Below are 72,089 nucleotides of genomic sequence, written 5' to 3' on the forward strand. Positions count from 1 at the left end.
GCAAGAGGGAGGATCCAGGGAACTACCAGCCAGACAGCATTACATCAGTCCCTGGAGAGGTGATGGAGCACCTCATTCTGAAAAACATCTCTGTCCACATGGATGACAAGAAGGTGATCAAGAGTAGTGAGCATGGATGCACCAGAGGTAAATCATGCTTGACCAACCTAATTGCCTTCTACAATAAGGCAACTACTTGGATGGATGAGAGGAGAGCAGTGGATATTGCCTTGATTTAGCAAGGCTTTCAACACCATCTCTCACAATATCCTCATAAGCAAACTCAGGAAGGGTGAACTGGATTAATGGACAGAGAGGTGGATTGAGAACTGGCTGAACAGCAGATCCCAGAAGGTAATAATGAGTGGCACGGGGTATAGTTTGAGGCCTGTTACTAGTGGCACACCCCAAGGTTCAATACTGGACCTAGTGTTGTTTGACTGAAATTATTTTGCATTGGGCAATGGTTTTCATTAGGATGATCTCTAGTTCAATATAAAACAGGAAAAAGCATTTGTCTGAACTATAACAGAAACACAGGCAAAGTAACTGAAGATGAAATAAGAATGTGTCGCACAGGGTCCATTATACCACTCAGAGTCTGCCAGGATGATTCGCATTTTACTGAACTTCACCCTTCCCTGCTTATAGCTGACTTATGCCCAAGACTCACTTTATAGCCATTAGAGAAAAAAAGCAGCCCTTCTAAAACATAGAATCATTTAATCCTAATATATGTCTTTTGTGATTTGACCTGCAAACAAATGGTCCCATGAAGAAGACCTACACATCTGTTAAGGCATTTAGTACAAGATGGATAGTAAAATAAAAGAACGTTGATCAGCAGTAGGGGAAAAAATGTTCAGATATCATACAAGAACTGAGAAACTCCGGCTTGGTACCACAGAAATACAAGAAATCAGCTTTGCAGACCATACAGGATAATTAAAACTGAGTGATCAGGCATTCCTAATGTGATTAAGTGACCTGATTTCATGGGTTTTAAGAAGTAATTGAGTTGAGTCAAAATATGAGTTGGTTTGGTACCTTATGCATCACAGGTCAGTAAATCATTATGCATGAAAGGTATTTTAACCATGACCTGTATGGGCTTTGAATCAGGATTCAACTCTGGGGAAGGACATTGTTTCAAAGTGAATGCAAAGCTCCTTTGCACTCTTTTTTTTTGAGTGACAGACTGGGGCAAGGCAGCCTTCTACTTAGCGTAGACCAGTGTAATCAACTGAGCTGGGCACTGCACCTGTCCTAGCATTACTTCAACACCTCAAAGTGATGTGTTGCAACATAACTAATATTTATCATGACAGATCTTTTTAGTTTTTATAGCACTCTTTTTGTTGCACCAGTATCTTTTCTCAACACTTGGAGCAACACAAGGATGTCACATTTGGCATTGCAAAACAAGACTTTTATGCAGTTCCTTTCTATGCACTGACATTTCTGCAAGAGCTGTGGCTTGAAAAATCAGAGCAGACAGCAAGAAAAGAACACCACAGATGTCAAATTCTCAATAAATGTAAAGCTCTGAGTCTCCTCTAAACAGTCTCTTCCTGTACATTAGTTGCTTCATATTACCTGATTAGCAATCTCATTGGCTCAAATGATAATAAAAAGAATCATACAAAGACACCAAATGAGATTCCACTAAGAAGGAATTCAGAGTCCTATGATTGCTGTCATGACATAGTCTAACACAGAGATATCTGAATCATTGAAAATTGCTTATGTACTTGGCTAAGCTGAGATTCTGACATGATTTGGAGAAGCTACCAAGATATAATTAAGATATCAGTATTGTCTTATTGTCAGTGATTTATATTTATGGATTTCTGAGAATTTGAGGGTTTTTTAAAAAAATCCTTATAATGAATTATTGGAAAAAATCTTTAGTGAAGTGTCTCCTGGATTTGATGCAATGCATGAAAATACTTCAATCAATAAATAATTAACAGGAAAATATTCAACTTTATGTGAGTCCATAGAGAATTCAATGGCTAATGGATATTTTCTAGGAGAAAACATGTAAGTAAGTTAAATGCTTTCCTTTATTGGTGAAAATTCTGAGGCAGAGCGCAGAACATCCCAACTGTGCAAGTAAAAACAAATAACCTTGTCCTGAGGTGTCTTGGGTCACACCAAGCATGTTTTCATACTGCTCTGTAATGGGCTGTTTTTCGTGTTTTGAAAGTGTCACACCCAGAAGGTCCCAGAGCAGCCTCTAACTGACTCCCTATTTCCTTTCCATAAGGAAGATACAGGTAGACTTTCTGTATGCATATATAGATATATTTTTCTCTGTAGGTACAGAGAGAGATCTTCAATAGAGTAAGGACAATAAGGAAAAGGCCCAGGATATTTTCTCCATAAGACCACAAAAAAAAAAAAAAAAGCAACAACTATTCAATGGTTCGTGAATCAGAAAATTTAATTTCCACATCAGTTTCAGATATATGGGGCAGGTAATGCAGAGTTCCCCTTGTTCACAACTGTGCAGAGCCTCCAGCTGCCTGGGGGAAAACTGCACTGTACAGATGAGGCTGTGTGTACTTGTTTGTTCTTATGTCCATGGCATTAATGAAGGTTGATGCAGTATCTCAAGTGCACTATCTCACAGAATGGAAATATTGATTTATTTTAAAACACAACTGATTCAGCCCCTAATACTCACATTTTAATATAACAAGAACTAAAATGCATGTAAGTAGTCTGACAGTAGGCAGGCATCGACATCTGTACCCAGGGAGGCTCTCCAGGGTGGCTTGAAATGACAAGCAGCACCAGTTTTCAAATCTTTCAAATCAAACCCCCACTTTCAGGGTTCTTATTAGGAGTGTACCAGTTGTGGATGAGTCTGATTGATGTGTCAGGAGTCAAATGTCCCAAATCCTACTGTGAGTCAGTAGGATTTATTCACCACTTCTGATTCCAGCTGTCCTGAGGACTGTAGGTAGATGTGTGCCAGGATCTTGATGGCTCTCTACGGCATGTGTCAGCCGTTTTTATAGCTCTCCTCCTCTTGCTATTTTGTACCCTTGTGTTCATATTTCCTTTCCATTCATACTAATAGAAACATCTTTTACTGAGTTTTGCCACATCAGTAGAAGATTCCTGGACATCTGTTTTCTAGTAGGTTGCAGGCATTTTTGTATGACCTGACCAAAAAAAAAAAAAAAAAAACAAAGAAAGAAAAATGTTAAAAAAGACACTAGCTACCTTTTTTGATTCATAAGTGTTCTTCTCAACAGCCTTGCATGCTTCTGTCCTTTAGTATTTCAATGATACCCTAATTATCACAAAATATATCACTTTCCTGGCCCAGAATTAAAAATTAGGATTACAAATCACTTTATTCTATGCAATCATTTAATCTATGAATTCTAATCAGATTCAATCTTTATATTCTGTTAATTTTACTGGATAAGGATGAGCTGGTGTGCTTCTCCAATTTCTTATTCTCTATTACTCACTTTACATTATCCCTTACATATCAAAGGGAACTATTTTCAACAAAACTGGATGAAAGTTTGATAGAAGGGAAAGACAGACTTGCCACTGAAAGGACAGACGGAAAGAACTTTGCCAAGTAATAAGCAAGGTATTTCCTTCATTTTTGCATAATATTTTAAATGCGCTTATGGGGATTGTCATGCAGCATTTATGCTTTAGAGTGGCAGCTGCATCTCTCCTGAGAGTAGTGACACAGTGAGAACTAGTCAGAAGTTTAGTTCCACAAATCCCATTTATGAGAAAGTCAGGTTATTTAATATAAAACTGAGCTGTGCAAGAATAAGACAGGGATTTTTACAGAGTTCATATTAATAGGAAGACATTTTCTGCACAACTATATCAGAGAGTGTTTTTCGTACAATGTTAAACACTGAAATGCACAAAACAACATACAATATTTACCCTGGGCTTACATTGTTACCAGCATCTGGAGAAAAAATACTGAATGACAGGAGGAAAAAATCCTATTAAAATATTCTATTATCAGGCCATTAAAAAAATTTGAAAAGTTGTTTTGGAACCGTTAGAACGATCATGAAAATCTGCCAATGCCTATAAGAATATAAACATTCCGAGACAGAATAAATCATGAGGTATCTCTTTAGGACTTCCTATTGGTTTGATTATTGTCTTCTATAGCAGGTCTAGCATGACATCCAGTTCCAAATCCCTTGGTTCACACAAAACCAAAGCACATTATTGTAACAAACATTATTAATGATGCTACAATAATGTGCCTGTCACAAGAACTTGTCACAATAATGATGCAATTGCCCTAAACCGGCATATTCCAAATGCACAACCCCATTCTGCTACAGCAGTGTGTGCATTAACCAGATAACATCTCTCTCTGAAATAAAGACTTGAAAGAATTTTAAAAAGTCATATAGTAGATCAGCTCCTATTTTCTTATGGAACAAACCTATTCAGCTGGTGTCACCAGCAGGTATAAATCTTCAGACAATGAACTAAATTATTCCCCAGAGAATGACCTGTCACCCAAACTGCTGAATTTGTTCCCATTCCCAGTTCTCTGCATTTGTAAGCATTATAATATCATTCTGCAGCTTCCATATCATAGCATCTTCTATGGAAGGATCTCTGCATATTTTGCAGTTGTTAGGTAACTTAGCTTTGCAAAAGGGAGTTATCGCAAAGTGGAGAATCCTTAACAGCTTTTATTTTTTAAAGGTGGAAACTGAAGGGTAAACAGGTTTACGATAGCTTTTTTACGGAAAAACTGAACATCTGTGCCTTTGAAAACAAGAACAATCTAAGATCAGCAAATTCTATCATCAGAGCAACGATGAAGGAACAAAGAAAAGAAACAGCCAACATTATAAGACTTGGAGAACTTCTTTTATTTTTTTTTTAAAGCATTCAATTCCCATATTACTCTAGAATAATGTTGTTTTAAAAGTAGTCAGTTATGTAGTATGTAACAAAGGATGTACAGAGTGAAACACATTATGTGAATAAGGTTGCTTTAATATTATGGAGTTAGACTTGTTTAGAAACAAAGAAAACACTACTCTAGTAATAATTTATGTTTTGCTATTTATATCACCAAGATGCTCATTACCAGAATAAACAAGTGCATGCTTAAATTTTCCTTTTTGAGTTAAGCCCTGAGAAGTGAGTGAAGTTTTGAGCACCTTAGCATTCTAAAGAGAGAAATTCAGACTAGGTGAGTGATTGGTAGAAGTCTAAATGTTTGACAAGGATGTCTTCACAAACAGAGGTACATATTGTCCCATTGAAGACCTTATCAAGTGAAATTTTTCAAGTGGCTTCCATAACAAACCAGGATTTTACCCAAGGAGGTTTTGATGAAGTTTTACTGATGTCGATAACTTACAAGGCTGCACCAAGAAGGCAGGGTGCAACTTCAGGACAAACAGTGGGACATGGAAAGATGTATCTTAGTACTTAAGGAAGGAAGCAAAACAACTTTACTGATAGGAGAACAAATGGAGGTGAAGAACATAATGAAAACCAGGAACAAGCAGTGTTTTGGGTAGAGAAGTTGTAATACAAAATATTCTTATGTTAGAATGCGGAATAGTTAAGTACATTAAGGGCTGCAATTAAAAAAAATATGAGAAAATAAACTGCTCCCATTTATTTGAAGTGTATAGTTATGTTTTATCCAGAATAATTATATTAATAATACCATGCTTATGCCTTTGTCTTGTAATGAATTGTGGGTGTTTGTGAAAATGGAGCTATTGTAATGATTGCATCTATTATTTTGTGGAAATGAAGGATGAGATTCATTTCACTCAGCTTTGGAAGAGTTGGGCATTAAGTCTAAGTTCATTATCTAGACCCCCTTTGGAGTCACCTGTCAAAGAGGCAATTCCAAACTTAAAATGTCTAATACAGTCAAGACTAATAACCTTTGGACTTGCCTGCCTGTTACCATTGATTATAGAAAAATCTGAAGACTAACTTACTAGATAGAGAATATTCACATAGCTAAAGTTAGATGATACTAATTCTACCCCAATAACATTTTTTCACATTAAATCTTATTGAGAATAAGTCTTTGAAGTCTCTAACTGCTGTTACACTTACTTATAAATACATGTTTAAAAGTTGTGCAAGATCTCAACTGAGCACTTACAATTTCCATGCTTTCTTCAAGAATGATAATTCGTAAATAGTTCATTTTGTTCAAGTAGCAATTAGCAAAGCGTTTTAAGTACCTAAGATTACCAGAGTAAACCTTTAATTAAACTGGATAAAGAGATTTTGTTAACCTAGCAGAGTTTTCCCTAGAGAAGAGTAATGGATATCACTGGCATCTAGAACAAATGCTGTATTTCTGACTGATGTATTACATGGCACAACTTTTATAACATAACTGGGTGTCATCTGCATAACATTTGCAGAAAACAGAAATTTAATCCACAGGTTTTCCTCTTCAACAGTACAACTACGTCCTGTTATCTCCAGTGGTCCTTAAATCTAAGTCAGTCTCCTAAAGCAGGGCCACATGGATTCACTGTTCACTTCTGTAAGTGATTATTGCTGCATCAGTTCTGTGACAAGACTTTCCATTAACTGTGTAACACTAGTTTCTGCAGGACTCAGAATATGAACAAAGAAATCTGTGGAAACAGAGATGATAAACTGTGCTAAATACACCATGACTGTGCAGTTAAAGCAGCTTTTGGTCAAGATGCTGAAGAGCAAACTCGATACACTAAATCCATTTGCTAAGCTTTGGAAATTAAAATAAATGCTAACAGTATCTAGCTGCTGGACTTCCTACATCCATGGGGGAAAGGTTCATTACAATTTGTATTTCCTTTCTAATCCAGTCTGGCTATGCTATTTTGTGTTTAGATAGTATGCCCATACTCTTCGTCACTTCTGACTTTTTTACCTCCACCATATCACACTGGGACAAGCAGTTTGTGTATTTATATCTCTGGTTGATATGCAGAACTAAAACGGTTCTGATTTTTAGAAGTTTCACATCAAGACTATCAGGGTCTGAAAAGTAGGAAGCACAGATTTTCAGCTTTGCCTCTGGTCAGGCCAACCCTGAACCCTTTTTTTTCCCCTGCTTCATTTTTATGGTGGAGGAAAAGCACAAGAAAAAGGACACCACCATAATGGAATAAGGCCTCAATATATCATCTTTCTGGGAGGTGAGGATCAGAACCTATCTGTAATGTTTCTCTCATTCTTAGAAACATAGATGTGAAGTTAGAGTAGGCCATAAGGGCTAGTTGTGAGAGCAAGATTTTACATTTGACCTTTACTTCTGTTAGACGTCACAGTTTGAGAGAACCCCATTCCAATGAGAAGCCAGCAACAAACACATTGCTGTAAGGAATAGATGATAACTTTAGCTAAAGGAGATGTTTTGCTGTCATGACGTGTTTGTAAGGAATGTATGCCAGTGAGAATGCTTTGACCTTGTTGGAACAGCAGCTAAGGCAAGGATGAGACTGTCTGCTCAGGCTCCCACTTGCTCTGAGAAGGAAGTATAATAAAAATAATTGACAGTTTTGAGTGAATAACAAAACCCAAGAATGATGAAAAAAACCCAAATTCCTCATTTTTCCCCAGATTCACTTTCTTCCCAGGAGAACAGAATAGTTGATCGTCCTAGAAGGATTGCGTGACCCTTTATTTTTTGCCCGTGCCCAGAAAATTGTTTGGCATGTTGCCCTACCTTTCTATAGCTTTGTTGGCCCTAGTCTGTCTGAGTGCTTTGTCACAGATAATCTGCACAGGAAAAAGAGATGGTATAGGGTTTACTGCATTTTACTGCCTCTTTTGCCTCAGTACCACCTGTTAAGATAAATGGTTATCACAGCAGCATCCAGTTCCTCTCTTCAGCTCAGCATCCAAGGAAACCATCACCCTGAGGAAGTACAAAGTATGGCAGCAATGACAAAGTTGTGTTTATGGGAAGCTCTGCTGGGTGGATTCTGCCTACACTTTACATAGTTGCTTAGGCTGGTCTTTGTGGGGAGAGATCAGCTCAGGTGCTTTGCGCTACTGGTCTCAGCATGTTCTGCTGTGCAATAACCTCCTTCATTATTTCTTGATTTTCCTCATTTCTGAAATTGTACATCTGCAATTCTGCTTGTTCTGCTCTTTTGCAGATTTGTATGCATTTTACCAAATTCAACTCACAGTTTTTAGCAGATGCTCATGTACCTTCCTGTTACTTCAGGTCACCTCTAAGTATGTGATCCTGAGAATCACAGAAAATTAAACTTTTATGCTGCTTCAAGGAAATAAATTTAAGTTTTCTTCAAACTACTCCAGTAGTTTCCAGAATTCATTCATCCAAATTTTTATTTTAAAGTAAGTGAATGATATATAAATGCAATACAAAATTTATGGTCCAGGAAGCTTTTACACTAATTTGACATATACAAAAACAAAGGGTCAAGGAAGGAACAATGCAACTCCCAAAAGCAACCTAGCTATTGACTTGAACATTTATATTTTGTATTGTCTGCTCCTTCAAAAGAGGTATAACAAGACTGAAAATTTATTTTTATTGTTTTCCTTTTCTACTGTTGATTTTCCTTTCTTGACTGATAAGCACTCTACAGACAAAAGGAGTCCCAAGGAGTGTTCACTGTTGTCAGTGGCATTATCATAGTCTTTATTCAGTGTAGTATTCAGAATAATAAAAAGAAATAAAATTAAAACATATCCGTGCTTCGACTGTATTTTTGCAGGACCTAAGGGGTTCTCCACCCATATATCCACTCAGATGTTATTTGTGGTTGTCTTCACTGACTGTCATCTGTAGTTGTGAAAATAATAATAAAAATATTGTGGGCTATTCAAGACCACTTCACTCTGTAAAAGCTGTCAGACCTTATACATTCCTTATCCTTGTATGAGCCCTATAGAGAACCCACTTCCACGAAGCAAATAATTTCCCTCAGACGTTTTTTTTCCAACATAAAGCAACTATTCCCTTTTAACCTTCACATAATGTAACCTATTCTAAAGAATTCCACTCATGGGTCCATATTTTTAATCAGCTGGAGACAGATCAAGGGAGAAAAAAAATATACACAGAGGAAGGCAGAGGTCATCAGACTGCTCTATGTCCTAAGTATTGGTGAGTGTCAGTCTCTTCTCCCAGGCAACCAGCAGTAGGACAAGAAGGCATGGTCTTAAGCTCTGCCAGGGGAAGTTTAGGTTGGATATTAGGAAGATATTTTTTATAGAGAGAGTAATCAGACATTGGAATGGGCTGCCCAGTGAGGTGGTGGATTACCCATCCCTGGAGGTTTTTAAGGTGAGACTGGATGTGAGACTTAGTGCCATGATCTAGTAACCACGGCAGTGTTGGATCAAGGGTTGGACTGGATGATCTCGGAGGTCTTTTCCAACCTGGTTGATTCTATGATTCTATGATTCTATGATCAGTAGACATCATCAATGTGGGATGAGCAAGAATATTAAGCAGGGTTGATATTCAAGGGACATTTTACTGTTTTCAAGGATGGGATCACCGGTTTTATGAGCACTTCAGATGACTATCATCCTGAAAGCTTAGTACAGTATCTATCCAAAATCCATATTGAAGTCCTAACAGATGTTGGCTCTTGTTCACGAGGAAGGAAAAAGCTTTTTGAGAGCTCTATGTGCTCTGATTCTTTTGCATTGAGCTCTAGAGTATGGAGTTGGGGTCAAACTACTAGTTGTAAGGAGTAAAGAGTAAGAGGACTCACTTCATTCCAAAAGTCTGTTAGCACGGACATGCTCCCTTTAAGCAACAGAAATGAGAAATAACTGCTTTATTGTGCTTGGTCATATCTCTCTGCTCTTCATCAGGAAGCCACAGAAGCAGACTGGACCATAAACAGACAGCTATTTAAAGTAGATAAAAACACAAATCCTAGGAACATATATGTTTTTTGCTCCAAATGTTTTATAATAGTTGCCAAAATGTAAAAAACAGGGAGTCTTTTAAGGAGATCAGACTATATTTGGGGATAGCATTTTATAAGCTGAGGAACATAAAGACTGTTTAATTTTATAGCTAGGTTGAACAATATGATTCCTTTGTTTTTCTTGTGTTATACTTACTAATGAAATCTACTCTAACAAATAAGTCCAAGAGTGAGTTAGTTGCTTAATAATTTGCTATATCCAGTTAATGTTGTAATAATTCTAATCTACCAAATTATTACATAGTATTTTGCTGATTTTGTTACTTTATTAATAGAAAATCAATGCAGTAAATTATCAAGAGTTATGAATTTCTTTTTCCTTAGAGAAGCATATAAAGAATAAAATTACTTTTTTTAAGTAATTCTTCTCTCTTCTACTGAGAGAAGACTGAAGTTAAAAATATTTTTTATTACTTTTTTAATAGAAAAGAAAGTAACAAACAAAATTGATCTAGAGGCAAGAATAATTCTCATATATGCGGTGTAGTATCTATTTAATACTGAAATGGTAGTAGATAATGTTAGACAATAAAAATTCCCCTGCATTTTTAAGTAGCCATAAGCAAAAAAAAAAAAAAAAAAAAACACAGAAAAGCAGTCAAATACAGTCTGTTTCTCTAAAATATTGGTGATTTTTTTTTTATAAAACTTTGGGGTTTTTTAATTAATTGAAATATGAGTGATCAAAAGATATACCAATCTCTCAACTTGATATATTGCAGATACAGAATTATGGAAAAAGCATGGTGTTATATTTTATAATTAGTTAGTCAAATAGTTAGCTCTTGTGGGTCTTAACTAATTTATATTTTTGAGGCACTATTGACATTATATTCTATTGTACCAGAGAATTTGTAATGAACACCTGTGTAAAAACCAACTGTGTTTTCAGGAATTTGCATAGGTGAATGCAAACCTGTTTGCAGGGCAAGGAGCTACATTTACAGGTGCCTGGTTATTCTACTTCTATTTCTGAGTCTGATTCCAGGTTGCCACTAAAGTGTAAAACATAGATTGTCAGCATTTGACGATCCAGTTGACAGCAGCTGCTTTCAGGACCTCTGAAAACAAACGCCTTTGAAACACATTTTCTAAAATCCTCCCCAGGAGGGCCAACAGTGTCCTGGGGGCATCAGGCACACCATTGCCATCTGAGGGAGGTGATTGTCCCACTCTGCTCTGCACTGGTGCAGCCTCACCTTGAATATTGTGCACAGTTTTGGGCACCACAACGTAAAAGAGATATTAAGCTCTTAGAGAGTACCCAAAGGAGGACAAAAAAATGATGAGGGGCCTTGAGGGAAGCCATATGAGGAGCAGCTGAGGGCACTTGGTCTGTTCAGTCTGGAGAACACTTTCTCGTGAGGGGAAGAGGAGGGGCAGGCACTGATCTCTTCTCTGTAGTGACCAGTGACAGGACATGAGGGAATGTCCTGAAGTTGTGTCAGCAGAAGCTTAGGTTGGATATTACGAAAAGGCTGTCTAGGGAAGTGGTATAGCACCAAGCCTGACAAGTGTTCAAGAAATATTTGGATGATACTCTTAGGCACATGGTGTGACTGTTGGGGATGGTACTGCGCAGGGCTAAGAATAGGGCTCAATGATCCTTGTCAGTCTCTTCCAGCTCTGCAGATTTTGTGATTCTGTGATTCTTTTGGCACCAAATATCTGTCATTCTCAAGGTATTTTGACAAATTGCAGTGAACAAATATGCAACATATTCCTCAGCTTGAAAATTTTTATGGTGACAGATAAAATGCCAGTGACTTTTTTTACAGATGTTTACATTTGCTAATGTTTCAGAGAACATATTCTTAAAAAAAAAAAAAAAAAAACCAAACCAAAAAAAACCCCACACCTTTCTATGACTAAAAAATATATTTTTTTTATTCCAACGTGCTGCTATTTATAACTCTATGCTCTGGGTTTTTTTAAAGATTCTATGATGTTCATTCAAGGAAAAATTATGTATCTTAAAATTCACTAATAAGTAGGTATCCCCATGAGTATCCCTCCTAAAATTAATTAGAAAATTAGAATGCAATTATAGCTGAGAAAAACATCATAAATTAGATATTAAATAGCTTCTTAGACATATTTGCATTCCCTCCTAAGTAACAGTGTTTTTGCGATGTGTAATTCCTTAACTCATCATTACAAAGCACTTAATAGTGTAGCTTTGCCATCCTTAATTTCTTATGTCTTTTGCCTGGTGAATTCAATTACGCTGCCACTCAATAAGAAGAATGCAAATCATGATAAATAATGCAGACTATATATTTTATATATGGTGCTGTTGAGCACTATCTGTGTACATCCAAAGCTACTAAAACAAGGCAGAGGATATCAAGTTTCACAAGTGTATCTGGTTTAAATGGTAAATCCATGGCTCACTGAAGATCTGATTTTAAATGATATCGTAATCCAGTGAGGGACCTCCACTACCACTGATTTTTTTAGACCTTGGACATGCTTAGCATTTCTTGGGAGTTTCCCAACTTTTGCAGGACTGAGCAAGAAGTAAAAAACTCATAAAACACAAGTAAGTAATTACACGCAGTTTCAGAGACCCAATTTTCGAAAAAAATTACAAGAAGGTAACTGTGCATCTACAGTGTTCAAAAGCCCTTTGCATGCTATGAAAGCAAAGAATTAGATTACAAATCCAGTAACAGACTAGCACAAGAAAAACAATTAATCCAACTCCATCCTATAGCAAGATGAAGCTACTCTTGATAAACCTTTCTTTAGCCTTCCACCAAAATAACAGAAAATCTAGTAAAGCATTTAACTTCTTAAATTAAGACAATTAAAGGTAGAAATCACAAGGCAGTTCATACAGATGGTGAATTCAGATGACCACTGTAAAAAGCTACAGTTTTTAAGACAGAACACTTGGCAGTATCTACACTGTCCAAGACACAGGCTGAAGGGCCAGATCCCTTTCATCCACACTGCTAACTATATTGCTTACTGCCTGGCTTAGTTTGGGATGTTGATAGCTCCTACAAAAACACAGTTCATTTATATTAAGATATTAATAACTTTGTCCTTTCTTAATCAGCCATGCAATTAACCTACTAGACACGTAAAACAAACAATAAGGTGCAGGAGAAAACTTGCCTGTTTCTAAAATTAATTGCTATATGTTATCAAGCTATATCACACTTCTAAATCCCTGCAAAATTGACGGCTATCTTTAGTTTACAGTTAATTGGTTAGCTACACTTGCAGTGAAGCCTGAAAAAAAAACTGCTTTCACAAACTCTCTACTCATATGCTCATACATGCTTCAGTAGAGTTTAACACTGTTAAACATTAGGATTATGCTTGAAAAAACACAAAAGTGAGTTTCAGTTGTTACTGAATTTGGATATTCAGAGAGAAATATAGTACTCTATGAACAATCCATACTCATCAATAGTAGGGTTTTTTAATGAATAAGAGTAAATAGCCAAATATGGCAACAAATGGGATACTTTATGAGAATTAGGTTTGATTAAATAATTTCTGAGGCACTGACATATGATTTTGATACATAGAGTAAGGTGTTAGGTTTCAAAGTCTTTACACTGGTTTCCCACATTCCTGATGAAAATTCATCTCCCTAGTAATCTCCAAAAAGATAAGTGTTATCATTATACTAAATGTCACATTCATTAAATGCAGAGAGGAAGGCATGAAAAGGCCAATTCATCTGCAGCATTCCACCTTTTACAGTATGTAACCAGTTATCATAATGTTTAATGACTGCATTTTTTACAAATCGTCCAACAATTTTTGTTCTTAGCACATATTAAATATCAACAGTGTTCAGGATGGGTTTCGTAGACAACACTGTTTTCACTGTTAAGATATGATTACGAAGATACAAAGCACCTCAGCCTTATCAAAGCAGGAGAAGTTATATGCATATTTTTTTCCAATGCTTTCACAATAACATAACTGCACACATTCATAGGAAAGGGAGGGGTGTACCTTTTTAGTTACATTAGTACCAATCATATTCTTTACCAAAACACTTTATCCTGAATGAAATTTCTGTCTCTCTCTATTCAGAAATTACTTGCTGAATCCAGCCCACCATGGAAATTTCTTCCACGGAGATTGTTTAAAATATGCTACTAAGTAGTTGATACTTACGGTATATGCATATTCAGCAGTGCTATACAATTCTATTTTGGCTCACTGATTGGATGACTAGATTTTTTATAAGTAAAGGATGGGGAAATCAGAGACTTCTGAAGATAGACACATAGAATGACATTTGTGAGATAACAAATATAGACAGCAGTACAGATATTTTCATGTTAGCTAGTTGTCAAGACTTTTTCACAGTGAGTGGAGTAAAATTGGCACTTTTAAAACATGAGTCATCTCATCCTAAAATAGATGATTAAAATAGGTCAGATGAATCACTGGATATTGCTTTCCATTGACCTTGAAGAGACCATTGGGTTACTAGCTAGTATGTACACATAATAAACTGCAGATGTACGAAGCTGGGTGAGAGGGACAGAACCCAGTATGTCTCTGGAAATGATATTTTCACTATCACTTTTAAGAGCAGGTATGAGAATAGTAGGCTAATATCTCCTAAGGGGAAAAAAAAAAGATTGCTTGCATCTTCATGGTAAATAAGCTAAAAGAGAGTATATGTGATTTAAAGGGACACCCCGTATCTCTGTGTAAAGCATTTGGATATAAAAGTATTTACCTGGTTCTAGGAGGTGCATACATTCTTTGAAACATTATCATGGTGTTTCAGTACATTATATCCATATACTGAAATCTAACGTCTTTTGAGCTTCAAGACCAAGACATAATAAATTACTGGCTCACTGGAGAAAAGACAAGTCCAAGATTTTAAATACACTTAAATTAATTTTGGAAATTCTGATTAGGTGATAAACAGCTTTGCAGTAAACTACAAATTCTTCCAGTGGAATTAAATGTAAACTGTATACGTGTACTGCAGTTTTGACTGAGGAAAGCCATAACTGACCGTTTAAATTGTAACTACAAAAAGCTTACATAGAATGCTTTAACATCTTCAAGCATTTCTTTCCATTAATTTACTCTTCTGCAGGTTTCCACAAGGGCACTTTCTTGAAATCAAAATCCAAAAGTCATTCATCCTGACGGATCTGCCTAGCTTTATCCCCAAATCATCAGAATATAAACAGAAAGGGTAAAGGCAGCATTATGTGTCTGTGCCATGTTTTTTTTCATCTTATCTCTTTATGACCTTCAAGTGAACTTGAAGTCTGCATTCAATATAGATTGAGCTTTTCCTGGCTTTACTTCACCTTCCATTTTCTTGTCATGATGTACCACATTGTTAACAACATTTGCTGCTCGGCAAACTATATCTATTTCTATTTCTACCCAACTATTTCTAGTCTGCCTGACTATAATGCATCCCCCCAATTCAGATTTAAATAAGACTGTACTAAATCTGTTGTTCCTAAGACAAAAAATCTGCTGCCAGTTTTTTAAGTCAAAGGGAGCTAAATCCACTCATCACCTTTGAAACATATTCCTAAGAGTCTAAAATGGATTGAAGCAAGCAGTGTTGTAAATTCTTCAGTGGGTCTTCCAGGAATTGTATAACTATGGGAAATTCTACAAGTTTTCTGAGCTTGTCTATGCATTAAAGAGATAAGTAGTGTAACTTTGTAAATATTCAGAAAAAATACTTATCAGAGGATGCAATTTCTAAGTGTTCTGGTTTTTGCTGGGATAGAGGTAATTTCCTTCCTAGTAGCTGCTACAGGGCTGTAGGTTTTGAATTTACTACTAGAATAATATTGATAACAACTTATGTTATAGTTGTTGCTAAGCAGTGCTTACTCTAAATCAAGGACTTTTCAGTTTCCTTTGCTCTGCCAGAAAGCAGGTGCACAAGAAGCTGGAAGAGAGCATAGCCAGGGCAGCTGACCTGAACTGGCCAGAGAGATGTTACTCCATATCATAGAGTGTCATTATCCTGGATCCAACCTACTTAGCTGTTTTGCTAATACAGGGCAAAAAAGTCAAGTGTGATCTCTAGATATAGAATCCAGACCCATGTTTCAGCATCTGAACAAGATTGTCTTTTTCTCTCATCTTCATTTCGTACCAGTGATCCTTTTGTTCTCTGCATCTTCTCTTGTACTGCAAAGTGTACTTCGTGGACATTGCAAGGATCAGAGGTGGAACTATGAGAAAGTGACCCTTGTATCATCTTTAAAATGTACCTGTAATGTATATCGTTGGACTTATCCACACTGTCCTAAGGTGAATTTCACCAGATTTTCACTATATTCATACAAAGTCCACTGTGATTATTTTCTCAAAATACAACTTCAGTGTGTGTTATTCTTCTAACAAACTTGAGTTTTTTCTTGTAGTTATATTTCACCTTAAGTCCCAGAAATCTTCCCTTTCTCTATTACATGTGTAAGCATGAGTTTTATTAATCATTCTCCTTAATCTGCTGATGTCAATTCTATTTGTTTATGCTTTAGTTCAACAAAATACCAAAGCAGGTGGTCCCCAAAGCACACATGAACCATTTAAGTTCCATTGAACCCAAGGATGATAAAGTAGTGCAAAGAAAATTCAGTGAGGACTACACCTGTGAGAATAGCACAGTGGACATAGCGGTACTTCTTTTCTGTTATAAAAAAAAAACACATGGGAAGGTTTTATTGGCAAAAGTAAACTTCACAAATAAAATTTAAGGCTTTTTTTCCTAAAAACACTGACTATTCATAAAAAAAAATACATGAAAAGAAAACTCAAATTATATTCTAAATAAATCTAAAAAAAAGAGAAAAGTTGTTAAAAATTATATTTTTCAATAAGCATAACTGTCAATTTTTTTCTCCAGAATACATATTTTTATTAACAGTTATTTGGAGAAGTACTTTATTCAAACAGTAGCTTTCTCTAGTGTTTTTTTTTTATTTCCTTAAACAAATATTGGAGTTTGAAATGCATTTTTTTCCCATCTTTTGAATGAAAACATAACTAGAAACACCATTTGGAATTTTTACTTTCCTACTTTTTTTAAAAAAGGACAAGTAAAAAAATGAAGAATATGAGGGTGAAAACTATTTATTTACATTTTATTCTTAGAAAGGTTTACTCATCCTTGTTGGAATTAGAATATAGAAGTGTTAGTCTTTTTTCCTTCCTACCTCCATTCTTCTTCTCTTTTTTTTTTTTTATTTTCTTGCTTTCCAACTTTTTCCGATGACAAAATCAAAGCAACCAAATTTTTTGTCTCATTCCATTTAACCCTAAACACTTTCTTTTCCTGCTCTATCTTTGGGGGAAAAAAGGAGTTGTGCCAGAGAAAGAGCTAGCTATCAAAAAGTAGTGTGAGTAAGACACTATTTATCTTTCTCATAAGATGTATTTGTCTTTAAGGGATCTCATATGATTTGGTAAACCAGAGGTGGATATCATAAAATATTATTTATAACTCTGCTGTATCAATCAATAAATAAAAACAATTCATTTGCATAATTCTACTACCCTTAAGAATATTAGTCATTATCCATTTTCAACAACTACCTATGGTAGTGTACACAGTAATATGCATGTAGCAGAAGAAAAATTGCCTGCAGAAACTGAAAGAACTTTTCTCACAACCCTAGTGCAAAGGTATATTGCATAAAAATAAAAAGCAGTGTTTTCTCTTATTTATATTCATATCCCAATGAAATTGCAAGCATGTTGGCTTCTGCCTGAGCAGAAATCTTCTCTTGGAAATAAACCAAAAAGGGAGGTGTATGGCAGTAGAAGCAAGGTCAAGTGACACAGGAAGAATACAGAGATGCTGCTTGCTGCTGTAGGGAGACAATTTGTATTGCCAAAGCTCGATTGGAGTTGAACCTGGACAGAAATCAAGGGGGACAATAAAAAGAGATTTTTCAAATACATTAATGACAATAGGCAGTATAGAAATATCATCAGCCTATTAGAGGATAAAGATGGTCACCTCACAAACAGGGACAGAGACAAGGAAGAGGTGTTTAACACTTTCTTTGCCTCAGTGTTCAACACAGATGAGGGACCAAGGGGGTCTCAGTGCCCTGAGCTGGAGGACCATGATTGTGAGAATGATCAACTCCCAGTTGACCTTGAACTTGTGCAGGATCTGCTGCTCCAGCTGGATCCCTATAAATCTATGGGGCCTGATGGGATTCATCCCAGAATGTTTAAAGAGCTGGCTGATGTCATTGCAAAACTCATCTTGATGATTTTTCAGTGGTCTTGGGAATTCAGAGAGGTCCCAGCTGACTGGAAGATGTGAATGTTGCCCCAGTTTTCAAGAAGGGTAAGAAGGAGGACCCCAGAAACTACAAGCCTATCAGTCTCACTTCACTGCCTGGTAAAGTTATGGAGAAGATTTTTCTGAGAGGTATTGAAAAACACATGAAAGACAATCCAGTCTTTAGTCACAGACAGCATGGCTTCATGAGAGGAAAGTCCTGCTTAACAAACTTGATTTCCTTTTATGACAAGGTAAACCACCTAGTTGATCAGGGGAAGTCAGGTGATGTTATCTTTTTGATTTTCAGTGTCTCTCACAGTATCCTTCTGGACATAATGTCGAGCACACAGCTGGATAAGCACATCATGTGGTGAGTGAGCAACTGGCTCATGGGTCAAGCACAGAGGGTGACAGTGAATGGGATGACATCAGACTGGTGACCTGTCACTAGTGGGGTTCCACAGGCTTTCATCTTGGGCCCTGTGCTCTTCAACATCTTCATAACTGACTTGGACACAGGACTGGAAGGGATACTAAGCAAGTTTGCAGATGATACAAAACTGGGAGAAGCTCTTCACTCCCTTGAAGGCAGGGAGGCCCTGCAGAGACATCTCAACAAATCAAAGGATTGGGCAATCACTAACCATATGAAGTTCAACAAAGAAAACTGTTGGATTCTGCACCTGAGATGAGGCAACCCTGGATATATTGACAGACTAGGGAATGAGATATTGGAAAGCAGTGCCACAGTGAGGGACCTGGGGGTCCTGGTCGATGGCAAGCTGAATATGAGTGAGCAGTGCCCTGGCAGCCAGGAGGGCCAACTGTGTCCTGGGGGCATCAGGCAAAGCATTGCCAGCTGGTCGAGGGAGGGGATTGTCCCACTCTGCTCTGCACTGGTGCAGCCTCACTTTGAATATTGTGTGCAGCTTTGGGCACCACAATGTAAAAGAGATATTAAGCTCTTAGAGAGTGTCCAAAGGAGGGCAACAAAGATGGTGAAAGGCCTTGAGGGGAAGCTGTATGAGGAGTGATTGAGGTCACTCGGTCTGTTCAGCCTGGAGAAGAGGAGACTCAGGAGAGACTCTGGATCCCTTTCCCCACCCACGACGCGGGGGAGCCCAGTTCTAGTTCCATCGCCATCTGAAGAACCATTCCGACGTCTTGAGGGATGGGGAAAGGGAACTCCAGCACTAGGGGTTTCTCAGGCCCCGAGCCTGGAGGGGAGAGTGGGATGGGGGAGACCTCCAGGCCTTAGGCTGCTAGCCCCATTACCTGCGAGGTGAATGCTCTTCCCCCCGGCCCCCCGCACGTGGCCCGGCAACCCCACTAGGAGCTCACATGAACCACCAGGGAGGGACGGACGAAAGAGGAAGTTTATTGTGGGGTTGGGGTTTATAAGGCTTTTAGGAGGGTCAAAGGGGACCAATCACAAGTTCAGGGTCACACAGAAAAAACCATCAGGTAAAGGGTCAACAGCCAATAGGAAGGGGTTAACAAAGGACCAATGAGAAACACCTCAGGACACCTTCCCAGGACACCTTGTGTGAGACAATAGCTTCACAGGGGGTGTTGGGAAGAGGGAGACAGTGACACTGCAGAAAATACAAAAAGCCATTTTGAGACATGTTTAAACCACAGTAAAAACTTCTGTCTCCATAACGTTTGAGCTGTTTTCCTCACCAGTCCATCTCTGACAGGACTTCTTCCATCCTGCGTATGGCAAATCTATTGCCACAGGAGACCTCATCACAGTTCACAACTTCCTTGTGAGAGGAAGAGGAGAGGCAGGCACTGATCTCTTCTTTGTGGTTACCAGTGACAGGACCCAAGGGAATGGCCTGAAGATGTGTCAGAGATGGTTTATGCTGGATGTTAAGAAAGAGGTTCTTCCCCCGGAGAGTGGCTGGGTACTGGAACAGGGTCCCCAGGGAAGTGATCACAGCACCAAGCCTGACAGAGTTCAAGTGTTTGGACAGTGCTCTCAGGCACATGGTGTGACTCTTGGGGATGGTCCTGTGCAGGGCCAGGATTTGGAATCGATGATCCCTGTCGGTCCCTTCCAACTCAACATATTCTGTGATTCCGTGATTATGTCTGTAAGTGGAGTTGGATAGGAAAAGGCATTATGGTTAATTTTAAAGAAAACTGGAAGAACAAATATTTTTCAATTATGTTTACACTGTAAGAATTCAACTTGTAGTTGAAAACCAAGTACCAAACTTGGGATTTTTCTTTGTAGACAAAACCTTGGTAATCTTTGAATATAAATCCAGGCATATTTCAGTTGCACTTGTACAGAAGTGGCAAAAAAATTCCTTTCTGCCTGGAAATAAATATTTGGTGCAAACTGTTTGACCATTTCTTCTTTATGATGTGCTTGCTGATTTATGTAATGAACTGAGTTCTTCCCTTAGAAACCTCTTAATAGTATTCAAAATAATTTTTACATCCCAAACTTTTCTTGGATGTTTAGAATTATAATGGACAGTAGAAAATTTTCAAATAAATAAACAAGATGAGTAGAACTTAGAACTTATGTTGATTTTAAATGCTCTATCCACTTGAATGTTTAATTTCCTTTCCTGTCCCTTCTGTCCTAATTATTAATTCAGACGGTAAGTGGTGTTGAAATGACACTTTTCTCAGGTACTTATCCATGAAGTGATGAGTTTACTCATACTGCCATATCAATTCCTACTATTATTTGCAAGATAAAGTCACTGAAGTGGGGTTTTACACCACGTTTTGGATTAGGGAGCTACCTGAGTCTCAGAAATGAAAGTCATTGCTCAGGAAAGTAAGCCACAGCCTGAAAATCAGTTCTCTGAAGGCAGTTTGTGTCATGCCATACCATTATGAATTCTGTATTTCGTTTACTCACTGCAGCTCAAGCTTCTAGTGTTACACCTCCCATACTTGGTGCATCAAACTGCTTCAGCCATGGAGTGAATTGAATCCCTTAGGGGTCTTATTTACACTTTTCTTTAAGAAAGAGCTTTCTATTTCACAAGGTCTTCTTTTGCTCCCAGGTAACAGTGGAGCGCTTGACCCCTTTCTTCAGATTTTTGCATTTATAATATAACAGGGACAAACCAAGACTCCACAGACCATGTTCCCCTCAAAAAGGGGGGCTTGTTCTTTTGCAAGCAATCCTTTCTTTCCCTCTCTTTGTAAGGTCTCCAAACCAAGACTACATTCACAGGTTGCTGTATAAAAAAATTCATTTAAACACAAGAAAAACTTTTTGTTTACTGTGAAAGCAGTAGAATACTCAGGTCAAGCTGGCCGAAGACCTTGAGGCATCTCTGTCCTAGGTGATATTCAAAACACAACTGGACACGGCCCTAAGAAACCTACTCTAGATGATCCTGCTTTGAGCAGGGACTGGAGTAGATGATCTCCAAAGGGACTTGCTCACTTCAGTTGTTCTGTGACCACTGTAAGTGGTGAGTGATCTCTCTCTGTTCTTATTTCAATGAATGAGCTTTTAGCTATATTTCCTATCCCTATCCAGTTGCAGAGGGGACTGATAGAGCATCTTTGGTGGGCAGCCGGCATCCAGTCAGGGTCAACGCACCACTGTATATTTTAAGGACTGTGCTCTTGAAGCACTTTTGTACATCAAAAACCCCCTGAACAACTAGAGTCCATACTCACACAAGAATAAGGTACTATCCAAAGTATATCACTGCTTTCATGCAATTTTTCTTCCTCGGAAATTTTTGGGACCACTATTATTAGTAATGCATAATTAAAAATAATTTTCATAGGAATAGCTGCAGGCATCAAACAAAAAGCCTGTGATGTTTCTTATAAGGTGTACTCCTTCATCTGTTCTTGATACAAACTTAGCTGCATACACATCCTTGCTGTGAAGGTAAGACATCATTTTAGAAAGTGCATTTGAATGTCTCCAACAGGGGAAATAAACATTAGCAGTCCAATTTGAAAGCCATACCTAAAACTGTCCATGTGCTTATATAAGAAAAAATAATGAAAGAAAATATTGTTCCATGTTTTCATGTGCAATCTATATGCTTTAATAGACTCAAATTTGGGTTATCTTAGGTGTAAGTAAAAGTTGAAAGGTGGGGACAACTTAGGAGTTTTTCCTGTATGTACAGTCCATCAGGGAGCATAACTCCTTCTGGCTTTAAAGAATGCAGATAAGAAATTTGATCTTAACATTTTTCACTATCACCTCATCTGTTCTACCCATCTTCTTCTTGAGCAATATAAATGGTATACATTCATTATTCTCTGTGCATACATCTTTTGACTACTTACCAGTAAACTTGACCCCTGTAATTTTAACATATTATTATCATTATGTGCAAATTTATGGTTATAGGGTCATGTACACACCACAGATCCCAGTGCATAACTGAGGGGGGAGAATTTGCATGTAGGTTTTTTTTACGCAATTGGATATTTTACTAACATTTGAGGATCTGGTCCTTTTTATAGAGTGCTTTCTAAGTAAAGGGTTGAAATCTTACATGGGTTAGTTGTTGAGAGGCATCTACATGGACAAGACATAACTTCTTCCCCATTTTCATAACACTAAAGTATTTATCAAAAGGAATTCTTCAGGACAAGGAAATACCAGAGTTAAAACTTTATCATATGTCCAGTATATTATCTCTCACATATATAACTTCAGTGCAATTTAAGTAGTCTTGTTGGATGATGAAAGTTGCTACAGCATACAGTATCAAATACTAATTCCTTATGTTAAGTCATGCTGTTTGTTGATATTTTTGTAATCGATTGTTGGAAAGAAATGAAAAGTGTCAAAACAAGAGAGCATTCTACTAAAAGGAAAAATTAAGAATTTTTATGTAATTTGTTTTTGAAAACCAAACCTCAATAATGAATATCTTTCTAAGGTCTGACTATCTTTCTCCTAGTTTGATCTAAAGTCCACAAACTCACCAAGCTTTCAATTGAAATTTTACTGTGCCTTTCTATGGTATTTTAATAATAGGAGGGACCTGAGCAACCTAAAAGAAAAATTAAAGAAAGAATGAAAATAAAAATTTATCTAAGGAAACAGGCAAGATATCTTTGACAGAAAAAGTCTTGACATACCCTCAAAATTTTATATTTGAGTGAAAAAGTAGATTTGTAATTAAAAAGACAAATATATTTTTTATGTCAGAAAACTACAAGAAATACATGAAATACATAATTCTTCAAACTGCACCTGCCAATTAAAGATAACAGCAACATATTCTATTGCAGTAACATTTCACAGCAAATGAAATTCAAAGCTGAATAATTCTATGTAACCTTCTTAGCTAACTGCCTTTTAACTGTAGCAAATCACTTCTTTTTTTTTCCTAACAGGGGAGCCAGTGCTTTGAAAGGAAGGCAAACAAATTAGAAGCAAGTCTGGAGGCTACACAGAAAAATGTTTAAAGAACAGCTGCAGTTTAGTATCCACCTGGACTAAGCAGCAGTCGTTGTAAATTAGGTTAAATGTCAATGAAAATTACAAAGTGGTATAAGCTTCATCATAGTTTCTGTGTTTAATGTTTTAAACAGCAGTTCATTTAAAGCATCATAACAGTGTATCTATGCATATTTAATTATAGAAGGAATGCAAAACATAGAACTTCTAAAAGCCTTAGTTGTGACCCCGTGCAAAGTTGTTCCAGTGCTCAGTGGAAACATTGGTATTGCAATATGAATACCCAAGAAGGAGATCAGTTAGGGGTCCCTACATCCCCACTGGTTATATTGTCAAAGAAATGAAAAGCAACACTAAAGAGAAGAAATATTTGCATGTAGTTAGCACTTTCAAAAGCTTTCCATTCCTACAAAGCACTTTGCATGATTTGAATTGTCGTCAACAGTCTGTCATTTAAGAAATTTAAATATGATTTAAGGAATTTAAGTATGATATCAAAGCAATTTTTTTCAGATGATTCCTGTTAAATACACACTATTAGCCAGAAGAGCTAGTAGATTCAGGCACAGCACTGTTCTTTGTGGGTGAGTAGATGTTTTTCTCAATATCAACAAAGTCTATTCCAGAAAAATATATTCCTGTGCTGGAAATAAATTCTCCCTCTCTGACCTCTTGTTACCTGCTCTCTCATTAAATCACTCCTTCTCTCTGTAGCTTACCTGCTCCCACATTTACCTCTCATTGTGCCATAGTTGATTGAGAAAAACACTTAAACTGCTTCATGTCAACCCTAGTCCTGCTTCTACACCCCTCAGTCAGCTCAGTAAATCAGTCAGTCCTGCCCTCATCTTCCAGAACCACCTCAGTTCAGTTTCATACAAAAGAGTTATCCCTCAGTTCCCAGTTTTCCCTGCAGCCTCTTCATAGAACATAAAGAATTTCTTTTTATGTAATAAATCCAGAGAATAAACAAATAAATCACTTCACGGCATCAAATAATTTTCACCCTTTCTACCTAAGTAAGCAATTCACAGCCCAGAAGTTTTCTTCCCTCTATTTCTAGGGTCTAACTACCTTTGGATCCACAGTGCTTGACAAAGATAGCAGCTAGATCTTTCCCAGCTGGAGTATGAATTGGTTTTACAGGCAATACCTACTGAGTTTTTACTCTTTGAAACACATAGATTAAAGACCTCCATTATCATCTGTTCTAAGATAGTCATATCCTGGTTTTGACCAGTCAGATATATGCACTGGAGGGAGGGAATAATGAAGTTATCACTGTGCATTTCACACTGTCTTAATACAATCTAAAGCTTCAAAATTATTTGACCAGAACAATTCTTGTTATTACGATTGTTTTAATCCCAGCTCAACAGAAAATATTTCTAAGAGAATTTCACTTTGCAGTTATTTAATCATCCAAAACACAGCTTTTCTAGGGACCTTGATGCACTGTTGGTGAAATATATGATGATATTGATCCTGGTCCAGGCAGGAAAATGCACAGTGGGAAGGGAAGGCTGAGAGAACCAGGTGTTGTGGATTCCTCTCACATCTGCCTGTCTTTTCAATCTCTATACAAATGCATTCATCCATGAGAGCAGTAGCAAGCCTCCCTCAAAAAGGAATGTAGCAATTTTTTTTTCATATTCCTGGCTGGTAAGTAGAGAGTATAAATAAGGAAGGTTGCCTGCAGCCTTAAAAGGTAGGAAGAAGCTGAAGTTAAGATAACTTTAAAGATTATCATAACATGATAAACTCAATATTTACAGTACTACAATTAAGTATTTGATCTGACTCATGTGTAGTTCAGTTGTGCAGCTTTTGTGATCAGACAAATTCTGGATCTTCCAAGGCAGGCATATATGTATGCATATATAATAAGTAATGATTATTTACAGGTTTTATGCAGCTTGAGATCTTACAATGGAGGCTTCCTTCCACTTACGATTAATGAATTTGTTTTGCTGTTTTTCACACATTTCATATGTGGAGAAGGAAAATAGAAAAAGCAATTTTTCTATTATGAGGGATCACCAAGATTAACTGTTTTGGAAACAGATAAATACAGCCTCTTAGAAATGATGCAGGAGCATGTGTTGATTGTTGCACGTGTATTCAGAATCAAAGGTGGTTCCTGAGGACTTTATGTAAAAGATACTTTTTTTACATCTGAGAATTCTGGTTTCTAAATGCAGATTCAAGATTGGTCCTTTATTTGTTTCAACTTCTTTTTCATAAATAAATAAATAAATAAATTTAAAAATCATATAATGTGTAAATAATTACAAAATAATTCCTAAAAATATCTTTCCAGATTTTCAGTCATAAATACTCTGCAGAAGAAACAGATATATCAGTTTTATAAATAATAGAACTCTTTGGTTCCAAACTTACACAATGTGATCTTTATATTAGTCTTGTTGAAACTGCAGAAAATTCTATCACTGACTTCAATTACAAAATAACTGAATGCTAAAAATATATGCTCTGAAAACAGAGAAGAGTGAAGAAACACAAAACCACTGAAGTTCATATTTTTAAAAATTCAACTGGCAGAGAGAAGCAGACAAAATATGTGTAAAACATATTGAAGAAGGAAAAGAGAAACCATTCAAAACTTTAAATTAAAGCTCAATTGTTTTAGCTACTACTACATGGAAATGTTGAATTCTAAAAAAGTTCATAAAATTTCTTTGACTCTAATTTTTCTTTTGACATGTGCCAATTTGCCAGTTATTACTCAATTGCAAAGGCTAAAGTTTTCTTTTCCCAGGAAATTCCTATCTTTTTCCGTTTATCAGGAAAGCATATCTCTAACAAATTTCTGCCATGTTGACATCTTTTAAATGGATGCACCATAGATGTCCTATACAATCCAACACTAACTCAGACCTTAGAAGAGTAATAGTTTGTTCTACACTCATCTAAAGTCTTTTAATTTTTTGTGTCTGTATAATGTCATGTAACTAAGATTTATAAAATGTAAATGACACAACTGATACCTGAAATGAGTTGCCTTTAATTTCTCTATCCAAACCACGTTATGCTAAGTAGGATTTTAGTATCTTTATAAATCAAATTAATTGCTGAAACTAAGATTTTTGTTATCACTACCTTTTAAATATAAAAGATTTCACTGATTTTCTTTTCAGTTTAATGAATTCAATTTGAGGGTCTAAGTGAAATTTAAGCATTATAGAGATTCTATTATTCCCTTTAGAAAAAGGAAAAATACCACTGAAAATTGGCAAAGGTATTAAAAGAACATTGCACTACATGGTGTTGAATGCTAGGTTGTTCTGAATCAAACCACAAGAACCACCCCACTAGTTCTCTGTCATTATCTTGTACTGCAGTCATCCGCAATCCAAGAATCATTTTTGAAAAAAAGATGAGATTTGTCTTTCCTGTTTTTACATACTTACAAGTTAAACATTGGAATGAGTCACCTCAAGATTAATAAAGGAAAAAGGGCAAAAGGTAAAAAAAATATACATATGTTACGGACAGGTTCATCTGACCTATTTTAGACCTCTAAATGTTTCTCCTTGCAAGTTAGTAAGCATGCCAGAGAAGGGTAGAGGGGTCAGGAAATCAAAGACTGCAGCTAGGAATATAAAATCATGCCAGTGCTACTTGTGGATCTCCGAGCCACAAAGCTAGGGAAGCTTCAAATACTTCCAAATACGGGGGAAGTTTCAATGTCCAGGGAAAGGTGTATCCCTGAAATGAAAGGAAGCAGCACCTTCAGCATGATAGTTCAAGTGAGCAACTGGGGTCAAAGCCCCTGAAGACACAGGAAGGGTCTGAGCTTGTTGGTAAGCAGAGGTACCACAAGCTGTAACACTTTGTTCCCAACCTTATCCAGGTATTCCTGGAGCAGGAACCCATCTCACTTTGCTCTCCTTGCTGGTTTAAAACATCAAATGTAGTCCATGACCACTGAAAAAAAACTATTATAAATAATCCTACTCTTCAGCTTCCTGGAGTTATTTTGGGATGTTTATACTTCTGACACAATTATGGTTATAACTGAGAACTACAGTAATTCAGTCTTTATTCCACAGGTAAATGTATGCTGCATTGGATATCTCCCTTAAATACTGGGAAGACTGCTGGGGAGAGAGCCCATCACTTTATTAAGATCTGGTGTAATTCACATGAAAGAAGGACATTTTAGGCTTAAATTTTTAAATGTATCTGTAAAATAAAAGCTGTGAGCTCAGCATCTTCTGTACTTTCTAAGGTTAGAAAGACTTGATTTTCCAAAAATTATATAAAGAAACTTGCACAACTTAGAACAGTTTTGAGGGTATGATCAGTTTGATTTGTTCCCCCCACCACAGCTTCTCTACAACCTTGAGCTTTGAAGTTGCTGGTTGCATACTTTGTAACATTTGTTAGTGTTGCACACCTTGTGATACTACAATTGTATTTGCTTGGTTTTTGCTAAGCTTATAAATGACAGAGAAAGCTAATTTTCATCCAGAAAAGCAGACCATTACCAACTTTGCTTGTTTTCTTTTTAAAGAAATTTTCAAAGCAAAAAAAAAAAAAATATTAGCCTTTGCAAAATCTGGAAATTACATAGTTTAAAAATGCAATCCAAATGTTTTATTTTTTAAATCCTTGGTTAGCCCTACCTCATGGATAATGTGGAATGAAAGCAATGAAATGGGAAAAGAGCAATATGTCAAGTTATTTGAATCTAACAGGGCTCTGAAATTCAAACCAGTTATTGTCTATTTTCAGGTTTAGAAGACTTCTTTTCAGTACCTGTTGAAATACCAGCTATAAGTGTCTTGTTATTTTTCTCAGTAAGGTCAAATATCAACTACATGCTCAAATTAACTTGCAAAAATAAATCATCTATTCTGGGAAAGTTTATCCATATAACTTTTACATTGCCACAATATTGTGTATTGACCATTATTGTTAATTTAGCAGGTTTTTCATTGTCTGAATTGGTTTTTTGTCCATCTCACAGCTCTCCAAATTTTTTGTTATTTGACACAGTTCTCAAACTGCTAAATCTCAATAATATTCTTCTGAGTAAATATGTCCATCAGATTAGACCCAGTCATTAACAGTCAGTATGTCTGGCAGCCTGCAAACTAGTTTCATAGGAGTAATCACTGTTTCTAATTTGTGTTTGGTAGACTTCCTAGACTGTAAATTAACTTCTCAGATTCGAATCCTTCCCTAGTCTTTGTGACTCTCTCTCTCATAGACATGGATAAACTGTTTCCATGTCTGCTATCTCTTAAGATAGCTAGTTGAAACTAGTCCCTTTCCAAGCACAAAATGTCCCTTATTCTTTTACATGTTTCTCTCAACAGTTAATTTACTGTTGTAGATTTCATTGAGCATGAGAATACTTTGGAAAATTGCTTTCACTTCTGTGATCCTATTTTTTGTAAACCACTTTCGTAAGACCAAGATCAAATTTTCAGCAATGGTGGTCTCCTCTGGGTTTCTATGACTTCAAGCTCACCTACAAACAAATGAAATTAGGTCATCCTTCCCTCACACTTCTCACTGTTTTCTTACCTTCTTCCCCCATCTCAGTCTGGCTAGAGAAGATGTATGTATCTACCAACACCTTAAAAAATGGGCACTCTATGTTTCTGAGTACCAGACCTATGGCAATCTAGGACCCTAAAATTTATGCTGCATTTTAAAATTTTGGCCCAAATATTACAGGCATAAAGAGCTAAAAGCATCAGAATAACCAAACCATGTTGTAAGCATTGCCAGAGTTATTTCTTGGTCTGCAGCATCACAATTGGACTGTGAAAAGAAAGTCAGAGGTTAAGTCGTAGATTACACAGAGCCAGGATGAGAGGAGTGAAGATGGATTGAGGTAAAGAAACACCACAGAAAAGGTTTAACTTAGCTTCTTCACAGTGCAGAAGTGTGTTTTACCATGTGGTGCTTTGTCTGATGCAGGGTGCAGTCAGACAAGACAGACTGAACTAGTCTAATAGCTTGTTGCTTCCGAAAGGCCACTCCTCTGATCCAGCTCTGGTGCTCATGCTGCCCCTCAGTGTGCAAATTCCATTCCTTAATCCAGTAGAAAAAGGAAGCAAAGAGAATTCTGTTGTATTGGTGAGTTGCATTTTCTCACAGAAGAAAATATGAACAAGACTACGCAGATACTCCCATGAGAGTGAGTACATAGATGTTTTAGGAATGGATGGGGGAGGTGGGGAAAGAAGTCTTTCCCTTCTTTTTATCTGAGAACTGTTATGTCAGTTCACCAATTTCTTGTACTCCCTTTCAAAGGATGCTGACACACCACATTTGTACTATTTTGCTGAGAGCATTTATGAAACACCCAGGAACTCTGGATGGAATAATGGCATAAATTAGATGAGACATAGTAATTATCTGAACCCCTAAATTACCTTTTTGGAAATCATGGGAGTTAGCACCCCAGTTAAAATAACACAATGGTGTCATTCCAAAACGGTGTCAGTCGAAAAGCTGAAAAAAAAAGTGCTTTTATTTATTTATTACAAGTTTCATCTCAGTAAGAATGGAAATTTTTACCTCCTTGGCAAGTTTGCTTGTTTTTTATACAAAAAATAGAGGTTCAGGACTATCAAGAACAGAGAAATGTTTCCCATTTTGTAACAAGTTTTTCCATACTCTGAATAGTACCTGATGGCTACAGCTGCCTCTGGAGTACATGGAGCTTGTCCCCAGCATTGAAAAGACAAAATGTGGTCACCAGTACTATCCCAGGGAAACCAAACATTTCTGGACTCCAGGGAGAGCTGTTAACAGAAAAGTGCACTATATTTGAAGCAGTGGTGACTCAGCCTGATGAAATGTGTATTTTGATTCCTCTCACCCAAAAGCAAACAACTAAATTAGGTCACATTAATGGCCTTTAAAGTGCCTTTTTCTCTCCAGTACTATAAGAGAGCATAGGTTGCCTAGTTTAGATGTATTCTAAACATTTAATATGTAGAAACCTAGAGGTAGCGGAAATTAATCCCACCTTGGGAATTTGATGAAAGAACTACAGTAAAAAATTGATCATATAGAAGTTGATTTGGTTTCCTATACTCACAGAACTGAAGAAATGGTCAGATTTGTTGTATAAAGGGGAATACTGTTTCCCATTTCTCTACACAAAGCAGTTTTTCTAACAAATCAATGCCAAAAAGACCAAGCATTGTTCTATAACTTCTTCAGGCATCTTTGTGACAAAGTCCAGAAGTTAAGAAAGCAATGGGAGCTCTGCCTAATAAACCAGAAGGGAAAACAAAATCTCTAGAACCAACATAATGTTTCATGTGATTTTGGGAGGTTTTCTGAGTTCTTTACAACTTCCAGAGACATTAACATTATATTAATTTTCCCATGTGGAATTCTACATTCAGGTTAATTTGAAACCTATGAATTTTGTCAAGGTAATGGGTCCATAATGTATTGTACAAATGCATATTAACTAATTTTTTTTTTTATGAGGGGCCCCCTGGTGGGTCTAGTGGTTAGGGTGCAGCGCTCTCACTGCCATGGCCAGGGTTCGATTCCCAGTCAGGGAACCCCTCTGGGCAGATGGAGCTCGTCAGCCCTGTAAGGCCATCCATCTGAGAGAAGGTCACTCTAAACAAACCTACGTCCTGAGGACCTCACTGCCACCGTCTGAGCTCGCTCAGCCCTGGCAGATGAACCTTAGGATTAAAGGGTGGGCTCAGTTCAGCGCACACTGTGTCTCGCCTAAAAAATCCACTGCGCAGGCTCGAAGGGTAAAGACCTTTCCCAAATCTTCGTTCACAAAGACTGGTCATGAACGAATTTTTTAAAAAATAATTAAGAAAACAAAAGAAAATCTAGGAAAATATCTGTGATTATATTAGTTAAGTAAGAACTTATCTAGATTTAAAATCACTTTTTTTCTATAGTATAATGGTTAGGAGACTGCAGAGAATTAAAAAAAAATGTTATGAAAAGAGAAAAACATCTAAATATCTGGTCTATAAATACATTGTTTCAGTACAATTTCTTGAGTTATTTTCATATTTAATTCAGCTACTGTCATGACAATTTCTCCTGCTCTGCTTACATTTCTCTAATTTAAAATACTGTTAAGAAAAAACTCGAATGAGAGAATACCAGGTGAGAAGGAATTGGTCATCTTGCCCTTTAGAATCAGAGGTAATTAGACATGAGGACAGTATCTTACCTCCATGCACATTAGATGCCACAAAGAGGAGTAGGTAACCGAGACAGATTCCTGCATAGCACAGGTCCTTACCTCTCCATTCAGAGATTCAAATTCAGAAATTCAAAACAGTGACAACCTCTCTGAACAATCACGACCTCTCTGCCACACATCCGAAAAACGTCTTTGGTTGTGAAGACAAGAAAGCAGAGAGACACTTGCAATACTTATTATAAACTACCTTATTTCAGTTTCAAAATAATTTGACAAGTGGTACCTGCCACTCTGCACTTGGTTCCTATGGTACGTCCCATAATAGTAGATCATTTTTGTAGCTCAGCAGCAGCAAAATATTCAGTCAATTCAGTACTGAAAGGGCACTTCTTAGAACGTTCTCATTTGCCATCTCATTGAAGGTCACAGCTTCCCTACTGTCAATATAAACTCTTGGCAGATCCATAAAGAAAACTACAACATTGATTCAAATTCAAGTTGTAGTTTGAGGATTATTTTCACTTTTCACTTATGAGTTTTCTTAGGAAGAAAGGAATATAAGACCAATGGCATTGACCTCACACCCCGTTAAATGTGTCAAAAGCAAACAAGAAAAAAACATACAGCTAAACCCAAAATGTAGTGGGTTTATTTTAACATGAAATTCTTAATAAAGCCTGCAAAATAAGATTTGGGTCATGCTGATAGAATTCTATTCCCAACACTCAACAAAATCACTGGGACAAAATGATGAAGATAGCATGAAACATGTTGGCACATGGTGAAAATCCTGGGTGAATCATTACTGAAGGGGCTGACCACTTTCCATCCCTTCTTCTCACTGCCATACATTTTCAAATTCAATGAACAGAAGAGATAAAAGTAAGGCTTGGCTGAGGAACTCTTTAGGATGTTCATGTCTTGTTGTCAACTAATGTTTTGCAGCAAATGGTGAATAGGCCAATTTCATTTTAAAAGAATAAAACACCATGGTCTGCCCTAAAATCTTTTCCTAAGAACCAGAACTGTAGCTTTTCCATCCATGATTGATAGTAATTTTGGCAGCCTGAGAGTAATCATAAACGGTGTTAAAGAAAATACCCAGAAAAATGACACTAGTTCAGAAAATGGTAAATTTCATTTTTCTTTAACAGAAAAAAGGACTTAGGTAGTATACTATAAGTGGCAAAAGTTAATGATATTGAAAACTGGTGATAAAGTAAACTGTTCTTGTTTAAAATTGTAAACTGAGGTATCATCATTTTGAAAGGGAAAATTAATATAATGTTTGACTTTAAAAAAACAGGGAGGAATGGAGACATGAATAAACAGCAGGAGACCAAAAGCTAATTCAAGGGCAGAGGAAGAAGAACACAAACAATGATCTGTATTTATGTTGTGTCTCTGAGCAACAGCACTCAGAAAAAGCAGGTCAGCTCACCAGGTGGTAGACTGTGCAACTGTTTGATGCCGAGGCCTCCTGAGGATGTTCTTTCTGTGTAACACACATGTCTAAAGAACAGTTTAAGCAGCTAAAGCATCACAGAAAATTTTTATCTTTAAGAGAAGGGAAAACTTTCTGGGATGTTTTCTCAAAAATTCAACCCCTGTTACATAACAAACACCATATTCCAGTGCACTTCACTGTTTTTTCACTGAAAAAATGAAAAACTTCCCTCAGCACTTCACTCTCACCTCAAACCGTTTCAAACAGCAACTATAAAACCAGTTTCTGAGCATCTGAAGGCTCTGCTGATGTTTTTCCTCCATCACTTAATTTTCTGCCCTATCTACTAATCTTTCTACTTTGATATTGAGGTCTCAGTAACTCACATTCCTCCTATCCCAATACCATACTCTGGAGATTCTTTTGAGAATGCTCAATACCACCACACAATTCTTTCAGTCATTTCTCCTCAAAACCGACCGCGTATTCTCCGTGTACTCTTCTAGGTAGGTTGTATCATTTCTAGACTGGAATAACAAATTCTACCATCTTACCACTCAAATCCATTTACTCATAAAAGTAAATTAGTACTTTCATTCCTATGATGAAAATAAAAAAAAAAAACAAACAAAAAGCCAACAGGTCAGAGACAGAGAGGGTTTTTTTTCTTGACAGAACAAAAACTAAATCATGGAACCACAGAGGTATATTTCTAGCTAGACTTTTTATCAGTTTTAATCTCTTTTTATGTACTTTGGCTAAGCCAACAAAATTGTTTTGGGCATGGGAACAGAATGTGAACAGTTTTATCCACTAACTTTCTCTAAATGTTATAGGTATGATGCATAGACATATTTTTCCTAAAGTATCATTTACCATTTACCATTAAGGTAAATGGTAGGTGTATCTACTCACCAAAATCCGTTACTCTAACTACTGATTAAACACCTAGAATTGGCCTGCCTTTTTCATCTGTGTTTAAATAATCCCAGATGACCTCTATTTTTACTGCAAATTAAATATTTGTATATGCAGTCATTTACATTCACGCAAAATAAAGGAGAATTGGAATAGAATTCCTATGACACTTTTATAGAATATCATGCTATGCTGTGTTATGCTATGCTGTTATGCTATGCTATAATCTAATAAATATAATAAACATAATATAATCAATTTCCTACAATTGTTTTCTTGAAAACCAGAGTATTTTACCCACATTTTCTTTCCAGCTTTAATTTATTCCTGGACAGTTTGTTCCCACTTGTTCCTCAGCCAATACCATTCTTTAGCTTAAACACTTCCTTCCTGTCTCTGGCTTTATCATCTTGATATATTTAAAGAGAGCAATCTTACCCCTTCTCTGCTTTTGTTCTGCTAAAATTCTAAGCTCTTTCAGCATCCTTTCACAAAATAGACTCTTCCTTCCCCTGAGAACCATAACAACCTGTTTCTTGCATTTTTTTCAAATTCATCTATCCTGACTATGAATGAGGAATTGAACACTATATTCCAGATCAGGTCTCATCCAAGCCTGCTACAGTCACATTAATATTCTCACTCCCTCCACTGAAAATGTCTCCCTTGACAAATTCCAGTCTCTTACCAGCTTTTTTCACCATCACTTTACAATAGTAGCACACAAATTATCCTGTGATTGATGAATGCACTCAGATTCACTTCCTTCCCATGACATCCCATTGATAAACTCTAAGACTATTACAAGGGCTTTGTTTGATTTCGTTTATTAGTCCTTAATAATTACAGTTCTTTTTACTTCCTAATTTTGTATGCTGCTCTATTTACATTATATCAATCCTAATGTCAACTATCTTTGAGTAACATCCCTTTACTACTCCGTATAAAAAGTACCTGCCATTTTCAAATATTCAACACATTTCATTAGAAAATTTCTACTTTTAGAGTGAAGTTTATTAATTACAACATCAAAGGACCTGCATCTTGAAAATGACTCTTTAATACTTTCACTCTTAACACTTAGCTTAAGATTTCTCGGTTCAGCATTATCCATTTCTTTTCTTCCTGTTAGCTGAAATAACTAAGCCTTTCATGTTTATCTCAGCTTGTCCTAGCAAATCCACACATGGAATTATTGTGTGCTTTATTAAAAAGTGAGTTATGTAATGATCCAAATCGATTAGATCTTTTAAGATCTTTCTGTTCCAAAATAAAATTATCTTTTGAAAGAAAGATGGCATTTCAGTCTAGCCTAATCTACTTTCTGGAAACATGTTCCTTATTATCCCATTTTGTGTTTTTCTTAGTTGTTTTCTTCAAAGATTCCAGTTGTCCAAATCAATCCAAACTACCTATTCCACCATCTAACAGGTATTTACTTACTGTAAAACATCTTTCTTCTGCTCCCTTTAACTCTACCTCTACCTGTATCTTTCTGGTTGTAGTGATGCCCCAAATCCTTACCACCACTTCCATGACTTAAAGTGTTATTTATTTCAAAATTATCCATCCCCAAGACAATTCTATCCTTTTTAATTTAGTGCCAATCTCAGTTACAATGATTTTTATTTCTACTCTCTTATTTCCCACAGCATTTAGGCAGCATCACCACTTTAATTAAAATTTTTAACCATCTCAATCATTATATTGAGATTTATTAGGTCTGCTCTATTCCCTCCCTGTCTTTATGACACCACAGCCCTACTTCTACCTTCATTCTTTTCTTCTTTATTTGTTTTTTCTTCTGTAGAACATTATTACAGTTTTTAGCATGTATATTCTGCTATTAAAAAATATGAGGAACAACTGCAACAGAACAAATTTGCAGCCAAAAGAACCTCGTCTTTCTACATGAATTTTCCAGTTCTTGCTGCTGATTCAAAGTGCCAGGAATAAATTGAGCACTCAGAGGTATTGCTCATAAATTAAACTCATGCTCTCTCTCAGATGTGGAGCGTGATAGTATCACACACTTCTGTACTCGCTGCAACACATACAGTATTCAAGGTGATTTTCATGTAAGAGTATTTCAGATCATACTGTTCCCCACTCCCTACCTAAAAGAGTAGATACAACCTTTTCATTTCAGAAATAACTCCATCTCCAGGGATCACCCCCAGTGTAACAGATGGCTGATGCTAGGCTTGCTTCTTGTCTTCTTATGGAAGGTGTGACCAGGTACTGAACACCCAAATAACTAGAAAATAACTAGAAAATTCTTTGCACTGTTCAAATGGAGAACACTGTTCAAATATTGCAGTCCTCTGAGACAAGCTGTATTTACAGCAGTCTGCATAACTGCTGAGAGTGCCACTGTTTAAATATTTACACCATCCTTCACTCACACCTCAGCAAACTTGCATACTAGAAATTAATGAAAAAAATAATAAAGGCTCCAGTTTTCCTGTTAGCCTTGAGGACCACATATATTAATAGCTGCTACAACCATTTATTTTTTTTTTAGTAAGATATTGAATTATTTGGACATGCCATAAAGCTATCTGGCACTGTGTGACCTAATAGAAAAGTAAACCTTAAGAATTTACTATTATACAACAGTAACCTAGAGAGATAAATACTTTGCTGAGAGGGAAATGTAAGCTGCAGAAAATTAATAATAGCCATTTCTCTATGAAAAAAGGGTGACCTACTCCTAGCTAAAATTTCTTTCTTTCTTTCTTGTCTAGCATTTCACAGTCTCCCTTATCTCCTTCCAGCATGGAGCTACACATTTCCACTTTCCCAGCTTGCATTCAGAGGCATTCAGCCCTTTAAATTTGGCATAGCCAAACAGGGCTCTTATGGAAAAGATATCTTCTTTCAAGTCAATGGACAGAATGGCACCTTTCTTTTTCTCCTATTCTGTTATTCTACTGACCTTAAAGTTGACATATATTATACCTGTAAGCAGGATGGTAAAACAACTATGGGATATGCATACATGTATAGGAAAAGATGTGGCATAGGTATGTGGAAAACCTCAAAACGAGGAGAAGAAAATGAATAATTAGAAAATATATCACTGCATTTAGTGCCTTTGTAGTACAAACAATTGGGTTTGGGATCTCACAATTTTATGAGTACAAGATAGGTCAGATCGAGGTGTAAACTTTATGTGTTATGAACAGCTCTTTTTTTTCAGCAGAAATATTTAAATCTGTATCAGCCTTCACAGATAGACTTCTAGAAAATCACAGACATCATGTGCTGAATGTGCACCAGAATAACCAAAAGCGAGATATTCTCAGAAAGATTGTCTGATACCATTTCTAAAAAAAAAAAAAAAAAAAAATGGAGAGTGTCAATCCATCTTTCTTCCTTTCTTGTTTCTCCAGGTGATTATTTCCTTTCACTATCTAACCTCTTCATCTTGGAGCCCTTGCATTACTGCTCTCATCCAAATGCTGTGCAAAGCTAGTGGCAATACAACAAGGGGAAGTGGCAGAGGTCTTTTAATTTTTTGCTTTTCCTTCTCAGTACATCATCACCCTGATACAGCCTGAAGAAACAAGACCAGCTGGGTTCCTCTCTTCCTTTTATTAGTGTCTCACTGGCTGGGGACTAGTCTTAGGAATCAGTCACTGGAGATGATTTCCCATAGCTGAGAAGTACAGTGTCTTGAATGGAGTGTACTATGATCAGCTTGGGAAAATATAGACGCAGATACAAAAGAGATATGGAAGTGCCTGAAGTGTTTTTTGTTACAGTTTAACAGAGCTCTGATGGTAAAGTTGTCTTGTATCTGAGCACATTATTTACAGTCCCTAGGACCAGTGGTGGTCCTGCGATCCTGAATCTCACAGATTAGTGAGAACTTAGTTTTTGTTCTTTCTTGGTGACAGGTTCTTTTGATCTTATCTTAGGCAACTTAGATTTTGTACATCTTATGCCCTTTTCTACCAAAAGAGTATAGTTCTCTAGTTCATCATTGTAGCATTGCGAAACTAAGATCTTCATTTTTAAGATCTACAGTCTTTGGGTGCTACTATGATATTGATATATGAAGGATCTTAAAATATGACAATAGAACAATGGATTTATCAGTTAAAATGCAAAAATGGAAAAGTTTCCATGTCAGTAGAAGTGCACATGAAAACAGGAGCTGTGTCCACATTCAGAAAGAAAATCAGGCTACAATGTGAGGTTATGGAAGTCTATCTCAACCACTCCTTCTGTAAGATGTGGGAAAAGGGTATATACATCTGAATACTTGACTAAAGAGATGCTTTTGAAGAAATTTTAGAAAACCAAGGTGAAATATCATCTTTACAGACAATAAGCAGAGTTTTACTCATGATTTTAAAAAAGCAGGAACAAAACCTTCTGGGCTAAAATTGTGAGATTAATACTCACTATCTCCATGAAGACACACACTTCCATAACTCTGTATTTGCAGGGTCAAAGCTGGCATTTGAAAGGTATACTAAAGGTATAATAAAGTTATCTATTTCAAGTCTAAGCAAGAAGCACTTAACTTCTAAGAAACCTGAAGAATGCTTTGGAGGATCATGTGAAAAGTCAAAGTTATCTCATATTTTGCCACACTGATTATGGATAAGCTAGCGAGTTAAAAATAAATGTAATGTCCAGCTGCACTTTCTCTCACGTTAATATGGCCATTGATCCTGAAAATAATTGCACTGGACCTCACAGAAATTGTCATTTGAGTTAGTAGCAGTACCTTACCTCTCATTCTGAATGTCACAGTGTTTATAAATCAGCATCTGTAAGTTCTTGCCTCACATGGAAATGTGGGGTAATGCAGTTATTTGAAAATGGAGAAGAAATTGTGAAAAATCAGCCTCTTTATATGGGATGGTCCTAGCTTCAAGCTAGCAAGCAGACATTTCTGGCACTACAAGAAGGTGAATTAGTTCATCTCACATACAGTAGTGAGGATTTACTAATACACAGAGTTGAAAGACCCCAGATATTTTGGAAGCCGTGGTGGAAGGTAAGACCCACGAGAGATCAGAGTACATATTTGCTCATTGAATGGCAGGTGTGTTCCAAATAAAACCGTGCTTACAAAGGTATCCCTTGGAAAAAAAAAGTTGTTTCAGACAAACGTTTTTACTGCCTTTTATAAAGCAAGCAGAACACGTGAATAGCTGTGAATGGATCCTCACTGTGTGATTTTGTTTTGAAATAACACTGCTTTTCTCTCTGTATTCCACCAGCCACAGCAGGTGGGGAAGCTGATTTCCTTTGTTTAGTTCAGAACTGAAAAACTGGACTTAATTGTTTTTTCTGGAAAATTTTGCTGCAGAGAAGACTTCATTGGTTAAGGATAAAACATCAAGAGGGAGGGCAGAATGCCATTGTGTAGGATCTATAAATACATGTTGGGTTTATATATATATCATAAATGCAATTAGACTTGGAAGTGCTGTGCTATGTTATCTTCATGGAACAAATGTTACTAAAAATTTCTCTGCTGTTTCCCCTATCAGATGCCACAGCATCTATTTTTTTCCAAGTACAAAACTGGTTTTAAAAGCCGTTATAATGATTTTACTTTTCTGGGAAAAGTCCTTAGATATAACTACAGCTTGCAGTTGCTCCTATGAAAAATTAAATTAATCCTTCTATGGAGGATGGGCAGACAAATTTTTCTTGATGTGAAAAGGTGTGAAAATGCTGTTTTGGGCAATTTTAACACAATCTACATTGGATTGAACAGGCTATAGATAGTATCTGGTTTCCAATGATCTTCCGAGCTCCTCGGTGCCTGTACATCTCTGATTTCTTTTTTGTTCTATGAGGAATCAGTTACTGATAACTTGCTTTTGAAACAGTCATCATATTACATCATGTGACATGTTATACACAAGCTAGTGATCTACTACTAGGTTGATGTGTAAGGATGCATCCCAATCCCCTCTGTGTGATAATGGTTTTCATTATCACAGTGGCAATAGTCTGAAAACTCTGTCAACTCACTGAATTAAATAATCCCTAAGAATGCATCAGACATATACAAAAGCATTTTAAGTGCATACAGAATACACTGAGCCCTTAGTGCTACAAATTAATTGAACTGAATTGAATTATTGGAAATGGGGAGTAAAGTCTTAACTCGCTAAAACTAAAATGGATGAGCCAGGACCAAACAATTAGAGCAATCAGTGGCAATAATATGTCAAAAAAGCATCAAAGATAGACTGCTGGAAAAGTCCATAGAGTTTGGCATGCAAATACGTATAGTGGCTTTTTCTATTCCAATCGAGAGAATTAAAAAGGCAAAGAAAAATAAAGCAAAATACAATACTCAGCAAAAAATAGGCTGCTAAAGAGAAGGGAAGTGTGCTATGAGGACAAAAATTTTTTCTCTTGCAGAGCAGCATTTCTGGCTTTGATACACTGCATTTTCCCAAGGCTTTAACCTGTAGCAAGTTGAAGATATTTACACACTCTAATAAAACGCAATTCTTTGTGCAAATAATACTTTTTTTTCACTCATAAATCCCACCTCTGAGGAATGTTACAGGCTTCAGCGGACATTGGGTCTTTTTAATTGCTTGTTTCCTGCTCTGCTAGATATTCCCTAAAACCCATTTATTTCTTGATCTGGGTAGGAATCAATTGTAGTGTCCATAACCTGGGATTTTCAGGGACTCTTAAACCATTCCTAATCCTGAATCCTTTGAACTGAGTAGTAAAATTATGTTTGCCATTAGCAAAAACATAACTAAGAAAATATTATGTGGAAGTTTTCTTTATTTTTCTTTTGATTTTCCTTTTTTTTTTTCTCAGATTCTATCATTTTTGGCTTATAAACAGTTTCACTAATAATAACAGAGACATCTGGGTATAGACAACTAAAATAATACCCTCACTCATGAAAATACAGAAAAAACAAAATTTCCACATTATGAGAAGTTTCTCTTATTTGAGGTTGCTTTCTATGCAGTCAAATATTTATTTGTGTCATATTTCACACAGAAAATCTTCTTCATGACTAATGCATGGTTTTCTGCTCCTATATGAGGTCCAGCTGTAGCATATATATAGCTAAAGTTCTTGTCTGTAGAGGCTCTTCTAGTCACTTGAACAGAAAGATTGTATCTTCACTTTCAGAGGGATAATGTCAGTTCTTAAAGGCAACATTTTTTCTGTTTCTGCTTAAAATATAATACAAATTTCACAGTTATCCAACTCTCCCTCTTCAGAGACAGGGTTTGCAGTAGAATTGGTGCAAACCGCTGAGGTGCAATAACTGAACAAACCTCTGCTGCAGTGAACATTTGCGCAGCTTAAAGAGAGCCCGAAAGCACCCAAAAGAGACCAATAGGGCCATGATAGCAGTTTTAGACTAAGCAGGTAAAAGAATTGCAGGATCTATTTGGATTTCTGACACTCAAGGCAAATATATACCCCAAATTCTTCTAGCATGTCTGGTCTATGTTGCAATTATTATTATTCATAAAAGATCTTGGGTTTATCTCTTTGTTGTACTGGGATACTTTTGAAATCTTTTTTCTTTCTTTTTTTTTTTTTAGAGGAAAAGGAAATATAGTTCCTGCCACTTCTGCCCCAGAACATGTCCTTTCTATTTTTTTAATTATTCTTTCATCAGCAGTGTCCTGAGACTTGATTCCATGTTGAAAGAGAGCTGAATTCTATCTATTTTGCTGGTGACATTCTGCTCTATGCTTGTGTTTATTTAGCCTGGAGCACCAAGATCAGTACCTTCACCTATGTGATATTGTACATGGCAGATGACCACTTTCGTGATAAACTAAGGAAACAAGAAGTTTCTGGGAAGACAACTGCAGGATTTGTCTGAAATATTTTGATCACTTTGTAGTTGTTTAGTTTCTTTGAGCTAAAGTTTTCCATTACTTGGCTCATTTGACAATTCCTTCTAGAAATAAATTTAGTAACATCATACTATAAAATGGTAGCTTATCTGGGCCCTGAGAACCAGCATACACCTTTCAGTGACCTTTCTATTATAAAACATACTGTGTTGGTAAAGTGAGGTTTCATTTGGCTCATCCGAACATTGCAATTTCTACATGTGACTGCATATGAAATTTGACTCTGCAGCGGTCTATCTGAGGGCTACTGTATGAGGAGTTAGTGATCCACATAATGGCTAATCCAGACATATGCTTCTGTATCATGGATACCACATGACTGGTACTTAATCAAGGCATAGCTAATCAACAGTATAATTAATTAATGAATACACAGTCTGCAAAATTATTCAATATACATGTAATGAGTGTGTACTTAATCAAAAGTATGCAAATAATACTGCTTTACTCACTTGAAATATTACATGCATCTCTTCAAGAACTGCAGCTTTATTAATGAGATAAGAATATTATACTGTGTTGTCCAAGGGACTCTCTAAAGCTAAGTCAGCATCACAGGTTTCATTGTTCCCAGTGGCTGATGAAGATGTACTGTGAGCAAGATTCTGATAAGAACACCAGCCAGTGTGAGTATGGCAAACCTCACCATGGATAGGATCTGTGAAGCACGCCATGCCCTGATCAGAGGGCCATACACTGATGTATCAAAAAGTTATGTGATATTTTATGACTTTACATTACCTTTTCTAGGGTTTTACTAAACAGTTGTCTGTCCTGCAAGTATATATACTTTTCTTACTGGAATGCAGATAAACCAGAATCACCTGGTACAAACCAATTATTTTTACTGTGAAAGTTAACTGCAAGAAAAAAATAGTATTCTGCCCTTCGGTACTAATGTCTGACACATATAATTAACAAATAAAAATTGTTAAGCATATGAAATAGCTATTTGCTCTGTGATCTTTCATGTTGAGTAGTCTAAAATATGACAGCTACCATTATCTGACTAATTACAGTGACAATTTCCTGAGCAAGTTTTCGGAGTCCTTTTTTTGATGAGATGCACTTTCTTTTATCTAGCATACTCCACCATCTAGAAATTCCTTTTTCTTCCATTCTTAAAAAATTAAATATATACTTTTCCTTCCATTCTTAAAAATTTAAATACATACTTTTGTCATTTGAATCAATTCACTTTTTTTCTTTTAGCTGGAGGCCTGTAGCTCACTGAGTTCCTCATGGGTTAGTACCAGGTCTAGTCTTGTTCAATTTATTCACCAATGGCCTGAATGCAGTGACAGAGTGCACCCCAGCAATTTTGCTGATGATACAGAATGGGAAATAGTGGCTGTGCTGCCATTCAGCAAGACCTAGACAGGCTGGAGAGTTGGCCAGAAGGAAACCTATTTCAGTTCAACAAACATAAACGCAGAGTTCTGCACCAGTAACAGGCAGGGGGCTGACCAGCTGGAAAGCAACTCTGCGGAGAAGGACTTGGGGATCCTAGTGGAGAACAAGCTGTCCATGAGTCAGCAGTGTGCTCTTGTGGCCAAGAAGGCCAATGGAATCCTGCGGCGCATTACGAAGAACATTGACAGCAGGTCAAGGGAAGTGATCCTGCCCCTCAGCCCTACTGAGGATGCATCTGGAGAGCTGTGTCCAGTTCTGGGCTTGTCAGTACAAGAGAGACAGAACTCCTGGAGTGGGTCCAGTGGAGGGCAGCAAAGATGATTAAGTGACTGGAGTATCTCTCTTACAAGGATAGGCTGAGAAGGTTGAGCCTGTTCAGCCTCAAGAAGAGATGACTGAGAGGGAAGTTACAAATTTATGTGTCTGAAGGGAGGATGTCTAGAGGGTACATCAGCCTCTTCTCAGCGGTCCCAAACAATAAGACAAGATACAATGGGCAGAAACTGATGCACAGGAAGTTCCACCTGAACATGAGGGAGAACTTCTTTACAGGGTGGGTGACCACACAGTGGAACATGTTGCCCAGAGAGGTTGTGTAGTCTTCCTTGCTGGAGGTATTCAAAAACCATCTGAATGTAATCCTGTGCCATGTGCTCTAGGATTACTCTGCTTGAGCAGGAGGTTGGACCAGATGACCCCACTGTGGTCCCTTCCAACCTGACCCATTCTGTAATTCTGTGATTCTTGAACTCAATTGTCTAATACCTGTATTGATCAGGAGAGCCACCAGGTCCTGGACTGTTACTACCAATGGATCCTTCATTCTCTGTCAGCATTTTTCTGTCAAAGCTCAAGACAAAATGAAATTGAAAAGGCTGAAGATAACCTAGCAAGGCAAATATTGCTTGCAAAACAAAATGGAACATATAGTTTTATAGACAACTATTTTTTAAGTCTTCTCTCATCAAAAATATTATTATATAAAGAAACAGACACTCCCCGTAATACATAGTTCAGAGGACAGGATAGATGTATTTTCTGGTCCCTGCACCTGCAAAACGAAATGCATATTTCAATGTCCATTAGTACTTTTCTGCAGACTTTCCACATCCTTTAAGTGGAAACCCACCATCACCACCACCACCAAAAAACCCTGGTATACAATAATATCCTGATCTTTTTTATGGTAAACTTCAGTAGCCTCACTCAAAGAACTTAAATGTAAAGCATAGCAGAAAATATTTTCAAAGACTAGGATTTTTTTTCCTGCAGAGAGTATTTAGATGAAGTGAGAGAGAGCTAACAGTGACAAAATTTGCCCTCATTGGAGAATTTTTCCCCTCAGACATCTCTGATCTTTATATCTGTCTGACTGGCTGACTATTCTGCACTCTAAAATATCATTTTCTATGATCACCACTCAAAAGCCAGTAAATTTGTATCGAATTTTAGGACTAACTATATCTCTCACAATGCATTAAACTACATTTTCTCTCCCTCTTGGAGTGATTTTTTACATTGTGCCTGCAATTTAGCAAACACAGACTGGGTGTGCCAGTATACACCTTTTAAGTACTGTTGCCTTGATCAGAAAGATATAAAGTGTTCCATCTAAAAGCTTCTATCAGAAAGAAAAGCATGAATTTATTCACCTTCAAAAACTCTACCTTTCTTCACTGGTAGCGATGCATTACTCTTGGTGGTAGTCAGAGAGAGATTTTTTGCAGCCCTCTTTTGTAACATTTCATCCAGCATACCAGAGAGAGTGCTTTTTGATTCTGAGATGTTTTCCTTAACATGCTAATAACACTAGTCCAAATCTCTAGAGGTTATAGGAGACTTCTGAGATCACTTTTCTCTATTCCTGTTTCTGCAAACTTTGAAAATCTTGTATCTAAATAAAATGCTAAAGGAGCATTTGTGATGATGATGCATTCATATACCCTGGTATCCTTTTATAAAAGTGACAGCTAAATTATTCCATCTATTATAAATGTTTCTCACACTTGGTTGTAAATTTTTACAAAGGAGTTTTCATTCTCAGGAAAATGGACAGAGCTACTCGATGGCAAACAACAGAAGAAATTCCAGGGGATGTGGAATAGTGTGTAAAAGTAACATGACTTCCTCCTAACTTGCCTCTTCATTAAGCCACAATTACTTTCAATCGTTTATGTACTACTACTATATGTATTCATTTGGAATTTGCCTGCTTTCAAGAGACAGAATATCTGCATACATTCACTTTCTAGAGTTTTCCAGATTTACTGTAGATCCACATTTCTTATCCCAATAGATACAATTACATAGCAGATGTTTCAGCATTTTTGACATTTCAAGTGAAAATATTTTGTTTCTGTAATGCATACCATATTTTTCCAAAGTTGTACAAGGCAAAATCAATCCCTTCTTTGAGAGGAAGGGTTCAAAGCTCTTGTGGTGGGTTGAACTTGCTGTGTGCCAGGTGCCCACCTAGCCACCCTCTTGTTCCCCTTCCTCAACAGACCAAGGGGAGAAAATTATATGAAAAAAACTAAATGCGCTGAGATAAAGACACAAAGGTCACTCATCAATTATCTTCACAGGCAAAGCAAACTCAACTTGGGAAAGATTAAGTTAATCTATTGCCAATTACAAATAGAGAATGATACTGAGGAAAAACAAACAAATCAACAAACACAAAAAAACCTGAACCCCAAAACCCTGAAAGAAACCCAAAATACAAAACAAAACCAAAAAGCATATTCCCCCCACATCCTCTTCTTCCTAGGATCAGCTTCACTCCTTCATTTCAGACACTTCTTCCTCCTCCCCATTCCTGCAGCTTCCTTCAGGCATCTTCTCCTGCTCTGGTATATTTTGGGTAGAAGATTCTCTCATTCAATTTTCATTAATATATGCAATTTTGGCATTTGCTTCCATAAAAGCATTTGATTTCACAAAAAACCCCACGTGTTTATTTCTAAGTACTTGTATGTTATAGTCTATAGAATGGGGGATGTAACTATAACTATATATACAGTTAATTCACCTCTTTGTGTGCTTACTTTTGCTACAGTCCTGACACAGATTTTTAATTTTTTTTTCCTGACGGTTCCTTCTTCATTAGTATCTTCTTAATAATTGCTTTTATTGTTCAACCCAATGTGTGTCCATATGCCTGTTTACCCAAGTTCTTTTCATAATTTGTATTGAAAACAATTATTTTATTAATGATCTTTTCACCATGTAAGTATTTCAAAGGTATTAGCAAATTTAGCTTCACAGAATACCTGTGACCTTAGATTGTAGGGTCAACTTCATTTTATAGCTGAAGAACAGAACTGCCAAAAGCCTGTGCTAAAATGACTGTTTTCACATATTGTAAAGGCTTTGATTTTGAAAGCAGATATCAGGGATTCTCTTTTCCAGCTAATATAACATAACTAATACTCTTGGTTTAATAGAAGAACAAGTGTACTGCACCTATGGAATGGAGACCAATATGTGTCTAAGCAGCTTCAAAAGAGATCACGCAATGCAGTCTTTTCCTTCCTGAACTACATCTGCTTAGTGCCACAGGCATCCAAACTTATCTCTGCTGATTATGCCTCAGTATATTTCAGTCAACATCTACTTTCCCAGACTCTGAGCTCTAGAAGCCCATCTTTGAAGCAGTGTTATCTCCAGAATGACAGTATTTCTTTCTATATATTATTCTGCTATTTACTTGCAAAACTTTGTCTTCAGATCTCTATTTTCATTGTCATCAATCTTGTCCTATGGTATTGGACTGTTCAGGATAGCGAAGTCCTGGTGTATTCATAAGTGTTTTAGACAAAGATTTGGACAGGAATGATCATGAGTTTGGAAATAAAGAGGTTGAAAGTAAAACTGAAATCTGTAATTACAATATATTTGAGGACATGCTGTGCAAAATGTATTTGATGGGGTACTTTTCAGTCAGAAATCTTTTGACCACATATTCCCATGGCATCCTCATCTCACTGCATCAGTGTTGGAATTCCTTATTCTGCTTCCTCCCAACCTAGATACAGATGGAGTTCATGCTTTAATTCAACTTGGATGACTTTCCTGTGAGATTAATACCTCTACTACTCAGAAGCCTTTCTAAGTTTCACCTACTGTCCCCCTTGAGAAAGGAAATATTGCTATTTCAGTTTCATTTTTCTCTTCTCTGTAATGATCAATACACAACCTTAAGATCTTGTACAGTATCATATATCATAAAAAGAACATGAAAAAAATTTGTACATCAGCTCATTTAAATCTAAATCCTCCAATACATCCTGCATTTCTTATCAAAACGTATTTCAGACATAGAAATAAAACTTTATCCAGACAAGCCACTGAAAACCTTGTCCTCTCTGATCCCTTCCCCTCACTTCTTCAGAGACATATTTTTGAACATGCTAAATTGAATTTCTATCCACTCTTGATGATAAAACATCTTTACTGAAAAACTGAGACGGTATGTTTTGTTTTACGTTTCATGTCATAGTTGTAAATGCAATATGAAACAGGGTCATATCCTCTTTCATGTTTCACACTCCATGGCTCTAAGGGTTTTCCACTCATGCAGAAATTTCTGCAGGTATTCAATTCTTCTTGAATGCTGGAAGAGAAAACTTCTTACTAAGGGTAAACTAGTTTCAGGGAGCTCTTGTAATAGTTAGAGAAACCTCTCTTCCCATCCATCTCAGAAGAAACTTCTGAAAGAACATCTGCTTTTTTAGGCTTAAATCTTTCTTATGCTGGTACTCTATCCAGAATAATCCTCAACCAAATAAGGCCCCATGTAATGTAACAGATTTCAAGTTTTAGCTCCAAAACTACATCAGTTCTTAAAAATAGTAGTTCTAATTTTAAAACATAATAAAAAGTACTGCTTCTTTCTCCCACTTGTTTTTATTTAAAGAAACTACCTAGTGGTGTTACCTGACATTTAAGAAGATACAAATCTATATGGCCTAAAGCTACTGTCATGATGTAGAAAATTCCAGCCCAAGTGATTAAAGTTTCAGCAGAAATGACAAAAGATAATGGGAAGTGTCTGGTAACCTAGCTAAATATATGTCTAATTACAGACAGTGATGACGACTTTTCCTGTAATATGCCTACATTTTTCACTAAAAGAGAAGGTTTTTTTGTTTCATTCCTTTTAAGCTATTGCTGTGTCTTAGCACATCTGTTTTTCTCCATGTTCTTTCTTCCTTCATCTTTATTATCCCAGTGTTTGATGATCATATGGCAAAACCTGAGTTCCTGTGTGGTGAATTCCTGACTGATACTGAATTGGTCATGAAATGAAATAAAGATGATTGATCACTATTGAAAAACATTTATCCTTGACTTTAATCTTACATTCTTAACATTTTCCTGAATAAATGAAATCATTTTTGTTTATATCTTAGTTGTTTAAAGTGTTATGCTTTCATCTCATTGCTGTTCTTTTGGAAACCTTCTGAATCACGTATTTTATGGTGACTGATAACCTACCTTTGGTTCTGTACTAATCCCAATGAATGAAGCAGCCAGTACCTGATCATTTCACTGACAATCATCCTGTCCAGTGAATATTTACTGAGTGCACTGATCAGAGTTAACCAGCATAAGAATTTCTACTTCGTACACCAGTATTGTGGACTCCATTTTTTAACATTTCTTTCATTCTTTGGTGATATACATGTTGAATTGTTACTCCTTCTATTTTTTTATTCAAAAAGCCAAATAATATCATATTAATGATAAAAGAGTCCTTTACAAAGTGTTTGCTTGAATGAAGCTTCACATTTGTGAAGTCGTATTGAGGTCAGAAAATAATGAAGACATTTAATATAGAAAAACTGTTGACAACTATTACAGAAAAAAACTTGTGGATTTTTCAACCGGATAATTTTATGTTATTTCAATAGCAACAGAGTTCCAGTGTCAATGTCATGAAGAACTGAAGACAGCTGTGTTTTCAAGAGCGTATGTCTGACTACACAGTTCTATATCTCTCTGGCCGTTAATTCCTACATTCTGCTGAAATCCTGTGCGAATTTAATGAATCAATTTTAACCTTCTTCACTAGCAAATTTTTTCTTTACACATTTCATTATCAAATTGTACTCTTCATCCCTTTTTGAATCTTCAGAATTTTGAAAGCTACATTCACAGACAATACACATTCGACTTTCTCTTTTCATCTTTTCAGTAAGTTTATGCTGAACAGAACTTTTTACAAAGCCTGCTTTGTACAAAGACTTATATGTGCTGTATCCAAACATTTTGGCCAGCTATGTTATCTAACCTCTCTTTCTGTCTAGTTCTTTTTTTGTCTGCATGAGCTGAATTCTATTAGATTCAGTTAATGTGCAGTGTGAAAAAAAAGTTCTCTATGATTCTATGTATCTCTCATTTGACTTGAAAAGCTAAATATTTCTCCTCCTCTCATAAATATTTTTCCTATTTTTGATATTTTGATATTTCAGATATTTTATTACCAAATATTCCACCAGTTAGTAGTATCTGCTAGCACATATGTTAGAGGCCTTTTTGGGGACAGGTCATGTAATTGTCATTCTTTGAATTGTTGCCTGATTTAATGCACTTCAGAGAAATGAGTATTCTCTAACTGACTCCAGTAATGTACATGAGGGTTGTCAGCCTTTGAAGCCGCTTAAGGTAGCTCACATGCTGAAATTCTATGCAGAATACTAGTATTCAGAGGTCTTAAAAATATTTTACTTGTAAAAAAACATGTTGCAATGCTTACAAATTTGCAAGATTGCAAACTGTTTACACCTATTTTCTAGAAACGAACAGAGGTACAACAACGAAGAAACACTTTCAGAGAAATTTGCTGTAGTGACAGAAAATGAAATAATATCTCATGCCTCAGAAACGTTTTGCTCCTCTTCTAACAGGGCATGTAAAAATTGAACATATATTCAACACCTTACTATATATGCACTATTATACCTAAAATACATAAAGCCCCTAAGCTCATGCAAGACCGTATGTGTCCCGAACATACTGTGTTTTAGAAGAAACTGAAGCTTCCTTCACATATGACGGGCTGATTATGTTGGTATTTCATCCCAAATTAAATTGACCTGACAGCCAACTCAATTCTCATCTTTTTCAGAATGCTAGGAAACTTTAGCTTCACTCTCCCTATATGAATATGCATTGTTTTACCAGATAATTTGCAATGATCAGAATAGGGAAAGAATCCCACTTCAGTGCTTACTGAGATATTTTATGGTTTGATTTTTTTCTTCAAAGATGCAAATTCGAAAATGTCTGTATTAAATGAAATGCAATAATACCACAGATCCAGAGCAGAGTTCACCTCCTCTGAGTTGGGTTTTGCTATCAAGTTCAGCAGCAACCACACGGTACAGCCCAGACAGACTTGTGTAAAAACTCCCTGAATTGGAATGATCAGCAGAAAATCTCTTTACATTCTGACAACTAAAAAAAAAAACCACTTACCAAATATTTTTCCAATCAGACTCTACTGTGGATACACAGCAGCCACAGCCACTATTTCTCTAAACAACAGGATGTGTTTGAGTGACTATTCCGGAATAAAATTTTGATTTGGTTTGTGCTTTTGTAGTTCTTGTTCAGGCAATCTGTGGAATTACTTATTTGTTTACATTTCTCTTTTGAGGTCTATCTGACATGAATTGGAATGCTATTTAATTAAACCTCTAAATTTCATAGGTGGACATCTGAATAAAACATGGGAATGACAACCCCAGATCATTGCTGCAATGACTACAACTATCAGATTTATGACAAAGTGCTGGTTTGTATGTCTCTGTGTTGAATGTGGATTTTTTTTCTTCAGTTATTCAGTGATTAAATTGTTTTTTTTTTTCTTTTTCCTTTACAACAAGTCTTTGTAGACATAGGACATATTCTTCAAAGACATATCTTTTTTAAGGCAACACCATGATGGTTAACAAAGGACAAAAGATGAATAGAAAATATTCTTTTCTGCCAGCTTATTCCTAGTCCAGGCAGCAATCTACGCTATTTACACAGTTCTTTAGAGATCCTTCTGTGCCATGCATTATACAAAACCAAACAAAAAAGTAGTTCCCCCGAGATTGCTTACAATCTACTTCTAAGATGAAAAAGCGACACATGGATCAGCAGTTTCATTGAAAATTGTTACTATAATCATTTGTCTGTGGCCACAAGATTTCTTTTTTCCATTTTTAAATGTTTTAACGTCGTTAGTAAACGGAGTCACATTTTTTCCAAGAAGAAACTTACAGATGGACAATTTAATTGGCTAATATTTGCACCAGTCCACCAAATAGCCTCACTAGCCATGCTTTTTAAAAGTTGAAAATTGTAAATTACTTTCCCCAAAATTCAGAATTACTGCATAAGGGTTTCATCAAAATCATTAACAGAAGGAATCAAAAAGAGCATGTTCAGTCATCCAGACATGAGTACAGATTGGAAGAAGAACTCATTGAGAGTAGCCCTGTGGAGAAGGACTTGAGGGTTCTTGTGGATGAGAGGCTGGACATGATGAGAGGCTGGACATGAGCCTGTGATGTGCACTTGCAGCCCAGAACGCCAATCATGTCCTGGGTTGCATCAAAAGCATCATGGCCAGCAGGTCAAGGGAGGGGATTCTGCCCCTATACTCCACTCTTGTGAGACCCCAACCAGAGTGCTGCATCCAGATCTGGGGTGCTCAGCGGGAAGGATGTCGACCTGTTAGAGTGAGTCTCCTATGAGACCTCTCCTATGAAGACAGGGTGAGAGAGCTGGGCTTGTTCAGCACGGAGAAGAGAAGGTTCCAGGAACGCCTCATTGCAGCCTTCCAGTATCTGGAGGAGGCTTAGAAAGAAGAGGGAGAGTGACTTTTCACAAGGACAGATAATGACAGGAAAAGGGGGAATGATTTTAAACTAAGAGAGATTTAGATTAGATGATAAGAATACTTTACTCAGGGTAGTGAGGTACTGGAACAGGTTGCCCAGCGAAGTCATAGATTCCCCCTGGAAGTTTTCAAGGACAGGTTGGATGGAGCTTTGAACAACCTGGTCTAGTGAAAGGTGTCCCTGTCCATGGCAGGAGGGTTGGAACTCAATGATCTCTAAGGTCCCCTCCAACCCAAACCATTCTATGATTCTCTGCGATGCTCAGTTCTACAGCCTTGCAATGGCAAGAATAGCATTCATATTGGATGGAACATCCAGTCTTGATCTTTCTTGCACCTAGTTCCCTTAAAATGAGGTCCCTGGTCTGCTGTAGAAACAATTATTCAAATGTTAAATATAGCACTAGATTTTGAGACTTACTTCTTTTCAAGTTAGGTTAAATGTACTCTTTGTACATATATTAAGTAAACTCAGAAATACAGTATACAGCCTACAAGCATTAAATCATACTGCTATGGCTGTATAAAATGAAATGTATGCAGTTATATATATCAGTCTTCAATCATCTTGAATTTATAGTCATAAAAGCACATTTTATATAGAGTAAAAGTCTTTTTTATTGTATCAGAAAGTCTAGTAAGATTTTGACTTTCTTCTCTCTCCTATGTTTTCCTCTTTGTATAATGCTGCAGTCTATACAGTCTATAACAATATATATTTTTCCTTATGAGTCAGTGAATAAATTAAATTATATTGGGTCTAATAAATATGTTGTCATCTAAGTAGCAGCTTCATTAGAGTTTACTATGAACATTACTTTTATTAAGGCCAGTGGCATCCTGGTTTGTATCAACAATAGTATGGCCAGCAGGACTAGGGCAGTGGTCATTTTCCTGCACTCGGCACTGGTGAGGCCACACCTCAAGTACTGTGTCCAGTTCTGGGCCCCGCACTGCAAGAAAGACATTGAGATGCTGAAACGTTTCCAGAGAGGGGCAGTGGGGCTTAGGAAGGGGCTGGAGCACAAGTCTGATGAAGAGTGACTGAGGGAGCTGGGATTGTTTAGCCTGGAGAAATGGAGATGAAAGGGGGACCTTATCATTCTCTGCAAATAGACACCTGTTGTAGACAGGTGGGGGGCAGTCTTTTATCACAGGTAACAAGTGATAGGATGAGAGGAAATGGCCTCAAGTTGCACCAGAGGAAGTTTAGATTAGATAGTAGGAAAAATTTTTCACAGAAAAGGTTGTCAAGCAGTGGAACAAACTGCCCAGGGAAGGAGTGTCTGTTCCTGGAAGTGGTCAAAAAACACGTGGATATGGCACTTGAGGACATGGTTTAACGGTGAACATGGTGGTGGTGGTTGGCTGATGGTTGAACTAGATGATCCCAAAGGTCTTTTCCAACCTAAACAAATCTACAATTGTATGATTCTATTTCTAAGGTACTATAATGCTGACTACTGTTTATACAGTTCCTGTAAAAAATCTGTACGCTTTATTATGTGAAGACTGAACCTTACAATTACATTGCACAAAGATTTGAATATGCAACAGTAAGATTTGTAAACTGTTTTGCATTTCCTGAAGGGTAGCCACAGCAGAGAAGCAAAAATGCTAAAATGAACACATGCAAGCTCAGTATGAATGAGAAGCAAAATGAACTGAAAATACAGAGGGAAATGAGGTAAGCAATTATTAATAAAGCATATCACCAACATTCTCAAGTAATGAGAGATGCATTTCATTGACACAAGTAATAAAACTGATTATTAAACTTTACAATAGAGCCTAGCACCTACTGAACTGGACATAACACAAATGGCAATAAAAGACAGATGTTACAATCCCTCTCACCCAAGGGATATAACATTAAATAAAAAAAAAAAAACATACAGCAGTAGAGTGTATCAGAATATTTGCAGAGGCTCAGGAAATATTAATGCCCTTGTATAACGTACTCATGAGATTTCATCTGGAAACTCCTTAAAGTTCTATCTATCCTTTCTCAAAAAAGAGGAGTTAAAATTGCAAAAGTGGGAGAGAAAATTTCATAGCATGAACAGGGAAATGAGAAAGGTTGACTTTACAGAGAGCACTCAAAGAGTATGACTTGCTCATTTTACCAAAATGAAGGCTGTGATATGGAGAGGAATTATGAGTGACTTTTTACAGAACAAAGGAATGAAAGGATGGTGTAGGAAGATGAAGTAGGATGGTGTCAGAGGGGAAGAGAATCAGTGTGGAGGTAGAAGATCAGCATAAACTTCAAGATAGACTAACACAAGACAAAATGTAAACCAGACAGCAACAAATTCAAGTTGAATATTAGAAGAATTCTGTTGTGAGAGTAGTGAGCTTCTGGAACAAACTTCTGTTTGACATGGTGGATACAGAGGAACCCACAACTGAATTTTAGGTGGCTCTGATCAGGACTGCACAATGGTAGCAGGGAGCTTGAGTTCAAAAGTCAGGGCTTTCTTGCAGCTGCCACACTTCATATTAGTTCAAGGATTTCATTGACTTTCATAACAGTGAATTGTGATGAAACAACAGATCAGATACATAGAAAAAATTACCCTTAATGTCCAGCACTGCATTGTAAACATTCCAAAAATTAGTATCGGCTTGTTGGAGTTTCTGTTCAGCTCTTAGTCTCTACAGTCAAAGTCTAGTGACATTCAAAACAGCTGACATGGTAAAGTGAGTTCAGACACATGAAGAAAATCACAGTACTTATGTGCTGTAGACTTTTTTCCTTCTAAAGACTTTTCATAAGGTATACTGCAAAGTGTGTTTGCTCTTAATCCTTGAAATTTCACAGGGTACACATTTTTATAGATACAATCACCATGGTATCCCAACACTTTCTATATTGGGACACTTCAGCACTTGACTTGATCAGAAACACTCTTCTGATGGATTTCCAGAAGAGTGCAAATATTTTTATGTTGATTTTACTGAGTAAAAATGGATTAAAAAAATCTCATTTAGAAAAAAATAATATAATAATTCAGGTGACACATCTTTCCACGCTTTCTCTTTTCCTGGAATTGAAAGAATTGAACCAGACAAAACCCTCAACTGTCTATTCCAGAAGATGTATCAAATTTTTAAATACAAGCTCAGTAGAAAATGCAGTAAACAGCTTCCACTTGCTTTTTTCTTCTTGCTACTACTGGATGAAAATAATCTAAGGTCAAAAATTGTTCCCAATACAATGCAAAAGCTGGTGAAGACAAATTTAAACTGAAGAAAATAGTATCATTAACTCTGCTAAATATGTTAGTTGTGCTCCTTAATCCTGAAAAAAAAATCATCAGCTAAATTTCATTTCTTTAATAGCTGCAGGATGACTCAGAATAAACTGGGAAAAAGCTAAAGCAGCATATGTAGTAGGCCTGAGAGCTACGTGTATAAATCTGTTGAACTGCACAAATGCAACTATATATGGTGCAACCACTTCTTGAGTGCTGCAACATCTAATGGCACTGTAGACATGAACACACAGCAAGTAACACCAGAGAAATATGACTGAATGTAAGGCCACACACCAGTGCTCACCTGTGTGTGCACTGGTTCCTGTGCTAAGAGAAAAATGGTTGATCTGAAATTACTTATTTCCTTCCCTTGGAGGTGTTGATGAAGCCAAGGCTTTGTGGATGAAGAGGAATATACAGAAATAAATTGAAACATATACCATGACACCTCAAAAGGCGACATCAAATTATTAAAATGTGTAGACTTTCCTAAATGGGACAATTTTTCTTTACATGACACAGACCAAGTGTTAATTTTCTGGAGATTTCTAAGGAATCCCCATAAGTTTAGGTCAGGAAAAAAATAAATTAGAATAAAACCCTGACAATCTCTTAATTATTTTTTACACCTTTCCCAGGAAAGGGATCTCTGCTGTAACCACAACTATTCATGCAAGCCTTTGTTTCAGAAAATGTCTATTTTAATTCAACAAATATTTTATTGAAAGGTCAGCTACAGAAGTGCTAGGAAAAGCTCTATTTCTCACAACCTAATGCTTCTACAAAAGTATAACACATATTCTTAAATCTCTTTCTTCTAGCCTTGCTCCAGCAGTGCAGTAACTTATTTCATAAATAGCCTATGTCTGCATGCCATGTGCATTTTTTGTGAAAACAAACTATGTTTTTTCTCCAAGAAATATTTTTATATTGAATACAGTAATCCAGGGACTACTGCATGGTTTGTATATGAGTTGCAATATCTGGTTTAATGTGCTAGCTGAAACTGAAAAAATTAACTATTACCTGTATTACTCAAGCAGCTAACTTCCTTCTTCCTCTCCCAAAGTAACAGCAACCTTAGATTACAGAAGTTTAGGAATTTTGGATATTATATACAGGCATAACTGAAACACTGGGAAGATGATGGCTGAAAGATGTTTTATAAGTTTAAAAATAATAAAGTTATTTCAAAAGGAAATTTCAGAATTGAGACCGAAAAAATCTTTAACTGCTGTAAAAACAGAAGAATCTGGCATTTCATTGATACATAAATAAATGTTTTTAGAGTAAAGGAAAGAGTGCAATTGGGTATTTAAGGATATATCATAATTTTCAGAGATGTAATTTTTAATTTAATCTTGTAATTGATCCTAAAATAATTCTCAAGTGTGTTACAGAGTATCAGTGAGGCATGACAAGGGGAGATAAAATTAAGACCAGTATACGAAAGGTCCCTCCAGCCTAACAGAATGGTGTGTATTTCTTTATCCTTTTTCCAAGCTTTTCATTATGCAAAGATAATTGTAACCAGGGAAAACACCAAACTAGTTACAGAAATGCTACAAGCACTGGCACTGTGCTGATGTGATCAGAAGACATATCTGTCAAGAAATATTACAAACAAACAAACAAGCAAACAAAAAATCCAAAGCATTTTAAGCCATCCTGTGGATAGTACACTAAGTATAGACAAAAGTGGGTGAACCTCATGCATAAGGTCTTGACCAAGCAAAAAACAAGAGACCTTTGTTCTGGGCAGGAAGAACAAATATGAGCAAAGATCTCCTTTATATCATGCAAGCAAACAGCTCAGAATCTTGTAAAATTAATCTTGTATTTTCCCTCAAAGAACAGATAAGCTTCCTTTTCAACTATTTACAGCAACAGAAGAGACTAAGTACTCAGCAAATAGGAAAAATTGTCTTTAAAACAACTGGAGGGTTGCTCTGATCATATAGCATAAATTTCCTTCATTCCTGACTCACTCAGAGAAAAGATCTGACACAGTTTAACCTCAGTAGGCAGCTAAGCACCACACAGCCACTCACTCCCCCACAGTGGGATAGAGAAAAAAAATGGGGAAGGGTAAAAGTGAGAAAACTCGTTGTTTAAGATAAAGATGGTTTAAGAGGTAAAGAAAAAGACACAAGCAAGCAAGCCAAACAAGGAATTCATTCATCACTTGCCATGGACAGTCAGGTGTTCAGCCATCTCCAGGAAAGCAGGGCTCCATCACATGTAATGGTGACTTGAGAAGACAAATGCCATCACTGCAAATATCCTCCCCTCCTCTTTCCCCCAGCTTTTTATTGCTCACAATGACACCCTATGGTCTGGGATATCCCTCTTGTCATCTGGGGTCAGCTGTCCTGGCTGCGTCCCCTCCCAGCTCCTTGTGCACGCTATAGTGGGCTGACCCTGGCTGTACACCAGGTACTCACTAAAGCCACTGTCTCCCTCCCCTCTGCAACTGGATAGAGGAGAGAAAAAAAACCAGCAAAACATTCATGAGTTGAGACAAGAGCTGGGAGAGGTCACTTACTGATCACCATCACAGGCAAAACAGACTCAAAGTGGGGACATTAATTAAATTTATTACTAACAGCATCAGAGTGAAAGAGTGAGAAGTAAAATAATCTTAAAAACACCTTTCCCCCACCTCTCCTTCCTTCCAGGTTCTATATCCTCGCCCCCAGCAGTGCAGGGAATGGAGGTTACAGTCAGTTGTTGTTTCTGCCACTGCTCAGAGAGAGGAGTCCTTCCCCTGCTCCCACGGGGTCCCTCTCACAGGCAACAGTCCTTGATGGACCTCTCTGGCTTGAGTCTATCCCACAGGCAGCAGTTCTTCCCAAACATGGACTCCTCCATGGGGTGCAATTCTTCATGAATGTGCTGTACCAGCGTGGGTCCCCCAGAGGGGCCACAGGTCCTACCTGGGAAAAACCTGCTCCAGCGTGGGCTTTCCTCTCCACAGGTTTCAGGTCTCTGCCAGGACCCTGCTCCATCATGGGCCTCCTACAGGGTCACAGCCTCCTTTGGATATCCACCCGCTCCGGCATGGACTCCACCACGGGCTGCAGGTGGGTCTCTGCAACCCGATGGTCCTCCATGGGCTGCAGGGGCACAGCTGCTCCACCGTGGTCTGTGCCACGGGCTGCAGGGGCCTCAGCTCCAGCGCCTGGAGAACCTCCTCCCCCTCCTTCTGTACCAACCTTGGTGTCTACATTGTTATTCCCATGTTCTCACTCCGCTCTTCCATTGCTGGAATTTTTATCTGCACAATAACTTTCTGTTCTTAAATATGTTATCACGGAGGCGTTGCTGTCACTCCTAATTCACTTGGCCTTGGCCAGCGGCAGGAAGCCTGTCCTCGAGCTGGCTGGCATTGGCTCCACCAGACATGGGCAGCTTCTAACAGAAGTCACCCCTGTAGCAACCCTGCTACTGAAACTAGCCACAGAAACCCACTACACACCCGCAGCCCACTCACTTGTGGGGTGGGGTGAGAGGCAGAAAAGGCCTTGAGTGTGTAAGCACTGCTCAGCAGTAACAAAAACATCCTTGTGTTATTAACACTGTTTCCAGCACAAATCCAAAACACAGCCTGGTAGGAGTGACTGTGAATTAACTCTACCCTAGCCAAAACTAGCACAAAGAGCCAGAGAGATCTCCAGGAAAAACTGCAATTATTTTATTCAATAGTATTTTCTATCCCCAAATCCACTTTTCCTAGGTTTCTTAGGAGTATCTTTTATGGATTAAGTTGCTGGGGAAAAGAATAATTACCTTCTTGTCTGTCTAATGTAGCTGTAAGTAAAAAAAAATAATGTGTCTATTCTGATATGGAATATTCAATTTAACCTGATTATTATTATTTTTAAATTTTAAACAAGTAATTTACATATTTCCATAATTGTCACTGGACACTCTGAAAAGTTCAACTCTTCATAGTCTCTTGCTAAAGACCTACTTTTTTAAACTGGGGAGCTCATTCTGTTGTTACTCTTGCTGAATGCTTGAAATGGCCAGAAAGATTTAAATGCAAATAGCTTTCAGTAGAGAAGGTAATTCTATCAAGGTTAATACTTTGTGGAAAAAAAATTACAGGCTTTTTTTTTGGGGGGGTATTGAGGATGTTAATAAGAAGGAAAGAAAATGTGACAGAACAAGAGCATGAATTAAACCTTTTTTAAAATTAAACCTTTATACCTTCATCATTATTTCATTTACTTAAACTGTCTGTAGATAAATGCAGTGGTCAGATTCAAATATAAGCCCTATTTTCTTGCTATTTAAAGCAAACAGTCACACTTTTTAAGGGCCCCTTACAGCACTGATAAGTTAAGACCCACAGATTTGTGCAAAGAGACAAGGTTACATTGGAATTTAAGGACCCGCCTCTGAAAACTGTCATGATAAACTCTTAGTATCTTCCTTTCCAAGACAGGAATCTTGTAGGCATCTGTGGATATTTTTGTACCGGTGTAATTATTCCTGGCAAGGACACTTCATAGCACTTCTTCTCCAAAACATGCTCTGTCCTGCGACAGCTGCTGACCTAGCGACAGTTACTGACAATGGCTTAAGCACAAAAGCATCACTGCAAGGTAAGAATAATTTGAAAAGTCATTATTTGATGGCCATTTTTTTCCAGCTATAATAAATAACTTATTGTTGCTGTTGTTGCTGTTTATTATGTTCAGCAGACCTCAGAGACCAAGTGATGAAATGGCAGTTGAAATTCAATCTCAAAGTGACAAGTAATGCAAGAAGAAAAAATATCATTATTGATGGATGCTGAGGACTCCACGTCAACCACTATCACTAAGAAAACCCACGAGAATCACTGTGCATAGTCCTCTGAAAATGTCAGGAAAACACTCAACCAGGAGTTCAGGTAGCAATTGGTTATTACGGATTATTCCAGAACAAATTGAGAACAATCTACAAGAAATCATTATGTCACCTTTTGAACCCACACTGTTTTCAAATCAGAATCTTTCATAAAGGTTTGGACAAACCATTGCAAAAAAGTATACTAGAAGATGAACACAGTTATAGAATATTTTGCATGTGACAGGAAACGACATAGACTTCAGCTGGGAAAAGGAATATGATGTTTTGCAGGAAAGATCTGTAAAATCACTATTGACATAGAGAAGGAAGAAAGATATGTCTTTATATATCATAGCAAGACAACTAGAGAACATACTGGGGACAAACTTATGGGGTGTATTTTTGTTGCTAGGTACTACATATCAGAAATATATCAGCAATAGTGTGGCCAGAAGGACCAGGGCAGGGATCATCTCTCTATATTCAGCACTAGTGAAGCCACACCGTGAATCCTGTGCTCAGTTTTGGGTCCCTCACTACAAGAAAAACACTGAGGTGCTGGAGCAGGTCCAGAGAAGGATAATGGAGCTGAGGAAGGGTCTGGAACAGAAGTTTTATGAGGAGCAGCTGAGGGAGCTGGGATTGTTTAGCCTGGAGAAAAGGAGGCTTAGGGGGAAACCTTCTCGCTCTCTACAAGTACCTGAAAGAAGGTTGTATGAATACAATCGTAGAATCAACCGGGTTGGAAAAGACCTCCGAGACCACCAAGTCCAACCCTTGATCCAACACTGCTGTGGTTACTAGACCATGACACTAAGTGCCACATCCAATCTCATCTTAAAAACCTCCAGAGACAGTGAATCCACCACCTCCTCAGGCAGCCTATTCCAATGTCTGATCACTCTCTGTAAAAAATTTCTTCCTAATATGCAACGTAAATCCAGGTGGAGAGCATTTTCTTCTCACAGGTAATAAGCAGTAGAACAAGGGAAAATGGCCTCAAGTTGCACCAGGGGAGGTTTATTAGATAGTAGGAATTATTCCTTTTATGTAAAGAGTGGTCAAACTTTGGAACAGACTGCCCAGGGAAGTCACCATCCCCGGAAGTGTTCAAAAAACATGTGGATATGGCACTTGAGGACATGGTCGAATGGTGAACTGAGTGGTGATGCTGGGCTGATGGGCTGACTTGATCTTAAAGGTCTTTTCCAACCTTAACAACTCTATGATTCTATATGGCTGCATATCAGTGTAAGCCAGACTCTTTATGCTGTACTAAATTTACTATCGGTTCTTCCAACAGAGACATACCTGATTTATCAGCATGAATCAGTTGGTCTTCCAGTCTTAGTTGTATATTCCAACTCAGTTCACTACAAGAGTAATGAGTAGTCTCTAGTTGAAAGAGTAGGCACTTGGGGTGAACTCAAACTTCGCAGATGAGAGCAGAGTGTGGACGTTGTCTGCCCTGACTTCAGTAAGGCTTTTGATACTGTCTCCTACGACATACCAAAAAAAAAAAAAAACTGACGAAGCATGAGCTGTATGTTCAGTGAGGTGGAAGGAAAGCTGACTAAATGCCCAGGCCTAGGGGTTGCTGATCAGTTGTACAAAGTCTGGTTGGAGGCAATGTACCCCAGGGGTCAATACTGGGTCCAATACAGCTTAACATCTGGATTAATAATCTGAATGGAAAGCAAGCATGTACCCTCAGGAAGTTTTCTGGTGACACAAAGCTGGGAGGAGTGGCTGATAACTGAGGAAGCCTGTGCTTTCATTCGGAGAGACCTTGACAGGCTGAAGAAAGGGACTGACAGGAACCTCATGAAGTTCAACAATGGGAACTGCAAAGTCCTGCAGCTACTGTGGAATAACTCTGCCACCAGGACATTCTGGAAGCCGAGTGTCTCCTGGTGGACACCAATTTGACCAGGAGCCAGCAATGCACCCATGCAGCAAAGAAAGCCAATAGGGAGGTTAATTTCAAATGCACTCTTATAAATTTAATGCCCTGAACACAGAGAAAATACAGTTGGGTGTGATTACATTCATCATATCAACAGCAAGTCTATCACCAAATTTAATTGTTTGACTCTTCCCCTTCTTCCAGCAGAATTTCTCAGTCTTCTTGATACTACTTGGAAAGACATTTTGAAACTGGCCACAGTGTTGGTGTCTGTGTACTTTCTATATCAGAAATATATAGATAGGCTATGTCATAGAATATGTTAAGCCATTAGGGTACAAAATATGCCCAAAATATGTGCACCTCTGTAACTATATAGCCATAACTTGAGAAAAATAATGTCAGTATTTTGTTTCTGCTAGAGGCTACATAACTCTGAAGACTTGTTGAAATACTTTATTTTCTTTTAAAATATAAGTCTGAACTATTAAAGTTAGAAAGTATTTATTCACAGAATCACGAAATCACTGAGTTTGAAAGGGAGTCAGCAGAATGGGTTTTCAATGTTATTATTGCCACCGTGTAATCTTACATCTGCACGAGAAACAGTACCTTTGTATGTTTCGGTTTTCTTTTTAATGGGGATTTTGCAAAACAATATTTTCTTCCATGTCATCAGCTAAATCCTTAATACATTTAACAAAACTTAAATAATGACACAGCTATTTCTAGATTATCAGATTGATTAGTTGCTTGCCCCTCAGCTGAAGGGAATTCTCCCGCTCTTTTGGGTTACTGAGGAAACATCAAAGTGAATAGCATTTCTAAGAAGGGAAAAATTTAATCCTGAGTACAGTAGTAATTTCAAACGTCAACAAACACTGTGAAATATCTCAGAATTCCACAGTACCTTCTAATACTTCAGGAAGCCACAATGAAAAAAAAAAAGCAAAAAAATCCCAAGCGAGCAAGTGGATTCTAACATTTCCAAAGCATGATTGTCCTAAAGATTTCAGCTGTCTTTCTACCTCAGAATTGTTAGTATCCTGCATTTTGACTTAAAAATTCCAGAGATATTAGACATTTCTGGGTATCTGATTAATTAAGCAAAGAGAAATGAATATGATGTTATGGAGATCTTGACAAATACATGTCAAGAAGCAGTAACAACCTAATCCTCCTTTAAAAGCCTGGAAATTAAGAAATGCTGCATACTCAGCAGTAACCTTAACTATTGCAGATGTAACAATAAGACTATCTAGTTCACAAAGGCAAAAGTTTGTAAGAGCAAGTGTTTGTATCAATATCCTCTTGAAAGAAAAATGTTAAAAGAAAAATTCATCTCTCACAGTGTTGCTCTAGCAACATGGATAATCTAGAAGAAAAATGAATTTTTTTAGATATAATATGTAAAATAATAATAAAAAAATTAAAAGGAGACATTCCCCCCATATTTGCTAAAAGTTTCAGTGTAGTAAAGAGAAAATGTAAATAAAAATTGCTGCACTGTCTGAATATGAAATGTATTTGGGCAGTAGAAGCAATTAAAATTCTTTGTTTTAGAGTATCTGCAATGATAGTTCAATGTACATGTCCTGAGGTCAGAGTGGCCTTATTCAGCCTGAAAATGGACTGGAAGACTATCTGACAAGAAATAACACGGAAAGTCTGAGCTACTGAGAGAACTACTACTTGACCATGTCTTATTTTATCTATTTGTACAGGAAGAAATGTGAATATTTGTGCAATTGTAATTTGTCTCCAAACCAGGCAGTGACATCAAACTGGAACAGGCTGTTGAGATAGGTTGTGATACACCATCCCTGTAGATATAAAACAGCCATCTAGACTTAGTTCTGTCTTGGGCTTTAGGTTGCCCTGCCTGGTTTAAGAGATTGGACCAGGTGACCTTGCAAGGTCCCTTCCAGCCTTGTACCCTCAGTGATACCATGGTTTTGTCAACACCTACAAACTTCTAACCAGTAACACAGACATAAGCAGAAGTACAGAAGGAAAACCTGACCAACCTGATCTCCTTTTATGATCAGGTGACCCGCCTGGTGGATGAGGGGAAGGCTGTGGATGTGTCTACCTGGACGTCAGCAAAGCCTTTGACACCGTCTCCCACAGCACACTCCTGAAAAAGCTGTCAGCCCACGGCTTGGACAGGGGCCCTCTGTGCTGGGTTAGGAACTGGCTGGAGGGCCGGGCCCAGAGAGTGCTGGTGAACGGGGCTGCATCCAGTTGGCAGCCGGTCACTAGTGGTGTCCCCTAGGGATCAGTGTTGGGCCCAGTCCTGTTTAATATCTTTACTGATGATTTAGATGAGGGGATTGAGTCCACCATCAGCAAATTTGCAGATGACACCGAGTTGGGGGGGAGTGTCGATCAGCTGGAAGGCGGGAGGGTTCTGCAGAGGGACCTGGACAGACTGGAAAGTTGGGTTGATTCCAACAGGATGAGGTTCAACAAGGCCAAGTGCCGGGTCCTCCACTTTGGCCACAACAACCCCATGCAGCGCTACAGGCTGGGCACAGAGTGGCTGGAGAGCAGCCAGACAGAAAGGGACCTGGGAGTCTGGATTGACAGGAAGCTGAACAGGAGCCAGCAGTGTGCCCAGGTGGCCAAGAAGGCCAATGGCATCCTGGCCTGGATCAGGAACAGCGTGGCCAGCAGGACCAGGGAAGTGATTCTTCCAGTGGTGAGGCCACACCTGGAGTACTGTGTCCAGTTCTGGGCCCCTCAGTTCAGGAAGGATATTGAGGTGCTGGAGAGTGTCCAAAGAAGAGCAACGAGGCTGGTGAAGGGACTTAAGCACAAGTCCTATGAGGAGAGGCTGAGGGAGCTGGGGTTGTTCAGCCTGGAGAAGAGGACGCTCAGGGAAGACCTCATCACTCTCTACAACTCCCTGAAAGGAGGTTGTAGCCAGGCAGGGGTTGATCTCTTCTCCCAGGCAGCTATCAGTAAGACAAGAGGGCACAGTCTTAAGCTGTGCCAGGGGAGGTTTAGGTTGGATACTAGGAAGAAATTTTTTACAGAGAGGGTAATCAGGCATTGGAATGGGCTGCCCAGGGAAGTGATGGGTTCTCCATCTCTGGAGGTTTTTAAGATGAGACTAGATGTGGCACTTAGTGCCATGGTCTAGTAACCACAGCGGTGTTGGATCGAGGGTTGGACTTGATATCTCAGAGGTCCTTTCCAACCTGGCTGATTCTATGATTCTATAAAAATGATTAACACATTGGTGAAAATACTAGTAAATACAACAGGAAAGCCATAACCTGTATTGTCATGGACTGTCATATAGAAAGAAAGAAAGAAAATCCTTCTAAAGAAGGTCCTACTAAAACATGTACTGTATAGGAAATACACTGGAGTGTAGCTCGCCTTCCACAGGACTACAAAAAGTAACAAGGACCATTTTCTCAGGACATGAAAATCAAAATTAGTTAGCAAGTTCCCCTTATCCAGGTTCTCTCCTCTCTAGATGAAGATACAGAGAATGGAGAACAGGATGGGAGTGTGGAACACAAAGAACAGCATTTTTTAGTAATTAGTTCAGGGTTTTTCTTTCTAACAGGCCCAAACTAGCTCTTGATTGTCATTATTCCATCTTCCAGATTATTATTTGAGCTGTCATACTAGGAAATAACTCAACTGGATCCCTGTCTTTGGTTTACAAATAAATCAGTTATTTATACAATGGTGCACTGCCATCAGAAGATATCAGAGTCTCCCACAACAGAGTACCCCATATGAATTAAGGCATTCTTCTATGTTATGAAAACTACAGAAACAAAGGTCATCAATTTGCAGAAGGGAATCCTGCTTATTGCCCAAAATGGGCAGGAAAGGACAGAAATTTGTAATCTTCAACACAGGATTTAAGCACTCAAGTACTCCTACTTTCTACTAAAAAATAACTACTTGGTGAGTTCAATTCTGCTTCTGAAGCCTTAGGTCCTTTCCTCTGCCTTCAAATCTCTCTGTGATTTAGCAACATGGCTACTGCAGATTACCAGGTGTCCATTAAAGGGAGGTGGGGATAACCACAAATCCCTGGCTAGCAATACATTTTCTGTGCAGAGGAGAGGCAGAGGAGGGCAGAAAAGGAGAAAGTACAGGGTCCTGTCAACAGCCCAATGATCATCAGGAAATATCAAGGCAGCAAGTCAGCACCCAGGTCAAGCCAGGAAATCCATGCCATTTTCTAGGAACAAGAGTAGAGCCAGACACCCCTACAACAGAACTTAGACAGGGACTAGTCATCCAGGACTAGGCTTAAATGGACCCTGACCCTCAGCCAGGAGATGTGAAGAGGTCTCAGGCAAGGCTAGTCAGTGTCATCAAGGACTATCTGTGCCCTCAGGACCCCTCTCTCTATGTAAGGTGAACTCTCCTGTCTCTAACAATCATGTGCAAAAATATTTGTCATTCAAACTGAGATGCACATCTCAGAAATGGAAAATGGAAAGTACTGGGCTGTAAAATCATAGCATATTGCCCTTTGCAAGCTTAGCTCACTGTAAAAGAGTTATTTTCACATTTCCAATGAAACTCTATGACATAGCTAAATTGATTTACAAAAGCTTTTAAAATAGAAATGTGCTGGATTTTAAAAAAATGATCATTTTCTAGTACTCTCACAAAATGGAGGTTGTATGCACCCTTATTACTACAAAAAGCAATTCATCAAAACAATGGTGCTTCTATAATGTGTGCTGTTGGTAGCACTGTGCAGAAAACACAGAGCAGAACCAGGTGCCTGAGCCTTAAGGAAAATTCAGCAATAATGCTTTTATCCTGTTTTGCATCTCCAGAATACATTACCTCAGTAACTACTGTGAGCTGCAGTGGTAGCACAGATGAGACAGTGATGTTGTCACTGATTATAATTCTCACTCACCCAGTCTGTACTGGGAATTTACCTCAGCAGTACCCTGTTTCCTTCTTGTCTCACTGGTTGTCTCTTTTCAGAAACCAGTTATCTCATTTTCCTACAGTAGGGCTCAATAAGTTCATTTCCCTAAAAAAGACTAAGAAGTCCCGGCAGTCTACCAGCTTCTAAAGGCATCATCACAGTGTGACATTTTCCAACAGTGTTGTTGATGGTGAATGCATGATCCAGCTTCAAACAAAGACTGACACTTGCCACAGAATGTGCTTGCTTATCATATCTTGCTCTTGTTGCTTTGCTTGTGAATCAGGATATATGTAAAATCAACATGTATGGAAACCTTTCTGTTCTCCACCGGTCACTGAAAAAGGTTTTTCTTTGTTTTTTCAAATGATTGGGGACCATCTTGCATCAGTCGATTTTAGTCTCCTGGAATAATCAAAGCCTCTTTAAAAAACAATAAGCTTGTTTGAAAATTTATCTGTTTACTAATGGAATTTGCTGATAGTGATTGCTTGTTTAAAGCTTTTATTACTTTCCAGTCCATTTTCTAATAAAATTTACATCTACGATATATCAATAGGCACATGATCAAGTTTGTTTATAAAAAGAATATGTACTAGATGGAAAAAATCAATACAATAACTTTGTATCATAACAGCAAATTTATAGTAGCATTTGACATTAACTTCAAATGGTTGCTTCATCATTTCTGGGCAGTGTTCACAACAGGGAAAAAACTTCTTTACTGTTCAGGCAAAGGGAACTATACAGAAAACCTTCTGTAACTGATATGACTTGGCAAAAAAAAAAGTCTACTAAATCCCACTGTATTGGGTTTGCATGGCCAGGTTATGTTACCAGGAGGGGCTACAGGGGTGGCTGCTTTGAGAAGTAGCAGAAGCTTCCTCCACGTCCAGCAGAGTCAATGCCAGACAGCTCCAAGACAGATCCACCACTGACCAAGGCTGAGCTCATCAGCAATAGTGATAGTGCCTCTGGGATAACACAGTTAAGAAGGGGAAAAAAATTAGTGAGCAGAAGTAATCGTGGCCAGAGAAGAGAGGCGTGAGAATATGAGAGAGCAACAACTAACAGCAAAGAATGAGGGAGAGGAGGTGGTCCAGGTGCCAGAGAAGATTCCCCTGCAGACCATGGGGAAGACCATGGTGAGGCAGCTGTCCCCTTGCAGTCCATGGAGGTCCATGGAGGAGCAAAATTCCACCTATAGCCCATGGAGGAGCCCCACATTGAAGCCTGAAGGAAGCTGTGACCCCATGGGAAGCCTCTGCTGGAGGAGACTCTTGGCAGGACCTGCAGCCCCAGGAAGAGAGGAGCCCACACTGGAACAGGTTTGCTGGCAGGACTTGTGACCCTGTGGTAATATAAATAAATTTTCAGGACTAAAGACAGAGTAATCTATGGGCAACAATTAACTTTTTAAGAAGTACCACTCAGCAGTCATTTTCCTGTATCACTGTAGAAACCAGCTTATCTTTTTTCACATGATAAAGGTGATTTTCCATTACATAATTTCATATGCCTCACTTTCTTAGAGATTTTCCAAATTACAGTAGCTCTGTGCCTCACAACAAGATATGTATTAGCAACCAGAAGACAGCCCTAAACTACAATTTTTCTGAAATTTTAGTAATACTAATAAATATCATGGTTGCTGACTAAAATCCTTCGACTTTGAAACTATCTATATGAGTCGATTACTTTACCTTAAGCTTGAAGAAAAATCCATTGGCACGGGAAAAAAAGAAAGAAAAGAGCAATGAAAGAACATGCCAGACTATGCGATGCTTTTGTTTCAGTTGGAGATCCAAATATTAGCCTACCTCTGCTTCAATTTCAATTTTGTTGTGTTATCAAGCATAACACCATTTCAGATGAACAATATCATCAACACTAAATCTACCACTTGTGACAAGCTTACATTTATAAATAATTATAATATATCCATATTTTCCTGAAAATATTTAGGTGTAAACCATAAATCTGAATGCTTAATTTTGTATCTGTATCTCCTCAACAAGAATTTTATAAGTAAAACAGACATTATGACTGAAGCAACTTCAAATTATGCCTGGATATTCTGCAGTACAAGAAGAAAAAGAAGACAGTAATTTTTGCAAATATGTCTCTTTCTTAAAAAGTCTGCTCATTTTTTGAGGATCTTCCCTACTGTCAAAGAATCTGAATGCTGAAGATCTGAAAAACTGGTGATGTGGCAGTAAATGTTCAGTGGAGAATTTAATTTCAAATTCACTAACTCACTGAAAACAACAGCTCTTGGGCAGGAAGATGGTATTCTATTTCTGCAAACTTAAGTTACAACCCTGAACTGAAACAAGAGCCCAGTTAAGAAGGCAGAAATAGAGATGAGAGACAGTGTTGGGCTTCACGAAAAGAGTCTTTTATAATAATACACAATGAATACAAATGCAGTCTTCTTTTAAAGCCTATTTCTACATCTGTGTTCAAAAAGCATGAACCATGAACCACATGATGAATGTCTGTAAATGTTCACTGAGACTTAAAGGTCAAAGTATATAATATCAGTCAGTCAATCACTCAAGCAACTCTTTGCATTGATTTTCACAGATTGCTCTTTGAATGCACAGATGTAGGATTTAAACCATTTTCTGCTGCAAGTTATGAAGCATCACAATGATCCTTCCCCATACTTCAGATTTCTACCTCACATATCATATTACTATCTCATCCTTGCAACATGACAAATCATTCCGCATTGCATTAACTTTGAGTAAGTCCTCAGAGATAAAAGGGTTATTTACATGTTAAGTCATATATGTGAATAATTTTACAGGATCAAGACCATATTGTGTAAATATTTTGGACATGCACTATGTCTAAGGTATATTTAAATTGTATGGTTGAACTTGGTCCCACACTTGTTAACATAATATACAAATAGTCAAACTTTCCAAGTTTACATATTTCTTACCACTTAATAGTTGGTTTTAGGTTGTTGATAGGTTGTTTTTATGTGCTGACACATTGGGATTCAGCTTGTGTCAAGAAGAAAACTAAACTGAGGCAGTAAGCCTTGACCACATGGAAAGCATTTGAGCATGTCTAAGTCTCCCTCAGCTATCACTGTTTTTACTGTTACCTGACATCCTTCTCAGCCAGCTCCCACTTCTCTAAGAACTTTTTTGGTGGTCCATCCAAAGCAGTAAACTTTATTTCCTTATGTGCATGATACCTGAAGGACTCTCAGAACACTTTAACATTAGTAACAAGAGCATCTAAATTTCTACAAGATTTCTTTCTTTCTCTGCCTGAGAAAATAGTTCTAAACTCTTGAGAACATTTTTTACTAAAAAGTTCACCAACTCAGTGTAAGTTTAAGAGCCAAAGAATAACTATGAAAACTGACACTGTTAGAGAGAAAAAGTCACAACCGATTTCCATGAAATTCTATTGGAAAACCAGTCTCATTTTCAATTTGCTATAGTTTTCAGCAGTTTTGCTTATATGAAGATGGCTATACATTAACATTCCCTCCACCTCTGGCCGTACTGAACATTTTTAGGACCACCAAGGAAGAAATACAGCAATTTTGTTTTCATGCAAAACAGCTAAACATTGATATCCTTCCAGACCATTTTTCATTGTTTTTACGGTATGTTTGGTACATTAAAAGACTTTTTTTTGTATTGCAATTTGGTCATGTCTTTAGGTTCAGAATTAGCTTGATATGTTTGTTTCTTCACTGTAGACACAATATATGTCAGTATTTTCACTTGCATGTGCTCTCAAACTGTGACTGGCTTTCCTGATGCAGCTTAGATTTCTTCCAGAGCAAGATGTACCAAATCCAGGGAAAACACTAAAATCAGCATTCATTTTATCTTATTTTTCTCCATTTGGGCTAAAACAAACTTAGAATTTTCTAACTTATGATAAATAGAGTAGATGCTCCCCAGGGAAGTGATCATACCACCAAGTCTGATGGAGTTCAAGAAGTTTGGGTGATATTCTCAGGCACATGATGTGACTCTTGGGGAGGGTCCTGTGCAGGGCTAAGAGTTGGACTTGATGATCCTTGTGGCTCCCTTCCAACTCAGCAAATTCTGTGATTCTGTAATAAATCTGTTTAAAAGACACTGACCATTAAGAGGAAAATTTAAGAAAAGACAAGCACATTTTCCAATATAGTTTTGAAGAATGCAATAGTGAAGCTTGAGAAATAACTTTTTCTCAGTTTGGCAGTCAGTAAGTACCAGATTGGAGCAGCTTTTTAAGTTCCTTCTTAGTATCATGCTATACAGGAAGAAAAGCCCTACAATATACGCAGTTAAAATAGTAAAACCAAGAAGTTAGAATTGTGAAAATTAAGGAATTGGAGCTGCATTTGTGATTTTAAATATGTTCCTTTTAAGACATAATGTATTATAAACTGTCATTACACAATTACTTTGAACATTTTCTGCATAATTCTGACTCAGAGTGTAGTCCTTATTCAAATGAGTAAATATTTAGTGGCAAACTTCAACCCATCTCTATCTACAATCATAGAGTCATAGAACAGTTTACCTTAGAAAAGACTTACAAGAGCCTTTATGGATACGGGGAGATCTGATGAATATGCTACAATGATGCATTGGCCAATAACATTAGCAAACACTAAATCTGAAATATTTTCCCACATTAAGTTCCCTTGAATATATGTAACATTTATTTATACAATTAAACAAGTTCAATTTTTATAGGGCTGTCATTTCTTCTTCTGGGACTATACTATAGCCTAAATCCTAAAAATGTCCAA

The 72,089-nt window shown here is 37.4% G+C and overlaps 1 long non-coding RNA gene across 1 annotated transcript; it reads right to left on the reverse strand.

Moving 5' to 3' along the window:
* Window positions 1–2,420: 2,420 nt before the first annotated feature.
* LOC135409534 (uncharacterized) lies at window positions 2,421–59,446 on the reverse strand. The gene is made up of 2 exons (XR_010428246.1): window positions 58,583–59,446; window positions 2,421–3,173 (listed from the first exon to the last, which is right to left on the reverse strand). It is a non-coding gene; the product is annotated as an uncharacterized LOC135409534 (long non-coding RNA).
* Between the last annotated feature and the right edge of the window lie 12,643 nt (window positions 59,447–72,089).

The sequence above is a fragment of the Pseudopipra pipra genome, chromosome 2 (assembly GCF_036250125.1).
Source record: "Pseudopipra pipra isolate bDixPip1 chromosome 2, bDixPip1.hap1, whole genome shotgun sequence".
Classification (NCBI taxonomy): domain Eukaryota; kingdom Metazoa; phylum Chordata; class Aves; order Passeriformes; family Pipridae; genus Pseudopipra; species Pseudopipra pipra.